General features: G+C 45.3%; 2 protein-coding genes and 1 pseudogene across 3 annotated transcripts in view; all 3 read left to right on the forward strand.

Moving 5' to 3' along the window:
- The first annotated feature begins 14,757 nt into the window (after nt 1–14,757).
- Nucleotides 14,758–19,157, forward strand: LOC149343458 (uncharacterized; annotated as a pseudogene). The gene is made up of 3 exons (XR_016282712.1): nt 14,758–14,820; nt 16,566–17,005; nt 18,662–19,157. The product of XR_016282712.1 is annotated as an uncharacterized LOC149343458 (transcript).
- A 9,743-nt stretch (nt 19,158–28,900) lies between these two features.
- Nucleotides 28,901–43,429, forward strand: LOC149343459 (uncharacterized). The gene is made up of 5 exons (XM_089546976.1): nt 28,901–29,162; nt 31,563–31,911; nt 32,829–33,061; nt 35,140–35,515; nt 41,860–43,429. Exons 1-5 carry the CDS (start codon nt 29,096–29,098, stop codon nt 42,152–42,154), a joined length of 1,320 nt encoding a protein of 439 aa, XP_089403102.1. The 5' UTR covers nt 28,901–29,095; the 3' UTR covers nt 42,155–43,429.
- Nucleotides 43,430–71,043: 27,614 nt separating this feature from the next.
- Nucleotides 71,044–72,089, forward strand: part of LOC149343460 (uncharacterized) — a 12,767-nt gene continuing 11,721 nt past the window's right edge. The window contains exon 1 of the mRNA XM_089542398.1: nt 71,044–71,289. Within this exon, the coding sequence (XP_089398524.1) occupies nt 71,223–71,289 (67 nt within the window). The 5' untranslated portion in view covers nt 71,044–71,222. The remainder of the gene's footprint in view (nt 71,290–72,089) is intronic.

Consider the following 72,089-nt stretch of genomic DNA (forward strand, 5'->3'; position numbering starts at 1 on the left):
AGTTAGTTACTCTTATGAACCTTTCCCGTGTGTTGGGTATTGAGAAGCTTCTGTTAGAGGAACCGTAGTAAAAGACGAGACCTGCCCGAAGCAGCAACCCGAGATCGGTAGACAACGAAGGGCTTTGTGCTCTTCTGCGGCCAAATACGTCAGGTCCTCTTCATCTCATCGCGAGGCAGATGTCTTCCGTGTTCCTTTAAGGGCGCTACTTATTTTACCTTTGACGGAAAGATTTTCCTCAAAACCTATGCCTCATCGCAGCAATCACGGCGTCCGTCGACCCATTCTGCATACCGCGAGAAGAATTGACATTGTGACAACGCTGTATTTAATGTGAGAGGATATGCCACCATGTTCTTACCCTGTCGGCCCTTCATCGAGTGCTGTTTCGTGAAAATATTTCCTGGACTGGCTTCCATGACCTAAGTTGCCAGCAGGCTTCCGGCTAGAAAACACAGTCAGAAACCGCTACGCGACAGAAAATAAAAATCTCCGCTCGCGGTCCCATGCAATCACTGACAGTGCCGTCACCGCAAGCCAAATAGTTTTACCCTCAGACTAAGGTGTTAACGTTGTCCGGCGTAGTGGCTAATTTTTTGCTTTTTGAAGTACGCATCAGCGAAACTAATTATTCACGAATTAAAATTTAAGCGCACAATTTGACGGCCACAGAATGACACGCGAAAACAGTACAAATTGCGGCCTTGTCCGGAATGACTCAACGATATAGTGCGCTGTACATTACTGAATTACTTTTGCAATTCATACTCATCATCATTTCCATCAACATGAGTCAGGTATATCCGCTGGAGGACAAAGGCTTCTCCCACAAATCTCCAATAAACTGTATCATGCGCCAGATATCGCACATTTATCCCCGCAATGATTCTCATCTGGCCAGCCGACATGACTCTCTGCCACACTCATACAAGTTTCCCTACTCTCGATGCTCATGGCAATACAGTAAGAAGCAACGGTTTTGTGTTGTAAGTATTGCACGCGCTGGCGATGCCCAACTGCTCTTCATTATTTCTGCAAAGATATAAACAATAATATCTTTATTTTCCCCATAGTTATAGTATTCATCAAGCCCATCTAAGCCATTGGCGGCTTGTGCAGAGATATAAATAATAATATTGTGACGAAGACGAAGCTGGCAGTGCCGCGGGACGGAGCGCTCGCGCTAGGCCAGCGGCCATTAAAATTATCGCTTTTTCATAGTTCACCACGTCTCATTCTTCGGCTGGCCGCCACGTTACAATATCTTTATTTTCCCCATAGTTACAGTATTCATCAAGCCTGTCGAAACCATTAGCGGCTTGTGGGACCTGGCCCGGCTGGTTGGCGCAGCAACACAAAATTTTTATTGCATTTAAGTACAGTTAACATTAAAAAGGTCACCTATTCCTGGCAGCATTACTGGACTTCCTTTCTCGCACAGTGCCCCTTCCACTTCTATTTTTTCGTCTCCATTAATTACTCACATAACCTGAACGGCGTGCTTCAGAAGACATCTGGCATATTGCTAAAGGAAGTGGCTGGTGCCTGCAGAATTGGACACCTGGTTTTCGAGTGTCCTGTATTCTGTGCATCATGTAAAGCGCCTGCGCATGCGCTCCGAAATATGGCGACAAGTGCCGCCCTACTACGACTTTCTAAGCGTCTTCTGTTTCTCCAATTTCCCGAGAAGGACGGCTGAAGGGAACCTGCGTTAATTCGTGAAGATTGCTGGCCAGGCGACGGATACTGGTGGCGATGTATTTTTGCTGCAGCTACTGAAGCTCCTGAAGAATCCTGTGGAGAAGGCAGGACCGAAGACGCTTGAGGGAGCACACATCACGGACGAAGTCGTAAGTTTCATCTAGGGAGGACGCAAATACAGTACAAAACAAAGAACCACCGCGCGGCAGCTCCTGCCGTTGAACTAGAGTTTGGCTACCAGAGCGCAATCCGAACACCAAGAAAGATTCCGTCTCGATGTTGTGCACAGCCTGGCAAGGAGAGCTTCAAAGAACGCGGTGCGGCGCAGGGACTGAATGCGCCATGCTGTCACACATTTCAAGGACAAATTCCCTTCGGATACTGCATAGTGATAAGGGGGTTTTGTGGCGCAAACTTCAAAGCTGTGGAACGAAAAAGCCATCCGAGCCATGAAGAAAACCTATAGAATGAGCCGAATGCGTGGTAAGGTAAACATAGCAGCAGTTTCCTCTTGCACTAAACTTGAGCTGAATAAGCTTGCAAAAAGCATATCTGATTACGAAGAAATTAGCTTGTAAATCTTTTTCACCCTTCAAACCCACAAACGTAAAATTGGCTGTGGTTTAGCTCTGGTTAAACCTTGAGGATTGCGAAAGCAACACCTGCGCATAGCCGTACATTGCTGCGTGAGCTACATTGCCCACAGTCTCGCCGTTTCGCGTGCTCTTGCGCGACCATACTGCGCATGCCCGAGGAGCAAGTGACGTCACTACGCACAACCTGCGTGCTCGCGGCCCCGGCACGCTAGCTGTGCGCCGCTACTGCGCATCGGAGAAGAGAGAGAGAGGCGATGCAGGGTGCCCGGCAGCTGCGGCGGCCCCAGCACGCTAGCTATGCGCTGCTACTGGGCATGCGCAACTGCCAAGAGCGGCGGCGGCACCTCTGAGTCACCCGCACAGCGACGGCGGCGGTGCGCCAGTTGTGCGCCGTCACTGCTCCTCGCGCATGCACAGTATGGCCTTTACTCGGCTCAGACAAATGGCTCAGAGTCAAATGGCTCAGAGTAGTGTTGCTTTCGCAACGAAAGTGTATTTCTTTCTTGGGTTCTTCAATGCATTGGAGAGAATCAGCGGTTCCTTTTCACAACGCAGCTGGTATTGTTGAAAGCCTCCTGTCGCTTCTTAAATTTTGTATCAGCGCCACTGCTATTACATTTTAAAGTAGATCATTTTTAAAAAATTGATTAAGTTCAAAAAATTGGATCTTGTGTAATGCCGGTTTTGTACAAGACCTTCCTCTCTTCCACCCACTAACCGACTTTTAGATGATCTTTTAGATACGGACAGATTAATTAAAGTTCAGGTATGTTGACGATTACTTAGTCATTTAAAAAACATGTGGCCTACCAAGGCTCCGTGATAGAAGTTTTGATTATATCTAGACAGTTTGGAAGGAGTCTAAATCACGTATCGTGTTTCTACACATAACAACTTACACCACCTTGACCTTCAAACACCGGTTCTAGAAAGCCATGTTTGCTGTGGCTGCAAACCTCGTGTTCAAAACAAAATAGTGCCGTATGATTCAGCCCTGTCCAAGATGGTAAAAAGTACTGTTGCAACCATGCGCGTGGAAGAAGCTACCAATAAGTCATCTTGTCAGGCTGCTATCAGCTTTTCCTCTTATCACTATTATGTGCCTTTCCAGAAACTTTGTTGCAAAAACAGTTAAAAATAAGAGTGCACCAAAGGAGGCTGCAGAGAAGGGATGGAAACAAAGGCAAATCAACGAAAGGCCGCATGTAGTACCGTGTTCGCTTATGTGACGCGCAACATGAAAAAGGTTGCCAATAAGTACAAAGTGTCTTTCTTCTTCTCGCCGCCCTGCAAGCTTAAAAGCTTTTACCAAAACGTAAGTGAAATGAAAAGAAAGAACGATGCGGAATGAAGCATGAACACAGACATGGTGCACGCAGTGTAGCGATTGTTCATCAGATACCGCTCCCATGTGGAAAAGTGTACATTGATATTCCGGACGTTTCCTGAATCGGCGCCTTCGTGAGCAAGAAAGATGATTCCGGAAAGGGACCCCAACGAACTAAGTAGTTCACTGGAAGTCTTGCGAATGGCCTCGAAAATGCTCACCATTTCTAAAAAGCCGCACGTAATTGGTAGAGGCAACGACGCCCTATGGCGTGAGTTGATAGAGGTGTTTCACATGGGAAAAGAAAGGGTTGGAGTGAGTCAGAACTCCTTGGGTGATGCTTTACTTCAATGACTATATCTTTTTAGGAATTATTGCAGGTGAGTGCATGGTGTTTGCTTGCTCATATGCACGAATGCCTGCGGTGTTTGGTGATGGAAAAGAACTATAAATTTGTTTTCCTCTATCAATAAAACAATTTGGGAGTAGCGCTTGTCTCGTTCATGTGGTCTTCCTCGTCTTTTCTGACGCGCTACATGCATACCTAATACTAAAACGAAACAACACGCCAAGCCGAAAGTACAGCTTACAATAAAAATTGGAGAAAAGAATTAAGCTCTGTCTTAAGGTATGCCGAGATAGCCTTAATGGGCATCACAATATATCCAGAATTCGCCACTGTCTACTGAATATTCACAGTTCCCTGGAAGTCCTTACACCACTCCTGGCGCAGTGGTGCAGCAGATAAGCGATGCGCCACTGCCCTGCGATGGGGCTTCAGCGACCTAGGTTCATCTTCCTCAGCAGTCTCTCGCGATCAGTCATTAATTGAACTGCCACCTGCCCCGTTGCGCAGTTTGTTCACAATTCGTAGAGTGGGTTGGGATCACGGCACAAGGTTGCTTCACCGGTCCAACTGCCTCCTAAATTCCTTTCCTGGGGATTTTTCATGTATTCTTAGCTCAAGGTCAACGGCATCTACGCTGACCCGACGGTGCGGCCGCATTTTCTGCGATATGAGCTCCAAATTCTTTTACTGCGGCAACAGTGGTATTATTGACTTGCACACAGCAGATGGCGTCATCATTGGTATCGGCGAGAATGTCGTAATAGGAAAGGATCAAGTTCAGCAGGTTGTCAGTGAGGAAGTTTCACAAAGTGTGCCGGCGACTAGGTGTGTGGAGCATAGTAGCCGTGTAGGCTGAAGGCGAGTCCCAAAAAATTGCCTGGTGCAAGGGGCATATAGCACTGGTGGATGTGGCCGATATAATCCTTGGCCTTTTGAATCCCCTGCGCTGAATTGGAAAGGAAGGGACACAGGGAGCGCTTACGGCTGTCGCCTCTGCTTCATCGGACAAAAGGAGGCCGGAAATTGTAGCTCTGTCAAAAACGTTCGTTTTCATACTTATAAGTTCCTTGTGATTTCTACTTTGTGATTCATGCCGAATTTCAAGTAATCTTGCGAAGTAATTCGCGGAACTTCCAGAAACAGGACGTCAAGAGGAACAGGGAGGTGCACCATCCCCTCCTTAAAGTGAGAGTTTTACACTGCAAAACTGCCATAATCCTGGTGTCTTCGACGAAGAAAGGTTAACAAATACGTACTCATCGACCTGCCCTCAAATGAGCAGGCCATGAATCCGCCCTCGGTCCCAGGAACTCCTGAGCAAAATTTTTGGGGCTCACTAACCCACAATTACTGCACTAGAAAAAGAATTATTTCTCAGCCGTGTGTTTCAACATTTCATTGTTGTTAACTAAAAGCATTACACAGGTTAAGACAGCGGAAGAGAGATGATTACTCCAGGCAGTCAGCGAAATGTTCTTTGAGGCACGTTCAAAAGTGGTTAATCGACTACCGTTATATATGATATTCCAAATAAGTGAATATGTAAACCATGCGCTTGCGTCCATCTTCTGGAATGTAGCGTCCTATATTAGTTCATCCGTGACCAGCTCTTCTTGTTTTTGTTTTGTTCAGAGCTTGTTCTGGCTGCAGAGACTTAAAAATACTGCATGCGATCTCTCTCCCATATCCTGATCGCTTCAACCATAGTTCATCCTCTCTTCACCTTTGTTCTCTACGGAAGTCAATCTTACTACTAAAAACTCCCGCAGTCGACTTCTAATATCTCGTGGCATGAATGCAACGTACTAGAAGCTTGCAAGTACACTGTTTAAAGAACGTAAAATTGCGCCGGCTGTCCAGCTTGTATAGTTCCAACTAAGGCGGCACTTCTCCCAGCCGTGCCTGGCCAACATTAATATTGCACAACGATGCCCTTCACTGTCAAGTTGCTCGCAAACATTGAAGATAGTGAATCACGGGGTTTGTAAACTTAACTTTCAAGTTGCCACTGATACCGCCATCGCGATTCTGTAAAAAAGGAGCACTTCCGCTTTGGGTTGCGGAGGGCTTCGTTAAGCTATTGTCTTAAATGCGTGTTTATTAATAAGATGCATCGACGGAGCGAGTACTCCTTGTTTCTTTCACTGTGATGAATTTTGGGACAAATGCCAGCCGCCCGGGATATTTGTCAGCGCTTTGTTGATCTTGGCGCTAGTAATGCATAGACTTTCATAAACCAGGGTAAGCTCTGGAAATTATTGTTTGCTTTAGGTCAACGTGAACTCGAGTGTTGCTCTATTTGAATAAGGAACGAGCATTTGAATAAGGATCCAGTGCCAGCGATGAACTCCCCTATCGGTCAATTCAATGCGCATCGCGAACGGCGCCCAGTAAACCTCTAAAACAGAAAATATACTTCGAATTAAGGACAACGTGAACAGCTAAACATTTATCATTTTTTAGCGTCTTGTTTACAGAGTTTAGAAAAAAATCTTCAATTACGAAATCGCACATCATTTCAGCTTCCGATCACTTTGATAGTGATCGCCAAAAGAGAGACCACCGTTGCCGGTAAATACTTGCGTGAATGCTTTACTGTGAGTAAACGTTTCAAAAGCAGTCACTTGTGTCAAAAATCAGGCTTTTAAAGAACAGTTTTGCGTGTTGTACAGAGAGGGAGCTTTCCCTCGGGTAGGAGCAATATGTTTATCGCAATACGTTGCCTGACACCAGTGTTAAAAATGTGGTGTCGCTGGCCTTGCTTTTCCACTGCATTTTCTATTGTCGGGCATCACTGATCAAGATTCCAACACTACTACCAAACTATCATTTTCAACGACGGCCAGCTCTCAGTGGTTTGAAAGCCTTCACTGCCACCGCCGCAATTTCATGAAGGCCACAGTCTGCAGACTGTCCACTATGCTTCAGCATTTATTGTCCTGCCAGGCAAACTTTTCATCGACGATCTGTTCAGGCTACAGAGGTAACCACTCGGTTAATTTCGAAGTCGCTCGCATAAATATCTCGCTGCGAAATGGTCTTTGCCGTGAGGCGCCTGCTGCTCATTTCTCGCACACTTCTTATATAGCCTTTTTTCAACATGCGGTGTGTACGAAATCATATCGGTGGCCGAAAGCAGCCTAAACGACCTTAAATGACCTTTAAAACTTCAAAAAAATGATGACCGCTACTTTGACAAAGCGTCTTGCTCCACTGCCCGACGTTCGCTTCGAAAGGAACCGGGCCGCGCTCGCAGCCCCAAATTGCTCGAAGTCGGGGTTAGTGACGCTGAATGCTGCGCTCCTGTGGCGCCATCTGGCCATTGCAGATTGCGTGTGGTGGTGGCGGTGGGGGGAAAGGATAGGTGGGGGACTGGAAGGCTGCGTGGCACTGTGTAAGGCAGTGTTCAATGTCTGCATATGTGTGTGGACGGTTTGGGCACTAAGGAGTGGAAGTCTAACGGTATAGGTAAAGTGTGGCTGGTGTACGTAGGAGATTAAAACTGTATTCGGCGAAGAATGCGAGCTTTACGGATCGATAAGGATGGATGCGGTAGTGGTAAATCAGCTAAGTCCAATTTTTGCTGCGCGTAGTATTCGTCGACACTGCGTTTGTAAGCCCTGACCGCCTGCCCCGTCGGTGGGCTCGTCCATGGGATCCCCGGCGCGCGGTGTATAGTTTCGCAGGCAAGCTAGTGAGCCAGCTCATTGCCGGGGATGCCCATGTGACCAGGGATCCACCGAAGGGTAACCGATCGTGGACTTAATGCTAAGAGTGCGGCATCTAAGGCCGATCGGGTAGGGAAAGGGAGGGCTCTTTCATGGAAGGCACGCAGAGCTGCCTGCGAGTCTGTATAGACAACGTATTGGGGGGTGGGGGTAGGGTGGCAAAGTGTGTGATCGCATCGGCGTTCCCGTGTATTTCTAGGGCGAGCGTGGAGGGTGGGGAGGTGTGTGGACCGGTTGTGTGAGTGCTGATTGTAGAGAGGCAAGGGTGGAGGAAGAAGGCTGCTGTGGAGCCCGCGGTTTCCGTGAGACAGGCGTCTGTGTAGGCCACCGCCGCAGCGTCCAAGGGTGGCTTGTGGTTGTATGCGTATGCCTGGCGGCGGCCTGGGTGTGTGTGGGGAACATGTTGCGTAGAATGGGTGCAAGGCGGAGGTTAGGGGGTTAGGTCGGGGACTGCGGTGGGTCTAGGAAAGAGATGCGTGCGTAGGGAGTCTGTGATACTATCCGCCGCCCAGCTGATGAACTGGACAGGCGGATGACTTGTCTCTCCCGGTGCAGGTTAAGGAGGGCTGGAAGGGGATGGAAAAGGCCTGTTCTGTGCAGGGTGTCTGTAGAAGCCTGAGGGGGGAGCTCTAGTGTTGCTTTGTACAGTGTATTGAGGGCCCGGATTAGTTTGTCTTGTTGTGTACTTGTAAGGGGGCAGTAAGGGATATAGTATAAAAATTTGTTCAGGGCCAGCGCTTGAGCAAGGTGGCTGCCATGTGTCTCAGAGAGGCCGGCATGTTTTAAGACTACGCGGCGCAGTAAGTGTGTTACTGAGTGGCATGTGCGTATGGACTGACTGATGGCAGAGGTGAGAGTGTTGGAGTTGAGCGGCATACCCAGGATACGGCAAGATTCGACGCGGGGGATGCGCTGTCCGGCAAGCGTGAGGGAGATGGTGGGGTTCATCGTTCGTTGATGTCTACTGCGTGTTATGAGTAGAAGTTCTGATTTCTTCGGAGCGGGTTGCAGGCCGGCTTGGGAGAGGTGTGAGCAAAAGGTGTTAAGTGCATGTTGGAGTGTGGTTTGGACCTCTCCCGGTGAACCTGTGGTGACCCACAAGGTGAGATCGTCTGCATAGAAGACGAAATGAAGGTCGGGAGCATCGGCTAAGGCCCGGGCGAGTGGGGCCAAGCCTAGGTTAAAGAGAATGGGAGAGAAGACGGCACCTTGTGGAGTGCCACGACTGAGTAGAATGGGGTGAGGCCGTTTGTCGAGGTAGCGAATACGCGCAGAGCGGTGGGAGAGGAAAGCTCTTATGTAATTGTGCATGCTGTGTCCGCACTGCGTGTCAGCTAGTATGGTGAGGATGTGGTCGTGTGACATGTAGTCGAAAGCCTTATATATGAAAAAACCTGAACGCAAACTAATAGGCCGAGCGACCGCGTTCATTACATGATGCAAACATCTGGTATTTTGTAGGTAATCCTTGCGCAGTTTCATTTCATGGCAATGTTCTGATAATGAATGCACTGGAAAAATTCAGCGGCTTCTTTTCCCCGAGATTGTTCAGCTCAAACATGCAGCTGCTTAATCTGTTCGTCCTTCCTATTTGGCAAAGCAGGAAAATAACAAGAAACATTGCATAGAGGAGTGCCGCTCGCGAAACAACATTAGCCGTACATTTCTTTTTTGTGAGCATTATCTGCCGTTTACTCCTGTCTACTTCAATATATCAAAGTCGGCCCTTCCTCGCGCATGGTATCTACGCATGTGGTGGAAGCGTCGAACGACGTTGTCCAGCCGAGGTGAAATTCCGTGTCAGCATAGTTCCGCATAAAGCGGAACTACACAAATGCTAACTGCGCCCAGGCACCATAACGTTGCACAAAGATGCCCCTCACTGACACGTTGCCTGCAAACATTCGAGATAGAGAACGAGTGTGCCCACAGGCTTCAGGTTCAAGTGGCCGGTGATACCACGGACGGCTGTCTATAAAAAGGCAGCAGTCCATTCTGGGTTGCGGAGTCCTACCTCGCCTCCTTTGCTAAACGCGTGCTCCTTACAAGCTGCATCAGCCAAAATAATATGGCCCCTTTCTTAGGCCACGTTGAACGTTGTGGGAAACACAAGCCACTACTGATATTAGTCAGCGGGTTGTGGTGGTTGGTTCTGTCAGCGACCGGCATGGTCACCACGGATGGTAAGCTTTACACATTCTTTTTCATAGGTCAAAATAACTTTCACTCTTGATATCCTTTCATAATTAGCGCATATTGTTTCATTTCGGTACGAATCGTTTATTAAAAGAAGTCTAAAGTTGAGGTCCATTATAGAGAGTACTCAGCTGTCTCGTGGTGCCATGTTCTATTGCAAATTTATTTATGTGCATTTTAAAGCTTGCCTGTGAAACATCCCAAAATTCTTCTTGACTCAACATTTGTGTTCACTGCTCATGCTCGAATCTCCGCGTAGCTTTCGAGATTATCAAAGCAATGACATTGCTAATCCTTCCGCGTATTGAAAGTTATTTATAGGGTAGCAAAAAATCCATTGGGATTTCATGAAAGAGGGGTGATGTTAAAACCTGTGAGGCTAATTTTTCTTTCTGCGATCGAGAAATGGTTTAAGTGAAAGCATGCACATGGATTTATACTTAAAGCCTCTCAAAAATGACGAATAGTGCCTTCGATTACCTCATCCCTGCGGAGCAATGTGTAATACTTGTGAAAAATCATTGCTACAGTGTTCTATTCCTCTGAGTTAAGATTTGCTATGCCCCTAATTAGAGCATCACTTACCTAAAGCACACAAAGCAAGTAATCAAATTTTTATCAAATATAGTTGTCAAACTAAACCTATGGTTTTTAATCACCGTAATCCTAACGTCTTCAAAATCGTTTTTGAAGAATACTCATCGAGAATATTCGTGGAATCATAAGTTAGAGCCGAGGATCACAAAAGGCAAACCTTCCCTATGTACAGGCTTCAATTACTGCACCGCTCCTCAAATCGGAATGAGACCTAAACCCGGTTCCTCATCTTATCGGTATGCCGCATTCTGTAGCCTTGCTGCATCACCTTCATTATCAAAGCCAAGTTAGTGTGGACAACCGAGCATGCAGCACTCACTGATAGAGCGCAAAACAAAAGCATACTCTCTAAACATTTCTCTATGGCGTAATGCTGCAACCGAAGTTAGGAGGAAGCCCAGGGAAAAATCATCGCCAAATTTAAGATGCGGTGCCGCTCAAAATAGAAGTGATAGCCGGTTCCACATGGCCAATGGTGCCAGCTTCGGGAGGCCTCGAATTATGGACAATGTGCACAGCTAAGCATTGTAATTTGTCAACAGCTAAACGCTGTAGCATTGTAAGCGGCAAATATTTACCGCTTTTGTAGCGGATTTAAGAAGACTTTTCTGTAGAAAATTGCCATGCGTTGGGCAGCCTCCAACGATTAACTGGAGACCGACTAAGTGGATTTCATGCCGCCTTTAAATGCTTGTGTGAATGCTGGTATCCAAAACGAGGTTTGAAAACTGCCGTTACCGCAAGCCATGCTTTAAAAACTTTTTGCGAGCTACGCGGCGCCACAGGTTTCACTCAGTAAAAGAGTGACACAATATTTAACCGGCTGTCTTTTCTCACATTTGTCTAAAAGTGGAATAGGCCTTTGCCCTGCAGTGGGCATAGTCAGGCGGCTGGTGCTAATGCTGGTGCTGATGTTGCTGCTGCTGATGATGATGCTGGCTAAAAGTTACGCGCTTTATTTTTTCTAGGTGCTCATTGCGTTCACCACATTACGTTGGCGGACATCGGGATCAAGAAAGTGTTGTCGTCTCCTCTCTTCAATCATTTCCCACTGGCGGACATCTACGAGAAAGTCGGCGGCTTCTATACTGTTCATATCTCTCTCACCGAGGGCGAGATCTCCGGACTGGAGAACCTTCGCAGGGGCTGCCGCAACTTTTTGAATGTCACGGACTGCGGCCTGTCCACCGTGCTTCAGGTAGAAGGAGGGTCATTGATCATCGGCTACCGCGGCAAAATGAGGTCGGCTCTGATGGACGCCCGATTCCGAATACGCATCTTCATCCGCCACTTCAGAATGACGATATACGTGAAAGAATGAGCACGTCAGTTTTTCCACAATAATACATTGGTCGTATTTTATCGATATTAGTGGGTTTCGCAAATCATATTCTAAATTCACCAAAAATTTTCTTTCTTCTTTTTGATGGAGCACCAAAAAAGAAAATTGGCACCAAATAACATTTCTGCATTGATATTTGTACAAGCACATTACGCTCCATGCCACGCTTATATGCATTTTATGCCTGCAATGTTTTTAGTTCCCTTTATCAGCTCACACATTTCCATATCATTTAAAAAAGGCCAAGTCAAAGTCGAACTTAACATCGAGAATTGTGGTCTGAAAAGGTGAAATTTCCTTCCGTGTCGTATAAAGCTTAAAAAAATGCCATTGGCGCGTGTAATATATGTACATAAAGCCGTCACAAAGCGCGCAGATCCCACGCCTCACACCGTGGACCATACCGCCATCGCCACAGCAGTAAGCTCATCGTGTCGCTGCCCCTATTTCTGGCATAAAATGGCGCCAGCCACAAGGAGATAAACTGGTGTGCTTGAAGACAGCGCCATTCGAGTTAGCTGATAGTTGCGACATGAAAGTACAGGAGGTCTTACCGACCGCAGTGGCACAAAGGAAAAGGACAGTTCATCACCGCCATTTTCATCATCGTTGTTTCAGTTTCAGTATGATTTATTTCCGTCAAAGCGGCAAGGGCTCGAACAAGAGAGAAAAATAGTTCACTTTACGAGGTTAAAGCCCCTCTGTACAAGGCACACAGTGGTTGTACATCATATTTACATTTATAGTGCTTAATTTTAAGGACCAACTTTATACAGAAAATAGATGTCAAACGCACTACATGAACTGAACCTAAATTAAAAATATTGCATTTTCATATCGGAAGATTACATAGGCACAATACACATATACAGGATAGAAAAAAAGATACATCATCATTATACAATTCTTAGTGTAGGTATAATCTCTTTTATAACGCAAAAAAAGTCTTCAACATAGACCTCATAATATTTTCTAAATTGATAGTATGACTGTGTGGATAGTTAAGTAACGATACAAGGGAATACTCTAACATTTGACGGCTAAAATTTCTGTGTAAAAAAGGAACCTTATAAATTTCTGGCGACCGAGATGTCAACCTACCTTCTCTTAAACTGAAGCTTGCTAGGGATGGAATAAGGGCCTCATCGCTATGGAGATCTTGTTTATATCTTCTGGACCAGGTGAAATAATAACGGCTATGTATGCAAGTATTTCGAACTTCGGGAAACGACTTCTGCTTTATGTATTCGGTTCAACACCTGCGATGATTCGAATGGCTTTCTTTTTAGAATGTGAATTTGATTTAAATTTGTAAGTATAGTGTTATCCCAAACAAGAAAGCAGTAATTCACACTAGACGTAAATAATGGATTAAATAAATGAATGTTAACAGCAGGACGTAAGAAATATTTGAATTTAGCTAGTATACGCACGGTCGTTGAAATTCGAGAAATAACATTATCTACATGAACATCCCAGAATATATATTGATGAAAATATGCACGAAGAGTTTTAATTGTATCGACTTCTATTGCTGTGTGACCAATAGATGAATTAATACTTTATGTCAATAGAGAACCTTAAAGTCGCTTACACTCGTTTCCACAACTGACACACAAGATAGGGGCCCGTTAACAACGTCACCATCTGTCGTCACACAACTTGTACATTACGCTCGTTCTGCACTTTCGCGAGGTTGACAGAAATTGCCATAGTAGTGCAGCCGTCGACGACTGACGAATTCAAAGCTGATGACTGCGGAAATGGCAACTTTATATTCCCGTACATGAAAGTGATAAGGCAGACAGTCGAGGCGGTATAACGCCTCCCTAAGGTCGAGGAAACTAAGGCGAATGCATTGGCATTTTAGACCAACAGTGGACACTGAGTGCGCTGTGCGCTCCCCAGCACAGCAAAAGCGGCGAGGGGCGCATTCTAGGGCTTGATATTATCAATAGAGCGCAACATCAGTTTCTCCAATGCGTCCCTTTAACGCAGCTCTGTGGCTATGAGCTAACGTCCGATGATTTGTGGCAATTCGACCGTCCCGCTGCAATAAAAACGTAATAATGGAGAACTTCCTTCGAAAGCCACTGCTCTGGTTGCACCGAAAACCAATTCTCCTTATACTTATTAAGAACAAGACAAAACTCCCTAATATTTGATCTACGTTTTGCAACGTTCTGTCTGTGTGACGCAAACGCACTTTCAAGGCAGGAAGCGTAATCTTATGAAACTTTCAAACGCCACATCACAGTTGGTTTCAACGTCAGCTGAGAAATTCACCCTGATGTTATCAAATGTCGCTTTGTGCAATGGATTTCTGGCTGGGAACTTGCAGCCGTATTTTCTAGCTGCCCCTTCAGAGACCTATCAAACAACATTAAAAGCAATGGGCAGGAAAAATGTCTGAATTTGCTCCTGCTGAAAAAGCGTAAACTGAAGTTGAATACATTTGAACAGGACTTTCGCCAGATAAAACTGACACCAGCATTGTGCGCCTAACGAATGAAACACCCGTTTCAGCAAATCGTTTTCTACAAAGGTGTATGATCAATACAACGGTGCTGGGCCCATTTTTGTCTAACCATTTACTGAATACGTGCACCTCAGTTTTCAGATGCTCCACTTAAGATTTAATAACCTGGGTATCACAAAGTTCCGTTCAACTAGATGCATCGCCGCGATGCACACGGTTACGCATGCGTCTCTAAGGCATCGGTGTCTTACAAACTGAAGCAACAATTTCTTCCTTCGCGCAGGCCTGCCCCAAATAACCCTGTGCTTCAAGTATTCGGCTTCGAGAATAATGAACCCGAAGTCGATATCTGGCAGTGGGGAGACACCAACCTTTTCTTCGATATTGCCGCGTGGTTCGCCAAGCGCTCTGTAAAGAACAGGGTCGACAAAGCACTTACACAAGATTGCGTACCAATTCCTCGGCATGCTGGAACTGTACGCTGTTAACGGCACTAAAATTGGATGTGAGTATTTTGTTTTGTTTTGTGTTTGCTCAAGACTGTTTATAATCATCTCCAGAAGGATTCCTTTATTTAAATTCATCAGTTTTACCGTAACCGACTGATAGACAAGTGGACCCGTCATGGTGGCTCAGTTATTATGGCGCTCAGCTACTGACACGGAGATCGAATTTTGATGGAGGCAAATTTCTAGAAGCTCATGTACTGTGTGATGTCAGTGCACGTTAAAGAACCTCACGTGGTCTAAATTTCCACAGGCCTTCACTACGGCGTCAATCATAGTGTGAGTCACTTTGAGACGTTAAAACCCCATAAGCTAAGCTAATATACAAGTGCAGAGGTGAAAAGAAGAATTCAAAACGTAGTACCCGACACCAATAGCACGTGCATGATGACGGCATCCGTACGCAAGCATAAGGAGGTCAGGTGGGTGAAAATCTACGCTGAACGTTTCCAGTGACGGAGACCTTTACTGCAAAACGCCTTTACTGTGTTTGCTTAAAAATTCCACGTTGTCATAGGTTTAAGCCTGTGTCAACCGAAAAACAAAAATTCGTCATACCGACCGCCTCCAAACTTGAATTTAACGAATTACCAGGAAGTCATTCGGGTTCAAGTGCACTAGAAAATAAAATAATGAAAATCAGGGGAAAGATTACGTTTATTTTCATTTACGTGAAGGCAGTAATACTTCGCATTTCCATTGCACCTTGGATAAGGCCAGCAGCTGTAAGAGGATGACATTGTGGTATGTCGAAGAAACGGCCGCCGTGGTGGCTCAGTGGTTATGGTGCTCGGCTGCTAGAGGCCCGTGTGCTGTTCGATGTGAGTCCAGGTTAATGAACCCCAGCTGGTCGAAATTCCCGGAGCCCTTCACTACGGCGCCCCTCATAACCTTAGTCGCTTTGGGACGTTAAATTCCCTAAACCCAACACAACCGACGTCGAAGACAACCGTTTGAGCCAGAAAAAGAAAGCAAAACAGCATTGCTCGCAATGCCTACTGTCAAAACGCGCTTCTGCAAAAAATGACAGTAGGCCGGGTTGAGACTGATAGCGGAATTTTTTGCTGCGTTGTTGGTGATGTTGAGGTCAGTGTTCCTGACGTTCGAGAACCCACTGAAGCGGCTTGAGCGTCCGGCAGCTCAGGTGGCGGTCAGAAGAACAAATCCCGGAAGTGGCAGATACATTTCGATGGAGGCGAAATACCTTTGGGCACTGCGATATCTGTGCACTTCGAAGAGCCCCAAGTGGTCGAAGTCAATCCGGATATCTCCGCTACCACTTCTTGTAGCTCAAGTACAGCTTTAGGGTGTTGAATGCAACATAAAGCACTCGAACTCTAGATATGTTTCCTAAAGGAGCTCTCAGTCTGGCATTAAAATAACAAGTAAAGTCGATAACAAACGCAGCGTTCATAGTGGTAGTCTAGTGTTTTTAAGCACAATTCCTGTCATGAATACAACGCAAAAAAAGTATATAATCTCACTTTTGCCGGAAGTTCAAACCAAAGAATAAAACAATTTATCATAGCATTGCTGAATGAAGCGTTTACATAGCGATTTTTTTATTTACCTTCGTCCGCTGTTTTCTTCTATGTTTTTTTTCGGCATGGCTTCATTGTCTTTAAAAGCTTTGATATCTTTCTCTCTTTTGCTCAATATTGAAGTGATAATTCAGTGCTTCTCTGTTTTATGAACTTTGCTGCCGCGCCCAATAGCAGCACCTTTTCGTCTTCGATACTTTCAGCTGTGAAGAATCTTCGGGCAGATGAACGGTTTGGGCAGTCACTGCTTGTAAACCGCATAGAAGACTACCCACTCGAGGAAGGTTTAGGGCACAGGTATTACCCGCCTACTCCTTGGCCTGACCCGACGTCGTGGGGTTTGTTCGGCTACTGCATCAAACGCATCGTGCTCGCATCGGAACTAGATCCCGTCGTGTTCACAGACATTGAAGACGTCACATGGGGTGATTCCAGGTACCAGATCTACAACGCAACGGTCGACGGGCTCGAGTCCTTGCGAAGGGGCGGAAACAACTTTGCTATCTTCGAGGACTGTGGCCTCGTGGCGCGCGTAGCCCTCACCTTCGAGAACATCACGGTAAGGTTTCGCCAGCAGCGCCTGGGCTGATGTCCGAATCGACATCCGGATTCAAGAAGTAGACGTCGTTCTGGAAGTTCGTGAGTGAGTACCAAATTATACGGTCGTCTACTCCGTGTCTGAGAGAAGCAGGTTGGCACCTATTATAACTTCGACAAGATCTAGCTATGAAAACCGCTTTGATGCCTCAGTAAGCATGTTTAATAGACACATAACAGCGAAATTTCTTTATTCATTGACAAAAATTACCGACAAAAAGTGGTGTGAAGCTTCTTCAGTCGTGGTGTGAAGCTTCTTCGGTTGCTCTCTAGAGAGAAAGGTCTACTTTTCGCCTGCAGTTTTTTGGCTTAGTTCCAACGCGAATATTGCAAATCTAATTTTTTCCTTCCATTACCTTCACTCTCTAATTAACAATGGCCATAAGCACTAAAAAAATGATAAATCGGAAAGTTGAGCTAGTCGTTACGTCACCTTCGTAGAAACAGCGCTGTAAGCCTTTCTCTTTCAAAACAAACAAAAAAACTGACGTTCGGGGCCCCTAGTAGCTCTTTCACTGCGATTGAGCGAGTGTTTGTAGCCCTGTTATGTCCCCTTTGAATGCTGAGCAAGCGTGTTCATATTTAAAACTGCCATTTTAAGGGTTATCATCACGACTCCTGCTTTCTTTTTTATCTTTGGTAACAGGGAGGGTAGCAAGAAAGCGATGACGGTCAGTTACTGCTATCAAAGACAGGGCAAGTAATAGTTTCGACAAAATTACAAGATATGACGGGAGAAATCACATTTTGCATCAGTATAATGCCGGGGTAAAGTGCGGGCACCGCAGCTCTAGATAAGAATGATATTAACAGTGTTTAAAAAAATCATGAAGGAACAGTGTCTGATACGATTCATAAGCTACACAAAGAGCCAGAGCCAAAATTATCACTTCTGCCTGTGTGTTTTATTTTGCAGCCTTGCGAAAATAACTAGTGTATTGTTAGCGTCAATTTATTTATTTATTTAGTTAGTTAATTATTTATTCATTTATTTATTTATTTTTATTTATTTATTTATTTATTTATTTATTTATTTATTTATTTGTTTATTTAATACTGCAGACCACGGTTAGGTACAAGCGAGACGGGCACCATACAGAAAGAATAAGTCAGAAAAATCACATGGCAACTAGCAGTCTACAAAGAGGGAGGAAATAAAAACACATGCATTCAGATACAAAGCGTGGCTCGTGTCAAATAAGTAAGTGTTGGTCCGTAGGGGACAGAGAATTCCAGTTCACTACGGTGCGGGCCGTGCGGATAATAGGAAGAGTGCAATGGGGGCTTGCTGATGCGACGTTCTTCAAACAAAAGCCTGCTTAAAGGACGGTACACGGAAAAGAAGAACACGGCATAAGCGCAGAATAACAACCTTTCTAACGCGCCAACGCGAAAGGCAATGCTCGTGCACTTTGTTTGAGAAGGAAAGGAGGCTTTGGCGCAATTAAGAAGTTGTAGTTTGTGTTCGTCCCGCGTGCTTCTTTCTGTAACCCGTCCTTTGCACAGTTTTTTTGTTAAAAGAGCAAATAATCGGTTATGATTGAAATATGTCGGTTACAGAAAGCACTTAGGCTCTATCCTAGAGTACAGCAGGTCAATGGAAATTTCTTTTTCATGGAATGCCTGGAGGGAAATAGAAGGCTGTAGATGTTTAAGCGTCCACTGGTCCCTGAATACAGTAAATATTTTTTAATTCTTTCAGAAAGAACCAGATGCTCGAGATTCAAGACTATCAGCTCAACTTCACTGTTCCCGTGAAATGGGACGCCTACGTATTGACTCCCTTGATTGGGCCACTAGTTGAGCTGATCGGCGGCTACACTAACAGGACGCTCAGCGAGGAGGAAGCTAACAAACTAGAGGACGCATCAAGGAAGTACGTGGAACAGGCCTTGTTCAAGCTGCAAGTTTTTCTCACCGACCCTGCCTCTATGCTGCCTTGGAGCGAGTCCATCATCGAATCATACCGCCGATCAAAGGAGGCGGCCAGAGGATAGAGTAGACATAAAGCGGCACTTTTGTCCAGCTACAATGTTAGTGTGTATGAGATTGTTTTGCTTCTAACACAAGGGAAGCTTTCCAAGGGTTCACATAGCCCTTCACGGCTAAGAAGTCTATAGCAGTAAAAAGTTAATTCGGTTTAGATTCTCTTTGCGTGGTATGTAAATCACTCTAATTAAACAGCTCCCAACGTGGAACACCAGTCCTTAACTAGAGGGGGGCGCGGGATACAGAAATTCGTTGGATACGCACTTTGTTTCCTATAAATAAAACAGTTGAAACAAAAATGATGCGGTGCATTTTTTTAACGCTTGATGTTTGTAGTCACATTGCCGACTAAAGAAACTTAAAAACAGGGCTCACCTTTAATACTCCCAGCAAGAAATCTCGCAATCGCATCTTACCTCATAAAATCAGGAAGAAAAAGTTGATTACTTTGTTTCAGTTAACTAGTCGTCTAGATATTCAGCTCTATCACGTACGTAGTGTCCCCCTTTCTGTACAATCCACCTGCACAGATCGCACGATGTCTCGCTCACGTGTTCTGAAATTAAAATCTGTAAACGTTAAGCAAAACCACCGTGTAGTGGCCAGTCCGGCGAGTGTGCGCTTTAGACCAGGGCTACCTTCTTTGTTTATCACCACAAAATCACCACAGAAAATACAACCTTCAGCTGAACTTTGCTCCATGTAATAGTTTGTTTTTCAGAAAATAATGCCATTCGATACCTCTACTAACTCTTCCAGCGATCTCAAATTGTACGGAATAATAATTGCGAAGTGCTTACACCACCATTACTAGCACACCGGATAGAAAGACAGCAATTGCCTTACAGCATTCAATTGCGGCCCCATGCCCGAAGCTCTACTGGCGCTTTCCGCATGCCCATGTAAGGTCTGAGTAAGAAGCAAGGGCCCCATGGGAATATGAGGTGTTGAGGCACATAATTCAATACAGACACGTACAATAGGAAGAAGTGCTAGGTGACAACTGTCGTTCTGTGCATTTCATCATTTTCTTTTTCTTCATATTCTCCCTCCAAAATCATAACAAAACGACCTCAGCTGTTTCCCATATCTTCGTGCATGGCGTTCTCGCAGATGCGGCAGTTAGTTACTCTTATGAACCTTTCCCGTGTGTCGGGTATTGAGAAGCTTCTGTTAGAGGAACCGTAGTAAAAGACGAGACCTCCCGAAGCAGCAACCCGAGATCGGTAGACAACGAAGGGCTTTGTGCTCTTCTGCTGCCAAATACGTCTGGTCCTCTTCATCTCATCGCGAGGCAGATGTCTTCCGTGTTCCTTTAAGGGCGCGACTTAGTTTACCTTTCACGGAAAGATTTTCCTCAAAACCTATGCCTCATCGCAGCAATCACGGCGTCCGTCGACCCATTCTGCATACCGCGAGAAGAATTGACATTGTGACAACGCTGTATTTAATGTTAGAGGATGTGCCACCATGTTCTTACCCTGTCGACCTTTCATCGAGTGCTGTTTCGTGAAAATATTCCCTGGACTGGCTTCCATGACTTAAGTTACCAGCAGGCTTCCGGCTAGAAAACACAGTCAGAAACCGCTACGCGACAGAAAATAAAAATCTCCGCTCGCGGTCCCATGCAATCACTGACAGTGCCGTCACCGCAAGCCACATAGTTTTACCCTCAGACTAAGGTGTTAACGTTGTCCGGCGTAGTGGCTAATTTTTTGCTTTTTGAAGTACGCATCAGCGAAACTAATTATTCGCGAATTAAAATTTAAGTGCACAATTTGACGGACAAAGAATGACGCGCGAAGACAGTACAAATTACTGCCTTGTCCGGAATGACTCAACGATATAGTGCGCTGTACATTACTGAATTACGTTTGCAATTCAGACTCATCATCACTGCCATCAACATGAGGCAGGTAGATCCGTTCCAGGACAAAGGCTTCTTCCACAAATCTCCAATAAACTCTGTCATGTGCCAGATTTTGCACATTTATCCCCGCAATGATTCTCATCTGGCCAGCCGACATGACTCTCTGCCACACTCATACAAGTTTCTCTACTCTCGATGCTCATGGCAATACAGTAAGAAGCAACGGCTTTGTGTTGTAAGTATTGCACGCGCTGGCGATGCCCAACTGCTCTTCATTATTTCTGCAAGAAAATAAATACTAATATATTTATTTTCCCCATAGTTATAGTATTCATCAAGCCCATCTAAGCCATTGGCGGCTTGTGCAGAGATATAAATAATAATATTGTGACGAAGACAAAGCTGGCAGTGGCGCGGGACGGAGCGCTCGCGCTAGGCCAGCGGCCATTAAAATTATCTCTTTTTCATAGTTCACCACGTCTCATTCTTCGGCTGGCCGCCACGCTACAATATCTTTATTTTCCCCATAGTTACAGTATTCATCAAGCCCATCGAAGCCATTAGCGGCTTGTGGGACTTGGCCCGGCTGGTTGGCGCAGCAACACAAAATTTTTATTGCATTTAAGTACAGTTAACATTTAAAAGGTCACCTCTTCCTGGCAGCATTACTGGACTCCACTTCTAGCACAGTGCCCCTTCCACTTCTATTTTTTCGTCTCCATTAATTACTCACATAACCTGAACGGCGTGCTTCAGAAGACAACTTCCATATTGCTAATGGAAGTGGCTGGTGGCTGCAGCATTGGCCACCTTGTTTTTGAGTGTCCTGCATTCTGTGCATCATGTAAAGCGCCTGCGCATGCGCTCCGAAATATGGCGACAAGTGCCGCCCTACTACGACTTTCTAAGTGTCTTCTGTTTCTCCAATTTCCCGAGAAGGATGGCTGAAGGGAAGCTGCGTTAATTCGGGAAGATTGCTGGCCAGGCGACGGATACTGGTGGCGATGTATTTTTGCTGCAGCTTCCGAAGTTCCTGAAGAATCCTGTGGAGAAGGCAGGACCGAAGACGCTTGACGGAGCACTCATCACGGACGAATCGTAAGTTTCATCGAGGGAGGATGCAAATACAGTACGAGACAAAGAACCACCGCGCGGCAGCTCCTGCCGTTGAACAGGTGTTTGGCTACCAGAGCACAATCCGCAGACCAAGAAAGATTCCTTCTCGATGGTGTGGGCAGCCTCGCAAGGAGAGCTTCAAAGAACGCGGTGCGACGCAGGGACTGAGTGCGCCATGCTGTCGCCCATTTCAAGGACAAATTCTCTTCGGATACTGCAGACTGATAAGGGGGTTTTGTGGCGCAAACTTCACAGATGTTTACAAGGGTGGACGTGCAGGCTAGTTAGTGAACCATGATTCTTTAAAACAGCGCAAAAGACAGGGACACCGATAGAAAAGTGCTGTGTGTGTCTTTTCTATCTGTGTCCCTGTCTTTTGCGCTGTTTTAAAAATTCAAAGATGTGGAACGAAAAAGCCATCTAAGCCATGAAGAACACCTATAGAACGAGCCGAAAGCGTGGTAAGGTAAACAGAGCAGCAGTTTCCTCTTGCACTAAACTTGAGCTGAATAAGCTTGCAAAAAGCATAGCTGATTACGAAGAAACTAGCTTGCAAATCTTTTTCACCGGTCAAGTCCACAAACGTAAAAATGGCTGTGGTTAAGCTCTGGTTAATTCTGGAGGACTGCGAAAACATGCATCTGCGCGAAAACAACATTGCCCACAGTCTCGCCGTTTCGCGTGCTCTTGCACGACCATACTGCGCATGCGCGAGGAGCAAGTGACGACACTACGCACAGCTGGCGTGCCGGCGGTCCCGGCACGCTAGCTGTGCGCCGCTATTGCGCATCGGAGAAGAGAGAGAGGCGATGGAGAGCGCTCGGCAGCGACGGCGGCCCCGGAACACTAGCTATGCGCCGCTACTGCGCATGCGCAACTGGCAGGAACGGCGGCGGCACCTATGAGTCACCTGCAGAGTGACGGCGGCGGTGCACCAGTTGTGCGCCATCACTGCTCCTCGCGCATGCGCAGTATGGTGTTTCCTCGGCTCCACGAAATGGCTCTGCGACTAGCGTAGTGTTGCTTTAGCAACAAAAATTGGCTGTGGTTTAGCTCTGGCTTAAAATGGAGGTTTTTGAGAACAACATCTGCGTACACCCATATATTGTTGCGTGAGCTACATTTCCCACAGTCTCGCCGTTTTGTGGGCTCTTGCACGATAATACTGCGCATGGGCGAAGAGCAAGTGACGTCAGTAGCAAGAGCTGGCGTGCCAGCGGCCCCAGCACGCTAGCTGTGCGCCGCTACTGCGCATCGGAGAAGAGAGAGAGAGGCGGTGGAGAGTTGTGCTCCGTCACTGCTCTTCGCGCATGCGCAGTATGGCCTTTCCTCGGCTCAGCGAAATGGCTCGGCGATTAGCGTAGTGTTGCTTTCGCAACAAAAGTGTATTTCTTATTTATTATAAGTGAGTGAGACACCTGGCAGAAAATGCTGATCCGGTATCTCTTCACCTTCTTGAATAGCCTGTACCAGAAGCCCTTTTGAAACGCGATTTGGCACTAGATAGCAGGACACGTATAAAATAACAGCCCCATTGGTAATATGTTCTCAACTGACGCTGAAAACCAATTCTATTCCATGCCCAACCAAGACTATATTCCTGGGTTCTTCCATGCATTGGAGAGAATGGGGGGTTCCTTTTCACAACGCAACTGGTATTGTTTAAAGCCTCCTGTCGCTTCTTAAATTTTATATCAGCGCCACTGCTGTTACATTTTAAAGCAGACCTTTTTTTTCAATTCGATCTTGTGTGATAACGGTTTTGTAAAAGAATTTCCTCTCTTCCACCCACTAACCGACTTTTAGATGATCTTTTAGATACGGACAAATAAATTAAAGTGCAGGTATGTTGACGATTACTTAGTCATTTAAAAAACATCTGGCGGCCTACCACGACTCCGTGATAAACGTTTTGATTATTTCTAGACAGTTTGGAAGGAGTCTAAATCACGCATCATGTTTCGACACACAAGTTAGAGCACCTTGACCTTCATATTCAGGTTCTAGAAAGCCATGTTTGCTGTGGCTGCAAACCTCGTGTCCAAAACAAAATAATGCCGTATGATTTGGCCCTCTACAAGACGGTAAAAAGTACCGTTTCAATCATGCGCGTGGAAGAAGCTACCAATAAGTCATCTTGTCAGGCTGCTATCAGCTGTTTCTCTTATGACTATTATGTGCCTTTCCAGAAACTTTGTTGCAAAGATTAAGAATAAGAGTTCACCAAAGGACGCTGCAGAGAAGGGAAGGAAACAAAGGCAAATCAATGAAAAGCCGCATGTAGTACGGTGTTCGCATATGTGACGCGCAACATGAATGTTGCCAATAAGTACAAATTGTCTTTCTTCTTTTTGGCGCCCTGCAATCCTAAGAACTTTTACCGAAAGGTAAGTGAAATGAAAAGAAAGAAGAATGCGGAATGAAGCATGAACACAAATATGCTGCATGAAGTGTAGCGATTGTTCATCAAATACCACTCCCATGTGGAAAAGTGTACATTGGTAGTCCGGACGTTCACTGAATCGCCGCCTTCGTGAACATGAAAGATGCTTACGGAAAGAGACGCCAACGAACTTAGTAGTTCACTGGAAGTCTCGCAAATGGCCTCGAAAATGCTCACCATTTCTAAAAAGCCGCAGGTAATTGGAAGAGGCAATGACGCCCTATGGCGTGAGTTGATAGAGGTGTTTCGCATCCGAAAAAAAAAAAGGGTTGGAGTGCGTCAGAACTCCTCGGGTGAAGCTTTGCTTAAATGAGTATATTTTTTTAGGAATTATCTCAGGTGAGTGCATGGTGTTTGCTTGGTCATATGCTCGAATACCTGCGGTGTTTGGTCATGGAAAAGAACTATAAATTTGTTTTTCCTCTATCAATAAAACCATTTGGGAGTAGCGCTTGTCTCGTCCTTATGATCTTCCTCGTCTTTTCTGCCGCGCTACATGCAAAACTAATAGTAAGACAAAACAACACTCCAAGCCGAAAGTACAGCTTCCAATGAAAATTGGAGAAAAGAATTAGGTTCTGTCTTAAGGTATGCCGAGATAGCCTTAATGGGCATCACAATATATGCATAATTCGTGATTGTCTACTGAATACTCACTGTTCCTTGGAAGTTATTACACCACTCCTGGCGCCGTGATGCAACACATAAGCGATGCGCCGCTGTCCTGCTATGGCAGGAGCTGCCACCGGTGGCACTTATGCCACCCAGGTTCATCTTCCCCAGCAGTCTCTCGAGATCAATCATTAACTGAACTGCCACATGCCTCGTTACGCAGTTTGGTCAAAATTCGGAGAGTGGGTTGAGATCATGGCACATTGTTACGTCACCTAGGTGGCCCAACAGCCTCCTAAATTCCTTTTCTGGGATATTTTCGTGTATTTTTAGCTCACGGTCAGCGACACCTACGCTAATCCGACGATGACGAAGGAGTTTCTGCGACACGAGCTCCAAATCCTTTTACTGCCGTGACGGTTGTATTATTCACTCACACACAGCAGATGGCGTCATCGCTGGTATCGGCGAGAATGTGGTAATAGGAAAGGCTCGGGTTCAGCAGGTTCTCAGTGAGGAAATTTCACAAAGTGTGCCGGCGACTAGGTGTGTGGAGCATAGTAGCCGTGTAGGCTGAAGGCGAGTCCCAAGGAATTGCCTGGTGCAAGGGGCAAATAACACTTCTGAATGTGGCGGATATAATCCTTCGCTTTTTGAATCCCCTGCGCTGAATTGGAAAGGAAGGGACACAGGGAGCGCTTACGGCTGTCGCGTCTCCTTCATCGGGCCAGACGAGGCCGGAATTTGTAGCTCTGTCAAAAACGTTCATTTTCGTAATTATAGGTTTCTCGTGATATCTACTTTGTGATTCATGCCGAATGTGAAGTAATCTTGAGAAGTAATTCGCGTAACTTCCAGAAACAGGACGTCAAGAGGAACATTGAGGTGCACCATCCTTAAAGTGAGAGTTTTACACTGCGCAAACTGCCATAACCCTGGTGTCTTGAACGAAGAAAGGTTAACAAATACGTACTCATCGACCCGCCCTCAAATGAGCAGGCCATGAATCCGCCCTCGCTCCCTCGGTGCCAGGAACTCCTGAGCAAAACTATTGGGGCTCACTAACCCACAATTACTGCACTAGAAAAAGAATTATTTCTCAGCCGTGTGTTTCAACATTTCATTGTTATTAACTCAAAGCATTACACAGGTTAAGACAGCGAAAGAGAGATGATTACTCCAGGCAGTCAGCGAAACCTTCTTTGAGGCACGTTCAAAAGTTGTTAATCGACTACCGTTATATATGATATTCCAAATAAGTGAATATGTAAACCATGCGCTTGCGTCCATTTTCTGGAATGTAGCGTCCTATATTAGATCATCCGTAACCAGCTCTTCTTGTTTTTGTTCTTTTTGTTTTTGTTTTGTTTAGAGCTTGTTCTGGCTGCAGAGACTTAAATATACTGCATGCGATCTCTCTCCCATATCCTGATCGCTTCAAACATAGTTCATCCTCTCTTCACCTTTGTTCTCTACGGAAGTCAATCTTGCTACTTAAAACTCCCGCAGTCGACTTCTAATATCTTGTGGCATCAATGCAACGTACTAGAAGCTTGCAAGTGCATTGTTTAAACAATGTAAAATTGCGCCGGCTGTCCAGCTTGTACAGTTCCAACTAAGGCGGAACTTACTCCCAGCCGTGCCTGGCTAACATAATATTGCACAACGATGCCCTTCGCTGTCAAGTTGCTCGCAAACATTGGAGATAGTGAATCACGTGGTTTGCAAACTTCAGTTTCAAGTTACCACTGATACCGCCATCATGATTCTCTGAAAAGGGAGCACTTTCGCTTTGGGTTGCGGAGGGCTTCCTTAAGCCATTATCTTAAATGCGTGTTCCTTATTAATAAGATGCATCGACGCAGCCAGTACTCCTTGTTTGTTTCACTGTGATGAATTTGCTGACAAATACCAGCCGCCCGGGATATTTGTCAGCGCTTTGTAGTTCTTGGCGCTGGTAATGACGTAGACTTTCATAAAGCAGGGTAAGCTCTGCAAATTATTATTTCCTTTAGGTCAACCTGAACTCGAGTGTTGCTCTATATACATTCACTGCTCATGCTTGAGTGCCACAGTAATTTTCGCGTTCATCAAACATATGACTTCAAAAATGTACTTGCCGTGATAATTTTGTCTCAAATGGTAAAAAAAGAGACCTACTTGTATAAACCATGCAGTCTATTAAGACATGTGGACATATGTATCGGTGCAGCTTCAGTAAAACTGCGTTACCTTATATCTATCTTCCTCAAGCCTCTGAAACACGGCCCCGGTTCTTGATGCTCTCCTCCCTTCAGGGAGGCTATGAATGGGTTCTCTCGTGCTGAAAACGCGATCATAAAAAGCTGTTCCAGTCATCTTGAAAAGATGCACGCGCTAAGTCAAGAAAGGTACGGGGACACAGCCCTATTCGCCTGTAGCCTTCCGCTACGTTCCAATTTACTGTGCACCGAGTCAAAGCACCGCATACTTCCACCATGCTACGAGTGTGTGTCATTACAAAAATTCTTGCGTAAGTACGCCCAATGCCCAATAAACACGCCGCCTTATACCTTAAAATGCACGAAAAATATGCGTGAAGCACTTACTATTTTCGTGTACTTCCCCCTCAATTTCAAGTATCACATACTACGCTAACTTGATCGTCCAAGCAAAACTGTACTCTCCCTCGCGGCGTCAAGTACCTAAAAAAGAGGCGCGAAAGAGAGGTATTATTTCTTACTTACATTTCCTCTAAGAATTACTCGGTCAACCAGCATAACAATAAAGATCCAGTGCCAGCGATGAACTGCCCTATCGGTCAATATCGATGCGCATCGCGAACGGCTCCCGGTAAACCTCTCAAATAGAAAAGATACTTCAAATTAAGGACAACATGAACAGCTAAACATTTAACTTTTTTTTGCGTCTCGTGTACAGTGCTTAGAAAAAATTCTTGATTTATTTCAGTTTGTGATCACTTTCGACAGTGATCACCGAAAGAGGGACCCACGCTTCCTGTACATACTTGCGTGAATGCTTTACTGTAAGTAAACGTTTCAAAAGCAGTAACTTGTGTCAAAAATCAGACTTTTAAAGAACGGTTTTGCGTGTTCTAGGGAGACGAAGGATTCCCTCGGATAGGAGCTATACGTTTATCGCAATACGTTGCCTGACATCGGTATTAAAAATGTGGTGTCGCTGGCCCTGCTTATTCACTGCATTTTCCATTGTCGGGCATCCCTGATCATGATTCCAACACTACTACCAAACTATCATTTTCAACGACGGCCAGCTCGTAGTGGATTGAAAGCCTTCACTGCCGCCGCCGGAATATCATGAAGGCCACAGTTTGCATACTCTCCACTATGCTTCAGCATTTAATGTCCTGCCAGGGAAACTTTTCATGGACGATCTGTTTAGGCTAAAGAGGTAAATACTCGGTTAATTTCAAAGTCGCTCGCATACATATCTCGCTGCGAAATGGTCTTTGCCGTGAGGCGCCTGCTGCTCATTTCTTGCACATTTCTTATATAGCCTTTTTTTTGAACATGCGGTGTGTCCGAAGTCATATCGGTGGCCGAAAGCAGTCTCAACGACCTTCAATGACTTTTAAAACTTGATCGCCGCTACTTTGACAAAGTGTCTTGCTCTACTGCCCGACAGTCGCTTCGAAAGCAACCACGCCGCGCTCGCAGCCCCAAGTTGCTCGAAGTCGGCGTTAGTGACGCTGAACGCTGCGCTACAGTGGCGCCATCTGGCCATTGTAGATTGCGTATTGTGGTAAGCGCGATAACTGTGCTCTTGCACCACGAAATGAAACCCACACTTTCGCCACGCTGAACTTCCGCTTGACGAGGAAGTTTTGCGCTGCCTCAGAAATAAACACCAGATGTAAAGAGACACCAGCGACCTCCCTCCTGTCACCACACACCCGCGTTACTAAAGACGACCCTATCTAGGTGCTTAGCCTTTGCTTTCCTCTCCATTTAAAGGGTCATCGCAGTAGTCAAGCAGGCACTACGCAGCGGCCGCCGTTCGCAGTGCGGCCTTCTTGTGTTCGGTTCGCGAGCCGTGCGAATAGAAGCGTAGGTAAAGTTTTTCAGAAGGATCCGTTTGGACGAACCATGAAAGCGACGTCGTACACGCTGCTCCTGTTCTTACTAATTGTAACCGGTGCACTGGTGACAAGTGGTAAGTAGGATATTAGCCAATTTTAACTCCTGCTTCACAACTTGCTGATTTCTTTAATTGTACATTTCCTGAATGACACGATTGACATGAGACATGAATGACATGAATGACACGGTTGACAGGGTGTCCTCAATGTTTTAGCTTTCTCGTCGATTTGACGAGCACTCATGTTATTTGGCCACATATCCCTATCACAAGGGCGCTTGAGATGACAGCGTCAGCCAAGACAGCAAAAATACTGATAAGGACATTGATGTTTATTTGCTTCCCATCCGTTTTACGCTGGCACTGCATAAGAAACTCTTTGGCAATCCATAGGGGGTTGCTTGAATCCGTTAGAAACTAAAGCATCGTTATACCCGACGTCGACACAATACTGTTCGTTATATCCGTGGTGGCACCTTTAGGCTCATTATATCCGCGACCAACCCACTAAGTTTTTACATCCTAGGTCAAGATATGGTAGTTTGTTATATCCGAGTCATCATAATTAAGTTCTTTATATCCGAGGCAAACACACGAAAGTTCATTATGTCCGAGGTGGCATGATTACGTACTTTATATCCGAGGCGAACACGAAATGTCGTCATATCCTACCACGCATTCTAAGGCTTGCTGTATCCGAGGTTGTACAAAAAGCTCATTTAGGTAGTATAGTAAGTTCATACGTAGCCAGGTGGGCAGGGTGCCGGCTGCACACCTTGGTAGGGCCGCCAGAGAGATGGAGGGGGCGCAGTAAGCCTCCCCTAATCTCCGGAATGATCGGCCGTTGGCCTCCAAGCATATTCCCATCTGCGGTGATTGCCTGCCGAGGACTCCGACACTCAGAGACAGGGAACCACAACTTAAAAAACTATCTGGTATTTTCTCCCCAAGTCAGGCTCCCTCAACACCACCTTTGACAGCTACTAAGGGACCTTGTTATGGCACAGTAGAAAGCGAGCGGTTGGTAAGTGGGCGTTAACTGCATATCGTTAAGCAGCAATCATGTGATCGTGCTGATCTCTAGGGATGGAGGTTTTTCAATAACTGCTACAGTGCTTGAAATCTGAGCAGCTGATATAGAGATTTTGGCAACAAGCGTTGTAACTTGGTATAGATATGCATAAAGCGGAATATAACTCTCTGCTTTTATCACGACTATTTCAAGAACCTCCTGCAGAAGGGAACATAATTTGGCCAAAAACATGTTTTCTTGACTGAAAAAATGGCAGCCTTAACACTCCTTGAATCTTCATGGTATATGAATACTATACTGTGTCTTGGATAAGATTAATAATTGATTACTGATTAGATTTCACATATCAAAGCAAGTTGTACCAAACAACCCAAAAAATACTCTAGGCGTCCAAATAATAGACTTTTGACAAAAAATGGGCTTCATCAAGTGACACTCAGAATGGACTTCATGGCATATGCTTCTCGACCGCTTTGTTTCGCCTCAACACGCCTCGAAAGCCAGAATTCCTCGCTCCCCTTAGGGAAGGAGTGTTACGTGATCGAGCCTTCAAACACTGATATGACTCTCACAAATAGTAGTCGAGAAATCTCTGATTGCGATTAGAGACCTACCTACTATAGATTAGAAGCAAATACATGTCAATTAACCAAGTACTAATTAACACGTCGAGTTCATTTACTGACATAGGGCACTACTGGCCCGACTAAGCCGACGTTTGTATCTCTGTCCCTCAGAAGGTATGTTTTTTAGTGTTGCCGTACTGTGGGGCTTATGCAACATTTCTTGAAGTTCTGACGCTCGAACTGGTGTAGACCAGAGTTCTTTTAGCCTTGGAGAGATAAGGAGCACTGAAGATACATGAAGAGCGACATGGTTTCGCCCCGCCGGGTGGCTCAGTGATTAAGGCACTCGTGTGCTGACCCGAAAGACGCGGGTTCGATCCCGGCCGTGGTGTCGAAACTGCAGAGGTCCTTGTACTGTGCGATGTCAGTGCACGTTAAAGAGCCCCAGGTGATCGAAATTTCCGGAACCTTTCACTACGGCGTCTCTCAAAGCCTGAATCGCTTTGGGACGTTAAACTCTAATAAACCAAACCAAACATGGTTTCGCCCTACAAGTAAACCTCTTTAAGCTCTTAACTTTTGACAAAGGCTGTACGTATATAGCGGCAGCGATTGAAATATACAGAAAAGATTTTTTTCTACTTTTGGATGCTGTCTTAGCATTAATGGCGTTGCACGTTTAAAATCACGTTTTGCACTTTTCTCGTACACCTGTACCTAACCATTTGATCGTTATCCAGTGTGGTAGAACAAATTTCTCTGTAGAGGTTGTAGGCAATGAAAATGAAAAACTAACATCATTGTTGCGTCAATGGAAGACAGATAATTGCGATTTAACTTCTATGGCCGTTACATGTGTACTCTTTCTTTTTTCAGATGATTCATGTGCTTATCGCGACACTTTGTTCGACATCGGACTCTCCAAAGTGCTCGGCTTGCCTGCATTTGAAGAATTTCCTCTTGGTGACATTCGCCAAACATTCACTAAACTCATCGACTTCAGAGTGCGCCTGTCTGAGGGGAAGTTGTACGGCCTCTCAAATCTCATACGCGGTGAACGCAATTATATAAATGCCACTGAGAGCGGAATCGCCGCACATTTTGAAATCAGAGGAGGCCCCCTGATAGTCTCTTACAGGTGCTCTGTGGAATCGTCGCTTTTGGACGCCCTAACCGAGGTGGAAATCTACATTCCCTTTATCGAGATGATGATCAACGTTGAAGAGTAAGCGCATGTCGATGATTTATTAATTGTTGAGCTCAACGTCCTGAAAAGCCACATGGGCTATAGGGTCGCAGTACATGGGGCCTTTTGGTTAATTTAGGCGAGCTGCGCGGTTTAATGCGCTCCGACAACGCAAGCCCATGTGACAGTTTGAACCTTATACCGTAAGAGCCAGATTTGCCGCTCCATTTTCAGCCGTCTTCATGAAATTTATCTCGACGACTCGCGATATTTGCGCGAAGAAGGTATGTAGAACCAGTCGTGAAAAATTATACACCTTGTCAACTGTCATTCTTTGAACACGGCGAACTTCTTCGAGCCTGTTCACTTGGTGTGCTTAAAAAGCAATATTAGGAAGAACGCTCCCGCGGAGTCCTTGGAGCGTGTGGGACAGGTGCACAAAAGTGGAGGAGAACAGAAGTGACAATAGCCGTCACCAGGTATAAAATTTAAACACTGTATATTTATTTTCTATGCCCATAGTAAATTTTTAGCGCAGTCGTGGAGTGGCATTTCACAGCGTTCTTCAATTTTGTCCTGAGTAATCTTTGTAGAGCTGTTGACCATCGGGGTCTGGACTAACCATCACGACTGAGTATTTCCTAAAGGCGATTTTCGCAGCATGCAAGAAACAAAAATTGTGCTCGCGGACACAGATTTAGCACAACAGCCGTGGATAGGCAAGTGACAAAAACGTGCTTATTAGTCTCAACCATGTTTACGGCGTCTCTACCGCGAATGCACCTTAAGGGCGATATAAGCCTCACTAGTGTTGAGAAGGAAATCCGCGTTTCTGTCATTATAACGCTTGCTAGAGTCCGAGCAGCAATTACGTCCAAGCTGAACCGATAATTCTCAACGCACCTCACTATGGATTCACTATGTTCGCATGTTCCCGCCCTTCCCTTGTTTTATAGGCCTGCTCCGAACCATCTGAGGCTCACTGAGCTCTCCTTTTGGAACGCACCTGTGAAATTCCGAGCACGCCAGCTGAATGGAACCAACATCATTTTCCACTTGCTGAACTGGATGGCCGAAGGGTCCATTGAGGAAGCACTCAGTTTGAATATGGCAAACATAGCGCACGAGGTTGTCCGCCAGTTCTTAGGCAAGGTTGAAGAGTTTGCCCGAAACGGAACCAAGATTGGAGGTATGGGCAGCCTGCCACCCTTGTATTATTTGCATGAAGTTGTTTCGGAATTGCTAAATTTCAAATTCTTAATTTGGTCTTACAAAGTTACATGGTGTTCTCCTGCACGCGCCCAAAAGCGTGAATTGGCTCCGAATCGACTACGTAAGAATGCACTGAGGAAACAGCTTTGGACATCTCTGCGGATGTCTGCTATGATGAAAAAAAGGCTTATACTGTTCCTGGTTTTGGACTCAGGTTTATAGTTTTATTAATATTGTTTTGATCCTGCTTGGTTCGGCTCGCCAGGAAAAATGGTTAATGGGGGTTACATGTCCAAAACCGACTCAGGCGATGAGGGACGTCCCACAGCAAAAATGCCAAATGTTTCCCCTAGGTAGAACTTGAGTTAAAATTTCTTTATTTTGGAGCGGCCGCTTTCCTTGCTACTCCTTTTTTATTGTAGAACCACGCTGAATTACCCGGCCCATCTTATTTTCCTCCCTTTTCCTTGTGTGTCAGAGCTGTTAACATTTAAATACAGCAAAGTAGATGAGCGACGTGCGTTAATAGATTCCTTAACCTTTACTCTCTTCTGTTTGCTTAACTTCCACAAAGTTTTTTCTTTATACTTTTCATTCCTGCATTCTTTTACTCTTTCTTCCGAGTTGTTGTTGTACGCTCGGGAAAAGGTTGTTCGTTCGGTCGAGCTCCGGTCTGATAAACCACGAGAGACAGGTTCTGTGTCAACATGGCGGCAGAGTTCTCAGAGCGGAAACTTCCAAACAGAATGACTGAATTTTCTGCTACACAGAATTTGGAAGTTGAATGCACAGAACTAACAAGCATTTATGGCTTAAGACATTTAAGAGTATGCTTCTGCGCTCTCTTTTTTTAAATCACTTCCCGACGCCGATCGCCCCTCTGATTTAAAAAAAAATTGCCATAAATAATAGTTTTCGGCCTAGAAAAAGCGAATTGTTTAGTTTTGAAACTCAGAACACCAAACACTTTTTTTTTTGTACAGCACTGTGCATTTTATATACAAAAGGACGACATCTCTGGTAATCCTAGCATGGATGTCATCAGAATTTATAAAATAATCGAACAAGGAATTGTGCATTCCCAATATATTTTTTTGAAATAGAAATGACGCTAGGAGCGGAAACAAAAATTTCATTATTACGAGTGATAAAATCTGTCTTAATAACGATTCCGAACGACCGGCTGGCAAAGTCAGTGATGAATACTATTTGCTGCAGATTTTTAAGTAGACAGGAGAGTGTAAACAGATGATCGCAGGAAGAAATAATGATGAACGCTATACCCCGAACCAACTTCATTAGGCTTCGGCCGAAATACCATACAGTGCAAGAGTATGCTTCCCGACGCGGAGAGGCACATGCATAACTGATTACTAAGTTAAAAAGTCTTATAAGGTTAAATCATGAGAATATAGTGAAATAGATTGGTCATTAAGATAATCAGTGCGTTTATCTCATTTTTGATGTGCTTCAAGAAGATCGCGTGCAAAAAAAAAACAGAAAATGTCGCGGTCTTCTCGCCAAAATCTTAGCTTGAAGGAAACGTGGCTCATAACTGCCTCCATTAAGCGGCGCTGGGAGTTGTGCATCACAAATCTTTATTAAGTTTGCAGCATGTTGCTTCTGCCGCTCATTAACGCAGCAACCATTTTGTCTCATTCCGCACTTAACCGTGTGAAGGCAGGATTTTATATATCTCTTCCTCGGCACGCGGTGTTACAGCGTTAGCGTGCTTACAGAGATACCTCGCTTCTTGCTTGCATTTTAATAGCGAGTGCACAAATGGTGTAAATTGGTAGGCGCTGAGGATACAGCTAGAACGCCAGATTTGCGTTCGACTGCGTTCGACAGTTAAGAAAACGAAACAAGATAGCTCTGATATGAATGCCGCTAATTTTATCTGAAGGAAAAATTAGACTTACAAAAATCAGTAGCCAAGCTACTTTGTGAAAATTAATATACAGCGTCTAAAATGGACGCCTTTCACCCTCTACGGTCCAGACGTGAAGAAACCGCCGCCAGACCCGGTTAAAATCCCTTGTATATTACTTCCAGAACAAGGCGGCAGCACGCCTTTCGCGGACATCCCGGTTGGGCCCACGCAGGACCCCAGCCAGTGGGGCGTCTTCGACTACAGCGTCAAGAGAATAGCTCTCGCCTCTCATCTGGATCCGATCACCTTCACCGACGTCGACAACGTCACCTTAGGACGCCACACGTTCGAGATCGCCAACGTGACCGTGGAAGGTCTGGCCTTCCTGCGCCGAGGCGGCGACAACTACGCCAGGGTGAAGAAGTGCGGCATCGCTGCGCGGGTGGCCCTGGCTTTCGAAAGCATCCGTGTCCAGCTGTACGCCAGGACAACTCTCGGCCTCCGTCTGAGGATGGAAGTACGAATCGTGGCACTAGACGCGGTCATCGAAGTCACAGAGTAAGTGCTTTAGCGTATCTATAGAACCCCGGTAAAATCAGTTCAGCAAGCCGGCTTTCTTAAACACAGTAAAAATGTAGAGCTTATGACTCGTCACTAGGAGCTCTTGTTTTGCATACTAATTCCGCATTCTTGTGGCGTTATTTTCAGTTCTGGTTTTACTTTATGAAAATTTATGAAAAGCACGGAGTCACTTTTGTAATGGCTTGTGCTTGAAATGGTCTTACGTGCTGTTTCAGAGTGCTTTCAACCTAAAAACATCCAGAAGACTCTGTGGTCAAATATTCAGCCACATACTGCTGGTGCTAAGGCACGTATGGACATGCACTCCCGCACAATTCTCTCGAGAATAGGAGACTTAAAGAAGTCGCTACCAGTCAAGGTTCGTCGCGCTTCTCTCAACCACGGCCTTCCCACTGCCGTATATATAGCATGCCAACCCCTACCACCCGCAAAAAAAAAAAAGAATTTTGGTGGGGAGCTAGAACCATCATCATAAGGAAATGTGGGGACTTATCTGTGCCCAGCCTGGTGTACACCTAAAACTGCAGCATGAGTGCGGCGGAGAAGAATCTCGGTCCTCGCATCACGCCATCCTAGACCATCATTATCCTAATAGAACTGTTAAGCACAGTAACGCGCCAGCAGTGGATTAATAATTAGGCTTAGCTAAGACTCAGTCCATGAAGCACGTGCTCCAAAGTTCGCGATTAAGTGCAAACTGAAAAACAAAAAAGCCAACTTTTTAAAGGGACCCTGAAGACAAATGAAAGTTGGCTTGTATCGATACCGCTACGTGTTGTGATTAAAAAGAGGGCCCCCTCACACAAAACGAAGCATTTACACGGAAGTAAACACTAAAATCGCAATAAATATGTTATAATCACCAGCCGATTTGTTCTCATATGAAAAAATTCTGGACAAGCACATTTTTTGGTTGCAAGTTTTTATGAACGCCATTTTTTCATACATTTTAACATTGTAGTCGAGGGTCTGACGGAATCCCGTCCGGCGAGGAGGGAACCTAATAGCAGAAAAAAGGAGCACTCGGCAAAAAAGAAACAAGGAAAAACAATCGACGTTTCGCTGCTCGTATGAGTCCCTTGTTCACAATGGCAGCGGATGGACGAAGGTGATGACTTATGTTCGGTGCAGGAGTCGTAATGAACGTGCGTAAATCTCAGGAAGATTACCCCGCGTTCGGTTAAAAACATGTGGTGTCGTTTGGATGTGAAGTGATTCTAGAAGTAGGCGGGAAGATAAATAAAGGCGTTGCCCCAATCTATGGTTGTGATGCAGCTTCAGAGTGTTCAGCCAAGGCATTTTCTTTCGTGTGGCCTTTGGCGACGTCATTTTTATGTCGGTTCAAGCGTCTAATGAAATAGCCTGATTCGCCGATGTATGAAGCATTGCAGCCCTCGCAGGGAATTTTGTACACCACCTCGGGAAATCTGCTTCATTCAACCGGGTCTTTCACTCTAACAATTTTTTGCCTCAGTTTATTTGGTGGCACGTGGGCGATATGGACATTGGAGTCCTTGAAGACCACGGCTAAGGCCTCGCTGACTCCTGGAGCGTAGGGGATGCTTGCCCGCTTGCTTTTTTCGGCGCCCGTTGTTTCGACGTTTTGACGTCAAGAGCGACTTTCGGCAGCTCTTATCATACTTTGAGGGTACCCGTTGTTGTAAAGATCCTTGGTCACGATTTTTAGTTCGGAACTGAGTTTCTTCGGGCTTCAACAAGGGCGGAAAGCGCGGCCAAAACGCGCGGATGCAACGGAGCGTTTATGCGCGAGAGGGTGTGCCGAGTGAATCATGAATGCCCATTGCTGAGACCGTTATGCTGAGATGGTTTCGCACTTTCTTGCTATCATTTTTCGTGCTTCTCTTTTGTCTCCAAGTCTACCACCCGATTGGAGGGTGGCCCGTGTCGTTCCTATACACAAAGCAGGTGATGCCGGATCGTTTAATAATTACCGTCACATATCGTTGACCTCTTCATGCTGCAAACTTCTTGAACATATCGTAGCCAATTACATTAAAACATTCCTTGATGACAACAACAAATTATCGGCTTTCCAGCATGGTTTTGGCAAAGTCTTTTCTACGGTCACCCAACTTACATCCGTAATTCACAATTTCGCTCAAGTTCTGGACAATTCCGGCCAAATAGATGTCATATTTCTAGATTTTAAGAAAGCTTTTGATTTAGTTCCGCACAATAAACTTATCCATAAACTTGAAACTATAGGTCTTCCTTCTTTTATTGTTAATTGGGTTGCGGCTTATTTATCTAACCGATTTCAATATGTTAGTATAGATGGTCATTGTTCTAACAAACTTCTAGTCACTTCAGGTGTCCCGCAAGGCAGTGTCCTTGGGCCATTACTGTTTCTTATCTATATTAATGACATTACCGACATCATCTCTCATCCTGTTCAAATTAGGTTGTTTGCCGACGATTGTGTTTTGTTTAATGAAGTTAAAGTTCAAGGCGACCAGATTTTACTTAATCATAACCTACAGAATGTTAGTGAATGGTGCGTTAATTGGGGGATGGAACTAAACGCTGACAAGACAGTATTTATGCGGATCACTAATAAAAGAAACAGTCATTCCTTTTCATATAATCTTCCCACTCGGCACCTTTCAGAAGTCAAAGAATACAAGTACCTAGGAGTAACACTAACGAATAATCTTAGTTGGAATAAACATATTGAAACCGTATACTCTTCTTCGTTTCGCAATCTCTGTTTTCTTAGGCACAAGTTAAAACAAGCTCCCCCTAACGTTAAGCAATTGGCATATTACACCATGATTAGACGAAAACTTGAGTATGCATGCACTGTTTGGGATCCTCACACAAAGACTAACATTAATGCCCTTGAAAGAATTCAGCGCAAAGCAGTTCGGTTTATATTTTCTAAATATCGCACCACTGACTCACCATCTGCTCTGTTGCTTCAACATAATATACAGTCCCTTGAAACTCGGCGTAGAATACTAAGGTTAAGATTTCTCTTTCTATTGAAAAATAACAAACTGTCAATGGCTCCCGATTTGTATCTCCAGCCGATAACGTCCAGGTCAACAAAAAACAGGCACACTGAATCGTTAAAACCTTACTTTGCCAGAACTAACATATTCAAATTTTCATTTTTTCCCCGCACCATTACCGAGTGGAATCAGTTACCATCACCATCTACAGTTGACATTGATGCCATTGAACAGGCCGTTCATTGATGTTTTTGACTTGCCTTGTACTTTGTTTTGTGCTTTTTGTATTGTGTTTATTGTGCCCCTCCTGCCAGGGCCCTTCACTGGGCCTGCAGTATGCCCTAAATAAAATAAATAAATAAAACTCAGGTACCGACCAGTGTGAGTGGGCTTGCGGTACACGCACGTTGCGAACCCATTGCTTGTTCTTTGCACGAGTACGTCCAGGAAGGGAATGGCGTCATTCTGTTCTTTGGTGAATTGTATTGTCGGCTGAAAGTAGTTCAGGTGTTCAAAGAAACGGCTTGCATCTTGTGGGCGAATCACACAGAAACAGTCATCGACGTACCGGAGAAACAGTTTACGGGGTGGATGAAATTAAACAAGTGCTTCTGCTTCAATGCGTCCTAGAGCAATATTTGCGCATACGACAGAGACGGAGGCACCCATGGCTGTACAAAATAGTTGTTTGTAATGTTGCTTCCTGAAGACGGAATACGTGTTACGCAAGCAGAATTCGAGCAGACGACAAATGTCAACAACCTCAAAAGACGTACGTGATGGGAGCGTAGTGTCATTTTCTATAAGGCGTTTGCAGATTGAAACTGCGAAAGTAATCGGAAACTAATCTCAGAAAGTAATCGAAAAGTTATCGGATTCGGAAAGTAATCTCTTATGTTCTGTATCTACCTTCTTTGTGGGATCACAGTTCACTTTATCGTACGTCGCCTTGTCCTGGGGAAGCGTCGTAATTTTTAGGATGTAGTCCTATTGGTTGAGAAGTACGGTTGAATTCCCCTTTTCAGCAGGGAGAATGACAATGTTTTCGTTCTCTAGGAGTCTTTTCAAGGCATGCAATTCAGGGGAAGTCAATGTTTCTATTTCACCCGCAATGCTTCGAAAGGACCCCGATGGCACGGCAACGAGCTTCTTCTCGGTTACTAGGGTCAACCTTGTGGACTGCCTGCTCCACAGCGCAGGCGAATCTTCGCCGTTTGGCTGTGCGCCGGTATTGAAATTAAGACCTCGGCTTAGGAGGCTACATTCTGCCGGGTCCAGGGGGTTGGAAGATAGGTTGTGCAACGCTACAAACAGCTGTTTGGTACAGCCATGGGTGCTTCCGTCTCCGTCGTATGCGCAAACATTGCTCTAGGACGCATTGAAGCAGAAGCACTTGTTTCATTTCATCCACCCCCTAAGCTGTTTCTCCGGTACGTCGCTGACTGTTTCTGTGTGATTCGCCGACAGGATGTAAGCCGTTTCTTTGAACACCTGAACTCCTCTCAGCCGACAATACAATTCACCAAAGAACAGAATGGCGCCATTCTCTTCCTGGACGCACTTGTGCAAAGAAAAAGCAACGGGTTCTCAACGTGCGTGTACCGCAAGCCCACTCACACTGGTCGGTACATGAGTTTTCACTCGGCACACCCTCTCGCGCATAAACGCTCCGTTGCATTCGCGCTTTTTGGCCGCGCTTTCCGTGCTTGTTCAAGCCCGAAGAAACTCAGTTACGAACTAAAAATCGTGACCAAGGATCTTTCCAACAACGGGTGCCCTCAAAGAATGATAAGAACTGCCGAAAGCCGCTATTCACGTCAAAACGTCGAAACAACGGGCGCCGAAAAAAAGCAAGCGTGAAAGCATCCCCTACGCTCCAGGAGTCAGCGAGGCCTTAGCCGGGGTCTTCGAGGACTCCAATGTCCATATCGCCCACGTGCCACCAAGTAAACTGAAGCAAAAACTTGTTAGAGTGAAAGACCCGGTTGAATGAAGCAGATTTTCCCGAGGTGTTGCACAAAATTCTCTGCAAGGACTGCAATGCTTCATACATCGGCGAATCAGGCAATTTCATTAGGTGCTTGAAGCAACATAAAAATGACGTCGCCAAAGGCCAAACGAAAGAAAATACCTTGGCTGAACACTGTCAAGTATCACATACCATAGATTGGGACACCTCAGTCATGGCGACAGAGAAGTATTTATCTTCCCGCCTACTTCTAGAATCACTTCCCATACAAACAACACCACATGTTTTTAACCGAACGCGGGGTAATCTTCCTGAGATTTACGCACGCTCATTACGCCTTCTACACCGAACATAAGTCACCACCTTCGTCCATCTGCTGCTATTAAGAACAAGGAACCCGTACGGACCTCGGAACGTCAATTGTTTTACTTTTTCCATTTTTGACGAGTGCTCCTCTTTTCTGCTATTACATTTTGCCATTCCACTTTAGCAATCAGCATATCTCCAAATCTCGCTGCGGCAGAATTGCATTTTTTCGCTATTAACGTCTCTACTACCATCTCAGGCTCACAGCCTGAACAGAAGAGCAATTCAATTTAATTAGTGTGCGTATTCTAGCTCTTCACTTTTTTTTTCATTATTATTGGCTCATGAAATTAAACGCACCTCTTTGCCTGTTCGTTATTGGCTATAGCACACCCATATGGGGGCCATGGTGATGATATAGCAAATCGCACAGAACCAAAAAAAGAAAGAAAGAAAACATGCACACATTTCTTGTTAAATCATTATACATGCGGCCCTCTCGACTATACTAACTTCGTAGAGATCATTCCTGTGTAGTGTCCGGGAGTACTATTCATTCACCACGTACTGCGTAGCTTGTTACTTTCGCATAGCTACTCAGAGCTGGCAATATCATTCATCACATGGCCTCTCTGCCAGACCCAGTCTATCTTCAGAATAAAGTGCCAACAACACTTTAAAAGCGACGATGAGCAAACATCATAAGGCTGCCCCTGTACCTTTTTTATTCATGTCTCATGCAACTCAGTCATTAAATCATCATCTGTGGTCCAATAACTGTCAAGAGTACCATTACAATGTGGCAGCAATGTTCCGAATTTTCTATCAGTAAAAATTAGACCTTGAGCAAGCGGAGATGCCTTAGACCATACATGCACAGGCCCGGTCAGGCTTTTTCAGCGCATGCGCCGTACTGGTATGTGTACGAAAGCACACCTACCACTGGGCACGCGCCGCAGGAACCCGGCTTGTTCGCTTATAGCGCACACCAATACGTCTCGGTTTTGCTAAAACCCTCGGTGCGCTCTCATCATAAATTTTTCATGCTGGTTTCACTGTTTGTTTCTACGCAGGACCAACAAGACAATCAGTATTGTAGACTACCAGCTTAACTTCCCCGTTCCACTGGAATACGACGTCTACGTGCTAACGCCCGTCGTTGGGACTGTGATCGATTTCTTCAACGGTTTCAAGCGCCGGCGCCTAACTGAAGACGAGGCGAACAAGCTGGAGGACTCATCCAAGAAATACATTGAGCAGGCCATTTATAAAATCACAGAATTCATCAAAGATCCCGCTCCCTGGATGCCCTGGGACAACTCCATCATCGAAGCATACCGCAAATACAGCATAGAGCAGAGAACTTGAGATCGGCGCTGTTTTTCAGTGGGCTGTGCGAAATTTACACAGACAGTACATAGAGAACGAAATATATTCAAAAATATATATGTTATTATGCCTAAGGAAATGAAGCGTATTTCATGCAAAACTTAAAGGTTCTAAACGCTTAGAACAACGCATTCTTATGGCTACTTGAGAGAGGCCTTTCCACTTATCATACGTAATCGCGGCACTTCAGCAAACACCTGCTTCAAGCCATTTAACAGCTAAAAGCTGCTCATTGAAAAAAAGAGTTTCCTGATGCTTGCAAATATCAAACCTTCAATAAACACACCATTTTGAGTGCTGTAAAAAATACTTTCCTTTTTATGACACATGTGCCAGGTTATTGGTTCGATACTTCCCGGTCCCACTGTTATGCATTCCACTTTAATCAAGACACATGTGCAATGCCGTTACACAGAATGGTGAAAGAGCAACGTAGCTGTCAATACGGCATGCTAAGTTGGGAAAGAGCAACAATCGCGATCATTGTGAGCTTTGAGAAGCCTTCATCATCCAGAAAAAAAGAACAAACTTGTACGAACACTAAGCAGAATATAGAGTTGGGATAGCTGGTAAAGCTCGATACTGAATAAACAGCTCAACAAGCAGGCGGACGAGCACCGGACGAGCACCATGTCGTAAAACTGTTATTCATTTCATATTAATTAAGCAAGCTGTATTGGTTTCTGTTTTGAAGATGGGAGGGGCACTAGCATGAACGGTAGTGAAATGGAGAAAAGTACCTGAAACAATCATGTGGTTGAGGTTTTTGCGAGCCGCTGGTATCTGTCGCCTATTGGACGAAAATTGAAAATGCCCAGCGTAAGTTCATACGCATCTATTATGATAGATATATTGGTCGCCGTCGTTTCTACGACTATGATTCTCTCTTGGCAAACCTCAATATGTGTACCATTGGCGACAGGGGACGCATACGTGACATGCAGTTTCTGCAAAAACTCCTGCGCCGTTTCATTAACTGTGTTACTTTACTGATGTCGCTGAATTTTCGTGTGCCGCATGCAAAAGTCGCAAAATGTTTCGACACATTTTATCCCGATTTGCACGCCATCTGTCCAATGACTCGTTCACAAATCTTGTATAAAAAAAACGTTTATTGACATGGACATATTTGCCTAATTGTTGTTTTCATGCCTGCTTTTAAATGTTTTCAAGTGGTCATTCTGATGTATCTGACCTAGTGTGCGCTCGTTTAGGCCACTTGGCTGTTGAGGCACACTCAAATAAACGTATCTATCTATCTACGAGCATCGTTCATTTACACTTAATAACTTAAATTGAGACCGCCTGAAAACCCGCTGCTGTTTTAAGTTTTAAAGGGGCTGTTTTACCGACGAATAAGAGGAGAAAGAAGTATCTAGCTGTGATCGAAAACATTTGCGCTGCACTTCAATGTCACCAACCTCCACTGAAATGCCGCCGGTTCGAGGTGTTCAATCCTGCTATATAGGACGGAACAGCCTAACCCCATAGCCACTGGGCCACGATTTCGAGAAGGTGCGAATTAAGAGGTTAGTCAGAAGTCCCTGTCGGCTAATGGCTTCAGGCTCAGTGGTTATGGCGCTCGGCTGCTGACCCTAAAGACGCCAGCTCGATCCCGGCCGTAGATGGAGACGAAATTCTAGAGGCCCGCCTACTTTGCGATGTTAGTGACAGTTACAGAACCCAGGTGGTGGAAATTTGTGGAGCCCTTCAGTATGGCGTCCCTCATAACCTGAGTAGCTTTGAAACGTTAAACCTCTATAACTGAACCGAACCAAACTTCGTCCCTTGTTTCAAGGCAAGGCAAAAAGTGCAGCTGTCCTTTCCTATTTCCTATAAGTGCGGCTTCTCCCAAGAGCACATGGATGGCATTAGTACTACTGGTGCACTCTCACTAGAGCTCACTCTACTGCCCGTATGTCTTTTTCGGCTTAAAAGTAATATTCTCTGTCGCCAAAAGAACGGTAACGTGTTTTCGGCAAAATAAGTCCTTCTTAACGCTGCTGCTGAAGGGTGACAGAATTCTACTTCACGAGACAAAAGTTAGAGCCTCGGTTAGATCACACACCATCCGAGCCCACTACAGATGATTGAGAAGCTTATATGATTGGGAAAGTCGGTCAGACATATCTGAACAGTTCAACCCTGAAAATGCAGAACAAGTTGCGCTACGCAATGCTTGAGGGCTCGGTACACTGTTTCTTGAGTAGTGCATAAATAGGATTGCCTAATGCCGTTTTTGTTGCCCTCAGGACAAGAAACCGCGCTCTATCACAGGTTGGCAGATTGCAGTTAAAGCCCTGTGGACTATGTAAAAAGCGATTTTAAATTTACTCATTTTTTCTCTCGTCCATTGCTCTCCGACATTTTGCAAACCCATTTTGCAGTTATTGACCAGAAACAAAGCCTGTAATGAGAGACATAATGTGCACCAATTCGTTGCCACTCTAAAATATATCTGGAATGTAAAATTTTTCAAGCTTTCTCAAGAAGACTGCCAAGTGAGAATAGATGCATTCCTCATGAACTTTGACAGTTTTTGCGCATTGTTCCCATCAAGCAGCACACCAATCACAAACCACAGCAGGCCGCAAGGCTCTGATTCAACTGAGGAGCAGCTGTCATCACAAGATTCTCCTAATATAGTATATGAAAATGTTTACCATGTCGCTGGCACTTTCGTGCAGAGCTTTCTTGACATGAGAACTACGGAGTGCACATGTCACAAAACGCTACTTGCGGCAGACGGTGGCTCCCTCCATGGGCAACACCAATTTTTCGCACCTTTTCAAGTCAGCTGGCGGGACCTCTGAAGGACGTCCACCTGGTGTTTCAGCGAACAGTTTCGAACATTTTCATAGATAGGCTTTTTTGGGGCAAAACTAAGGTTTTTGCGGCCCAATATTAGCAGTGTTGGCGGGCACCACAAAACTGGTGAACCGTCTTAAGTAGTAAGCTGGTTAACCAATCTTTAATAACTAATTTCTTAACAAGCTCACTTAGGCACCTAGTTGCAATTAGAGGTTTGTAGGCGGTCTTTAGCAATAGCCATATCACATTTTATCATATCACGATTATCATTGCCGCTGTCGCTCGACAAAATTTCGCTTTTCCAACTAGTCACATGAACTGGAGGGGTTGCTTTGCCTGAATGCCTTCGAAAGCCCACGTATTTTCGCACGATGCTGCCAGATTTAGGGAGTCACAGCGGTGAGCGTACCCGCGTTTTCAAAATTCTAAAAACTGATATGGCTATTACTAACGACCGCGGCTACAAATCTGTAATTGCAACTAAGCACCTAACTTCACTAGTTAAGTTAATTATTAAAAATTAGTTAACCATCCCACTACTGAAGACAATAAACCGCTCTTCTGGTGTCCGCCAACACAGGCAACACTGTGCCGCAAAAGCATATTTATACCCAAAAAAAAACCATTTACAAAATTTTTGAAGTGTTCGCTGGAACACATAGTTTGTTATAAAAAATTAGATTCCACCATCACACAACAAATCATGTAGTATGCCAATTAATCGCATGTGTGTAAGAATCTGGTTAAAAGGGGGCTAAACCGGCAAACTATTTTCTTTTCACTAGGCTGCAGACTGAAATTTCTTAAATTACCTGCCACACAAGGCTACACAGCTACATCCCTACACAGCTACTTCGTCAACAGAAGAGCAGATACAAAGTCGAAACAGAGTGCTCCTGCTAGGAAGAAGCGTAAATTATCTGTTTATATTCATGATCCATTGTTTTAGGATATGATTATCATATTTGGTTTTTTATTGCTGCCTACTGCTTATATGAACTCCCCTAAACTATTGCTGCACAATTTATTTTTATTTTTGTGAGTGTTCATGCATTTCTTTATTCATGATTCTGCTCTGGTTGCACATATACTGCACTGGTAGGTGGTGCAAGGTAGATGTACTATGGTAGCGTAGGCTGCATAGAAGCCCATACGTTCAAAACATGGCGGTTTATGGTGCGCAGCCAGCGCCATCTTCGAAGTGCGTGGACAACTAAAAAGTGACGTCATAATTAAAACTAAAACGCGACGTCGAAGTCGCGTGTTTTAGTGACGTCATATTCGTGACGTCAGCGTCACGTGTTGCTTGGCGGGAAAAAAAAACTGCTGAACGCCGCGACGCTTCAGCGCGACACCCCACACGAGAACGAAGAAAGAAGACACGACGAGTGCCGACCACCAACGCTATTTTTAGGTAGTCAGTTCTCGTTGTGCCTTTTTCCTTCGTCCTCGCCTCAGGTGTCGAGCTGAATGTCAGGGTTGTAATGTGGCAACATGCGCAGTTATTTATGTTACTGCCACATTAGTCATCGCTCGCACATCGTGCAACCGCACACCTTTTTTTTGCGTACGGGGGCCCCATGGCCACAGACGATGCCCTTTTCGGGCAAAAGGGAAAAGCGGAAACTGTACACGAACGATGCACACCAAGAACTCGAGCAACAAGCAACGAGGAAAAAGTAGGGCTAGCAGAATCGAGTTTCATACAAAAGAAAGCAGAATGATCAAAAGATATGACAAGGGTATGACATCAGAGCACCGTCAACCTTGGTATCGTCCCGCTGCCATTGCCGCTGCTCTGAGCGAACGCTGTCATAAAAATTTTTACAAAGCAAGCGCTATAATTTCTAACAAAATGCACACAACTAAAACATTTTAAAAAGGAATTACTGCAATTGTTTTTGAATGCTTTTGAAGCACAAAATATGTCCTAATTATTTTCCTTTTCTAGTCGTGTCTGTCCACTCATTTCATTTTGGCGCTTTAGTTCCACTAATTTGCTGTCGCTAGCACTTGGTTCTGGACCGCATTCGAGCTCCGGCTTCGCGACCTATTTCAATTGACCTTGGGTGATGTCTAAACTACGACTGATATTGCGTCGCACCGGAGCTTCGTCACGCGAATTTAGACTTCCGGATCGTTTGTGTGGTTTCGTTTGTGTAGGCATTGCTTGCAGACGTGCAGTTTCGAACTTTCTTTACTTAGTACTAACGTTCACATCGCTGGAAATTGCGTTGTGCGCTTCCTCAAACTGCAGCAACTTCACTGCGACGGGGTGCAACATGTTCCGATCGCCGTAAAGTAGTGAGCGGGCAAAACAATCCGCCGTTGCGATCTGCTGACAGACTGAATGCCACGTGCTTCACCGACCACTTCTGGTGTTTTCTTCGAGCATTTTGTTAGCGGTAAATGTTTGAGATTTTTGTAAAAGTTAGTGCATACGATAAAGGATGTTGTTTTCTTTCCATGAGTACCACCAAAATTTGCTCGGAGAACTTCGGCTCTGTGCCACCGCTGTTCTCGCATGACGATGGCTGCAGCCCGAAATCGTATATTTGCAAATATGCGTAGCTCGAATAGAGAGCCAACGCAAAAGTCGGCTGCTGAAACAGCGATAACGGCCACGGTAGGGTGTCGTAGACTGACGTACGTTGTCGCAGTGGCACGTATATCTACGAGGACTTGTGGGATTTATAAATGGTTATATAAGAACTTTTTTGCTAAATGCATGCTCAAATTGAAACACGTTTTTACCAGCAGGCCAACGGGCATGAGCACGCAGCAACTGTGGAGAAACTACAAGTAAGGTTTCACGTTAAAGTTCTCTGTTTCTGTGGATCTGCAATGTGCAGTTATGTTTGTTCGTGTCCTGTGTGCGGAGAAGGGTGATCGCATCGGAAGGTCACAAGAATTGTTTACCCCAAATCTTTTCATACTGAGTCAATCAGTTATGAAAAAATTCAACTCAGCATAACATATAACCTAAAAAAAATAGCAGCCAACATAAAGTCTGTTTTTCACCTTTCATTATAACACGTAGGAGCGCTTACATCTGAGACAAACCTTTTAAAAATGAATTGTTGCTTGCAGCAAAGCATCATTTGCAAACTGCTAGGTGCTGGACAAGCGTGTGAAGTCAATAAATGTCTACAATTGTAGCTTACTTCTGATACATCGCACGCTTGCATAAAGATATATTCCACAGAACGTTTTCAATGTTTTTCTCATTTCGAAGATCTCCTGGATATGCTTCAGGAAGGCAACCAGGTGCTGGCTGAATGGGATTCTTTTTGTGCAGAGTTTTTGAGATTTTGAGACGTGTGAGCGCCATGCTCTCTTGGCCATGCTTCTGTGACACTCCTCCATATTTGACTTTTCACAGCCCGGTGGCCCACCTTCCATCCCCTCGTCTCGGATTCTTCACAGGATTGACACTGGCGCCTCACATCCGGTCCGGCAAAAGCCCTACCGAGTGTCCCCGTCTGAACGTAAGTTGATCAATGAGCAAGTCAAGGAGATGTTAACTAAAGGTGTTATACAAAAGTCGTCGAGTCCCTGGGCTGCTCCAGTAATTCTTGTTCGGAAGAAGGATGCGTCATGGCGTTTTTGCGTGGATTACCTTTGTCTGAATACCGTCACGAGAAAAGTCGTATACCCCCTACCTCGAATCGACGATGCCATCGACTGCCTTTTTTTAGCCTCTTACTTCTCTTCTATTGATCTTCGGTCGGGGTATTGGCTAATCCCTATGCATCCCGCGGACAAAGAAAAAACAGCGTTTATCACGCCTGATGGCCTTTATGAATCTAATGTGATGCCATTTGGCCTTTGGAATGCGCCCGCCACCTTCAAAAGATTTATGGACACTATACTGCGCGGTCTGAAATGGGAAATATACATGTGCTACCTCGACGACGTTGTAATTTTCGGAAAGACGTTCAGTTAGCACAACGACCATTTAGCTCTCGTCCTGGACTGTTTGCGCCAAGCTGGCCTTGTGCTTAACTCTAAAAAGTGCCACTTTCACCATCGTCATCGACCATCATGCCCTCTGCTGGCTCGTTAACCTTCGTGACCCGCGCTGGCCCCTTGCACGGTGGGCTATACGGCTACAAGAGTTCGATTACACAGTCGTCTACAAGAGTGGTTGCCGTCACGCTGACGCGGACTGTCTTTAGAGGCTGCCCCTTCCTGAGTCGGAGTCTACCACCCCTACTTTGGGCCACTGCGTCGCGTCAATGTCACCTGCTTTTCCTGATGTCGCAACGTTCACAGTGGAACAGCAGAAAGATTTAACCCTATGGTCTCTCCTTGCGGAAGCTGAAGATCCTTCCAATGTCAGGCACTTTTGTGTGCGGGATGGTCTTCTGTGGAAGAAAAACGATTCTTCTACGGGCCACCGCTTCCAGCTGGTAGTCCCGAAGAGCCTGTACAACTCTGTCTTGCAGGCCATGCACGATGACCCTACATCTGGACATCTTGGCTCTGCACGGACGCTGCACCGTACCCAGGCACGCTTCTATTGGCCGAAAATGCGGGCCACGACTGAGCGGTACGTCGCCAGCTGCACCTAGTGCCAACGATACAAGCGACCTACTAGCCTTGCATCCGGTCAGCTTCACCCTGTGACACCGTCTGCAGCACCGTTTGAGCAAGTAGGCATAGATCTCCTTGGCCTGTTTCCGAAATCCTATCATAGTAACCGCTGGATAGTGGTTTGTGTCGATAACTTTACTCGTTATTGTGCTACGATTCACAGTTCTGCGTCATGGACCTCCAAACGTTATCATAGCAGGGACCGTGGTCGGCAGTTCACCGCTGACGTCGTGGAGCAACTTCTCCGTTCCTGCGCATCGCATTATCGCCATTCCTCGCCTTACCATCCCCAGACAAATGGACTCACTGAGCGCACGAACCGCACGATCACCAACATGCTGTCAATGTATGTTGATTCGAGGCACAAGAAATGGGACAGCGTCCTGCCGTTCATCACGTACGCGTTCAATACCGCGCGCCATGAGACTACTTTCTACAGCCCCTTCTTTTTACTCTATGCTCGGCCCCCACGCTACACCCTGGACACCATACTACCATTTTCTGATGAGCTTCCTGAAGATCAATCCATCGCTGAGACACTCTGTCTCGCCGAAGAAGCGCGACGCCTTGCTCGTCTTCGTGTTCTCGCCTCCCAAGATCGGTCCAAAGCGCGCTACGATGACCGCCGCCGTCACGTCACTTACAGGCCTGGTGATTTGGTCTTATTGTGGCGGCCTATCAGAAAGCGAGGATTGTCTCACAAGCTGCTGTGCCATTACGATCGACCCTATGTCATTATTGAGTAATTTAGCGAGCTCAATTACCGCGTAGCTCATCTCACGGCAAGCGGACGTCGTTCAGCGCGAACTGAAGTCACTCACGTTGCGGGGCTGAAGCCCTACCGTTCGCGCGGCGCTTCTTAACTCGCCCAGCGGGCTTCGGCTGCGTAGGGGGAAGTGTGACGCCCATGAAAAGGCCTATTCTACATATTCCTATTCTACATGGTCGGCGTTGCTGACTAAGCCGAAGATGAGGAGAACGAGGTTGGTCGCGTCTCGTGCTCGGCAAGCGGACCCAGCTGCTTTCAGTCCTCCGTCCGGTCTTAATAAACCCTGGGCGTAACAATATCATTGCCCCCTTCACACTTGAAAGGCAGTAGCTTTTAGAAATGGAGGTAACATACTCCAAGAACTTGTTCCAATCTAGAATCATCATTGAGATGGTCCTTCGCGGTTACAAGTAGTGCAAGGTGATAAACGGAATGCAAGGGTTGGTCTAATGACCACTGGGTTCATAAGTATCAAGAGTAAACATTGTACTGTACAACTTCTTGCTTCAAAAGCCTAAGGCGCACAATGTGTTCACAGACATTCATGACTTTTTGTTATCACCAATGTATTAGCAATGCCTTACCAAAGCCGCGGTGCTAAGTACACTAAAACGGATGGGAATATATTTCGCTAGCATTCTGCAAGAATAATTCAAAGGAACTTTTAATATCTGCTGAAATCAAATCGGGCCAAGCTTCTGTGTGCTATAAAAGCTGATGTGAAATTTTCTATGCTAAATCATGCTATGTATTAAAACTTACGGTTTCTCACTCACACCTCCTGCATTAAACTAATTTGTTTAATGCAATAAAAAATTTGTTGCAAAAGGTTTTGCCAGAAAAGGGTTCTATGGTGTTTATTTTAGGCTCCTACTAGATACCCTCACAGCAAGATAAGTTTCAAATTAGCAGCTGAAAAAGTTGCTCCTGTTGCAGTTCCGCAATAAAGCAGCCTATGTCAAGAGCTAATTCTGCTTTTGGCTGCGGTCTTTCTGTCTTATCCTTGCGCCTGTCTTTGTGTTGTGGTGTCTGTAACAAAGCTTGGCAGGGTTTGATGGCTTGCTTTTACTTAAGGTTTTCATTAGGAAAAACAGAAGGTAAGCTTATCTTTTGCTTAGCTGCTCGTGTTATCACACTCGACTACTTTACCCTTAAATCTTTGCGTACAATTTATTTCCACATTTTCTAGATATGAAGTTTTATCTGAGGTGCCAGCCATTGAGGACATCTATCTCTACACAGGTTGGCGGTTCTCCTTCGACTAGGCTCCCAGCACGAAGTAGACAAGAGCAAAATAGCTGCAGAGTCTCTCCGCTATCATGAGAAGAACATTCATTTTACATTCTTAAGCTACTGAAGGTTTCAGGAGGCGCCAAAAAACAAAGAATTCATATTAGTACATTTTATGTCGACATAATGCAGCATCCAGCATTGGGAAATCAAACACGGGAATTCTTAACATTAAGACCAGTCACGTGGGGTTTCAGGAAAAAAATTTCAGTGAATTTGAAAAATAGGTTTTGGTGACGTAGAGTATTACCACTGTTGGCGAACACCAGCAAACAGGTGAATCGTCTGAAGTAGTAAGCCGGTTAAATAATTTTTAATAATTACTTTATAACTAGTAAAGTTAGGCACCTAGTTGTAACTCGAGATTTGTAGCCAGTCGTTAGTAAGAGCCATGTCAGTTTTTAGACTCTTGGAAACGCAAATACCTTTGGCGCTGCGGCTTGAGAAAATTTGCGTTTTTTCACTGGTTACATGCACTGGAAAGGTTCCTTTTCCTGCATGCTTTTGGAAAGCGTGTATTTTCGCAAGATATAGCCAAATTTTGTCGAGAAACAACGCCGAGGATAATCGCGTTTTCGAAATTCAAGGTACCGGTGCGGCCATTACTAAGACCGGCTAGAAATCCCTAATTACAAATAGACGCCTAACTGGGCTAGTTAGAAAGTTATTTATTAAAAATTATTTAACAATGCAGTGTTTTTCTGGTGTCCGCCAAGAACGGTTATACTATGCGAAAAAAGCCATATTTTCACCTAAAAAACCTATTTTTGAGGATTACTGAAAGTCCTCCCTCAATCACATAGTATCTAGTAATATGGGTTTGCATGTTGGAGCTTCCATAAAAGCTTTTGAATTGAACGGTAAATAACAGAGGTAGCCTAAAAGCAGTGAAGAGGAAACTAGGCATAAGTATAAACCAGATGCATGCGTTACTGGACAAAGAGGGTAATGCTATCAGCAATATGGATAAGATAGTAAAAGTAGCCGAAGAATTCTACCCAAATCTATACAGCAGCCGGTGTAATCGGGATGCTAATGACAGAGGCAGAAGTGCACAGAAACGGGACACCCCGCCAGGAACGAAGGAGGAAGTAAAGAAGCCTTAGGATCAATGCAAAGGGTAAACCAGCTGATGAGGATCAGGTAAAAGCAGATCTGTTGAAGGATGGAGGGGAGATTGTGCTGGAAAAACTAGCCACCCTGTATACGCAATGCCTTGTGACCTCGAGAGTACTAGAAGCTTGGAAGAACACTAACATTATCTTAATTCATAAGAAAGGAGATGTCAAGGATTTCAAAAATTACATAATGCTCAGCTTACTGTGCTTGGCCTACAAGGTTTTTACTAAGGTAATCGCTAATAAAATCAGGACAACCTTGGACTTCAATCAACCAACTGGTCAGGCAGACTTTCGTAAAAGGTCCTCGACAACTGAACATATTCGCGCTAGCAATCAGGTGATAGAGAAATGCGCAGAATATAACCAACCTCTATATATAGCCTTCATAGATGACGAGAAAGCATGTTACTCAGTTTAAAACATCAGCAGGCATGCACACATTGCGGAATCTTAAGTGAAAATACTGTAAGATATCTATTACGATTGCAAAGCTACCATAGTACGTCATAAAATCAGCAATAAAATTCCAATACGGAATGATGTTAGCCAGGGAGGCACAATCTCGCTAATGCTATTCACCGCCTGTTTACAGGAGGAATTCCAAGGCCCGGATTGGGGCCAGTTGGGAATAAGAGTTAATGGAATATACCTAAGTAATCTGCAGTTCCCTAATGACATTGCCTTGCTGAGTTACTCTGGAGATCCACTGCAAAGCACGATCAATGAGTCAGCCAGGCAGAGCAGAACAGTAGGTCTAAGAATTTATGGGAAGAAAACCAAAGTATTGTTCAACAGTCTGGCAAGGGAACAGCAGTTCACAATTTTTAACTAGTCGTTGGAAGTGGTAATCGAATACGTTTACTTAGGGCAGGTTGTGTCCGCTCATCCGGATCATGAGAGGGAAATAACTAGAGGAACAAGAATTGGGTTGAACGCATAAATGGCAGATTCTTTGAGATCGTGAATTAGAATTTATCTATATCCCTCAAGTGAAAGGTATAACAAGAGCTCTACCTAACCCGTACTCACCTATGGGGCAGAAGTTTACACGCTAACAAAAAGGCTTCAGATAAAGAAAAGGACAACGCAGCGAGCTATAGAAAAGATAGGTGTAACGTTAAGAGACCAGAAATCGGCAGAGTAGGTGAGGGAACAAACGCGAGTTAAGGACGTCCTAGTCGATATCAAGGCGAAGAAATCGGCTTGGGCAGGGCATGTTATGCGAAGCCAGGGTAACTGCTGGTCCTTGATGGTAACAGAGTTTGTTCCAAAAGAAGGCAAGCGTGGCAGGGGCCGGCAGAAAGTTACGTGCGAGAAGATATTCAGAAGTTTGCAGGGGTACTGTGGCAGCAGCTGTCAAAGGGCAGGGTTAATAGGAGAGACATGACAGAGGCCTTTGCCCTGCAGTAGGCGTAGTCATGCTGATGGTAATGATGATGATGGTCTTTCTTCGCCAGCTGGTTCTTGAACTTCTTTTCCTGGCTCAGCACTCGTTAAGAATCAGGCCGGGAAGAGCCTCTGCAAGAGCCTCTGCGGTGGCTCCTTGGCTCCTTGCTGGTGTTTGGCTGCAAGATCAACTGTAGTGTCTTGGTGGTGCCTGCGTGCTCATCACTGGTGCGGTCTTTCTACGTGGGGGGATTTGGCCAGGTATAAGGTTAGGTCTGTAGGCGTGGTAAATGCGCATTTGAGGGCGCATTTGGCTCAGGAATGTCGCTAACCTGCCCGGGCTGAGGGTCGGCAGCCTGGTTTTCCAGCTTGCGCACCCAAAGCTTGCCGCTGAAATCTTTTCAGAAAAATGGAATTGACGTCATCCCTGTGGCTCTCGTACCGATCGGGGAAGGCATGGTCAAGATGAAAAGCTTTAAAATTCTTCAGCAGGAGCTCAAGTCTCTAACCTACCACTATTTACAGATCTCTGAGGTGCGACCGTTCGGCCGCAGAGGCATTGTCTGCAAGTCCTCTGACATTCCTTGCGCCACAGACCTGCTCCAGTGCAAAATTTTTGACTCACTGCCGGTGAAAACCTTCATCCCAGAACAGCTCGCTCGCGCCAAAGGTATTGTTCGCGGTGTTGACCCAGCATCTTCCCTGCAGGAAATACTGCAAAAGTTTCAAGATGCTGGTGTGGGGGTTCTTTCTGTCTACCGGTGCAGTACAGAGGTAAACGGTTTGCGCGTACCGACAGAATCAGTCATAAAAATTTTTCTGGCTCCTTCTGTCCTTCTGAGCTCAAGGTCTGGCTGATACTGTACCATGCGGACCCTCTCCAGCCGCGTCCTCTCCAATGCTCCAACTGCTGGCGGTTCGGTCAGAGTGGTAAAGCGTGCAAATCAGCGACGCGCTGCCGTGTTTGTGGTCAAGGTCATTCCGCTGACAACTGCGCCTCTGATGAGCCCCAGTGTTGCCTCTGCAACTCCAACCACTCAGCTGATAATGCCAACTGTTCGAAACGCGCCAACGAACATAACCTGTTAGACATAATCCAGGTGAAGCGATGCTCGAGAGCAGATGCTATGCACTTCTGGACCGGAAGAATAAGTCATACGCTAGCCGTGCATTATCTTCTGTTGGAGAACTCGAGTCAAGTGCGACTGCTTCTTTAGTGTCCACAGTAGAACAGGCTCTTTCTGTGGTCGTGGAGCGAATGTTGAGCGCATTAGCTGAGGCTTTATCTCAGCTTGTTGCAGGCGAATCTGCGCTTCCTCAATCATCTTTTCAGGCGGCGACGTCGGCATCTCTCCCAACTTGTGCTGCTAGTACTAGTCGCTCCATGTCGCCTCCTGACGCATCCCAAGACCTGCCTCCCACCAGCGCCCCAGGCAGTGTCTCTAGCGTAGATATTTGCACCACAGATGTTAAAATGCTATGGCCTACCCAGAAGCGTCGAGTTCCTTCCTCACCCTCGAAGACAGTTGCTCCGCAATCGAAAACAAAGAAAGGACCCTGAAAAGTAATCCCCCAGTTTGATGTGCTGAAAGAGGCTGTTGCTGCCTCTTTCATAAGTGAGTAATCATGCCGGGTCTAATAGTTCTTCAGTGGAATTCCCGCTCTCTACTTTCTTCCCTTCCAGATCTTGAACTACTCCTTTGTAAACATAATCCAGATATAGTGTTTCTGCAAGAAACATGGCTCTCTCCAGTTATATCATTTTCAATGAAAAACTTTCCTGTTTTCAGAGTTGATCGCGTTACCGGCAGGGGCGGCGGGTTAGTAACTATGGTCTCTATAAAAATGTGTCACCGGGCCTCTATTTCGCAAAAAAATTATGCTCCCTGACTGTCAACTGTTGTCGGTCGACATATCACTTCCACAGTGCGCCAAAGTTTCTATTGCAAACGTCTACTTCCCTGTAGGCGTTCACAGGAAAGCCATTTTGAATAGTTTACTGAGCAACGCAAACAATATAGTCATCGCAGGGGATTTCAATTCGCACCACATTACCTGCGGCAGTAGTTCAGACACCTGCTGCCAGCTTCTTTGGTCATGGATGGCCACGCATGCAGTGCGCTGCTGCAATTCCGGAGCAGTAAGCTTTATGCGAGGAGCTTATCGTTCAGTCAAACTTAGCATTAGTTACTCGTGGGGTTGGGGTATCTGCATAGTCAACAGAGGACTACTTTCCAATAACTTTTAGTATTCTATCATCTCCCCCCAGGAAAAGTAGGGCGACAATGATATTTGTAAATCACATTTCGTACAAAAAAATTAGTCTGCCTCACTTCCCTCTATAGTTAGCTCGAGCCGAGCAGAAAGAGCTCAGCAGTCCTTTTCCTTTCTACAAGATGCTGCTGAGCATTCTGTATTCTCCGTGTGCACTTCAGCCCCTGACAGACAGCCGTCTCTATGGTGGATGTAGGAGTGTTATAAAGCTTATCGTCGTCTCAAAACTGCCTGGAAAAGCCTTTTCTATAATCAGAACCCAGCTAATTGGATAAATTATAAGTTCTTCTCTGCATCCTTCAAACGAACTGTCAAAAAAGCCAAAGAGGAATATAATCTAAATTGAAATACGTATCTCTCAAGTCCCCAGAATAGGAGGGCTCTATATAGATTCATGGCGCACAATGAGAACTCACTGGCCGCCAACCGCACTAAGTCAATAGTGTTGTCTCCTCAGGAGGCTAAGCAAAACATTGAAAGTATCGCTCAGGGGCTGGGTTTGCGTTTCCAGATGCAAAAAACAGAACCTTTACACACACTCGCCCCAAGCTCGGACTATACCGAGATTTTATTATTTATTTATTTGGTCATACTGTTAACCCTCAAATGAGGGTCGTTACAGGGAGGGAACAAAAACAAATACATAAATGATCAATCATGAGTCAGAGTTCAAAATTTGTACACAATTTCTCAAAAATGTATCAACACCTAGCTCAAATTGTTGCACGTTCATACTCTCCACAACATCACTTGGCAATTTATTCCACATTTCAATTACGTCAGGGAAGAAAGAATACCGGTACACATCCGTACGTGTGTTAATAGGCTGTAGTACCCTGCTGTGGTTTTTCCGGGAACCACGTTTTAGAGGCGCTTTCACATAATGTTCTTTATTTATTTTTAATGTCCCTTGCATTATCTGGAAAAAAAGTTTGAGTCTATGTTTTATTCTTCTAATTTCCAGCGTTTCCAATTCACACTGCTGCATCATCTTTGTAACCGAGTCAGTACGGCGATACTTTGAACATATAAAACGTGCTGAAATCCGCTGTACTCTTTCTACCTTATTTTTTAAGCATTTTTGGTGAGGGCTCCACACAGCATTCGCATATTCCAGAACTGGTCGTATAAACGTTTTGTAGGCGACTAACTTAATTTCTCTAGTTGCGTTTGGAAGTTTTCTCCTAAGAAAGCAAAGCTTCTGGTACGCTTTTGAATAGATATTCTCAATATGAATACGCCAGTCTAGATTATGCGTCACTGTCACCCCTAAGTACCGAAAACTCTGCACCTCGACCAAGGTATTTTCTCCAATATTATATTCAAATCTGATAACGTTCTGTTTTTTAGTTACGTGAGTGTATGTAGATTTATTGTAGTTAATTACCATGCCCCATCTTTGGCACCACGAGTTTAATGATTGTAGGCATTTATTTAGTTTGATCTGATCTTCCGTGCAGGCTACACGCGTGTAAATTAAACAATCATCGGCGAATAGTTTAATTTTTACAGGTGGGTTAATATTAGACGGAATATCATTAATATACAATAAAACCAAAAGTGGGCCTAAAACAGACCCCTGCGGCACTCCAGACACAACTTCACACTTCCCCGACTCACTTTTCCCGATTCTGACCCTTTGATAACGGTTTTGATAACGGATCGATGTGTCGGAGCTCCTGCCAATTGTTTACTCAATGCATTCTGGCACCCCGGGATTGGATGGGGTTACTGTAGGCATGTTGAAGATTTTAGCGCAAGACTTCACCACTCACCTTCTTGATATCCCAAACGCGTCATTGGCAAAAGCGTGGATTTCTCAGAGTTAGAGACGGCGAAAATAATTTTGCTTTTGAAGAATGCAGAGAATGAATTTCAATTATACAATAAAAGGCCAATTGCTTTAATCTCAAATTTAGTCAAGTTGATCGAAAGAGTCGCCTCGAAAAGCACACAGTCGCCTCGCAAAGCATGTTAATGCAGTTAACGGCCTCAGCTCTGCGCAGATATGCTTTCGTCGCGGTTGTTCCATGTGGTCCGCGCACGTGAATCTAGAAAGCCGAATCAGACTTTCAATGCGCAAGAGGGAAGTTTCGGCCTTGGTGACACTTGATGTTGCTAAGGCTTATGACAGCGTGGAACACGCGGTCCTTCTTAACAAACTTGCACAGCTACAGCCACGGCACTACATTTATGCCTGGATTTGTGAATATTTAAAAGACAGATTGTTCTTCTCTTCAGACGGATCTTTCGGTTCTGATACCTATGTCGAATCCAGAGGTGCGCCGCAAGAATCTGTTGTCTCACCGCTGCTTTTTAACATATTGGTTCGGGACATCCCCATTCATTCCAACATTACAGTTTTTGTATACGCAGACGATATAGCTTTTTTCACCTCAGAAAAGAATATTCATGCTCTTTACCAGTCTTTGCAGGCATACCTGACTGCTCTTGAAGATTGGTTGGACCAAATGAATTTATCACTTGATGTCAGCAAGTGTGGCGTGCTCGTATTTCCTCCAGACACCCCTTTGTACATCTCCCTACTCTTTCGCTCCACCCCTATTCCGCAGGTGGACTCGGTTAAATGCCTAGGTAATACTTACGACCCAAGTTTGGACTAGCGCCAGCTTATTAAGAATAATGTTATTAAAGGCGAACGTGCTCAAGGCCGGCTGACACGGGTAGGCCATAAAAATTTTGGCATGCGTCGCGACACCTTACTGTTGCTCTATAAGGCTTATACATGGTCTGTTCTGAAAGTAGTAGGACTCATTTTTTTAAACAAAATTTATTCAAGAGAATAGTACAAACGATTACAATTTTTCAAGGTAGCAGCACCCTTCCGCACCTACTCACTGCTGCTAGTGAGTTTTACAATTTTCGTACGCCTCCAGGAACGCCTGGACCGGAATGCTGTTTAGCTCCCTCGTCACGGCCTGTTGAACCACCTCTACCGATCCGTGATGTTTCCCCTCGAGCGTCGATTTTATTCTCGGGAATAGAAAAAAATCTGGCAGGGCCAAGTCGAGGCTGTAGGGGGGCTGAGACAGCGTTGCCGCCTTGTGCGGGACAAAAAATCGGGGTCCTCATTCAGATGACGAAGAAGATCCTACCGGTGGGCCTTTTCCTCCTCTGACAACACTCCCGGCACCAACTTCGCGCACGCTTTCCTCATGGGTAAGTTTTCTGTCACGATCCCAAAAACTTGGGTTTAAGGAATGCTCAAGTCATCAGCAATCATTCTGATAGATCACTGTTAAGTAAATGTTTCCCTCGCTACACATTTTCGTTGGTCTTGCTGGTCGAAGGGCATCTGAAGCGGTCGTCTTCCTCCACTCTTTCCTTACCTTCTCGGAAAAGCTTGTGCCTATCAAAAACACCTGATCTACCCATGGAAGCGTCACCGTAGGCCTCCTTAATCATGTTGTGAGTCTGTTTGCCCGTTTTACTAAGATTTACTCAAAATTTGATCGCGTATCGCTGATGCAGTAAACGCTCGACGATTCTGTGCGACGAGACGTTTCGACAGGGGTTCACAGTACAAGCGACCTCCTCTTTTTAACGGCCGAGAGCCGACTGCCGATTTTCCCCAGCATTCCCAATATACCCCTTCAACGATCCTGCACGCGCAGACCACCTCTCGTCCGCCCGTTTGTCCAGGAAAAAACCAGTCCTACTACTTTCAGAACAGACGATGTATGAGACCAATTCTGGAATTCGGCTGCGTCTTGTTCTATTTTAGCGCAAATTAGCGCAAATTAGCGCAAATTCTATTTTAGCGCAAATTAGGAAAGGCGTGCCCTACGGCTGCGCCTCGGGCTCCCAAAATCAGCTTCAAATGCTCTACTTTATCTGGAACCCCGTATTCCCGATCTATTTTTCCGCTTCCAACTACTCATGGTGCGTACTTTCCACAGGTCCTTTGACCCGATCCCCGGTGTTAATACTCCCATTTTTCTGTCCCACCCATGAACCTAAACCTAAACACCGGCATCACTTCATAAATCTCAAACGAGAAAAAGCCAAATCAAAGCGTTTTCAAACAATTATTTTTAGCGCTGGATGTTTGTAGTCACATTGCCGAATAATGAAATTTAAAAACAGGGCACACCTTTGATCTTCACGGCGTGATATTTCGCAGTCTGATCTTGCCTCACAAAATAAAAAATAAAAATGTCGCTACTCTGTTTCAGTTAATTAGTTGCCTAGATATTCAGCTCTATCACGTACATTGTGTCTCCCTTCCTGTGCAATGCGCCTGTAATGATCGCACGATGCCTCTCTCATATGTTTTAAAAGTAAAATCTCTAAACGTTATGCAAAATCACCGTGTAGTGCCCAGTCCGGCGAGTGTGCGTTTGGACCAGTGCTACCTTTTTTAGTTATCACCACAAAATCACCACCGAAAATTCAACCTTCAGCTGAAGTTTACCCCCTGTAGTAGTTTGTTTTTCAGAAAGTAATGCCATTCGCTATCTCTCCTAATTCTTCCAGTGATCTGAAATTGTACGGGACTATTAATGCGAAGTGCTCATACACCATTACTATAGGCCCACCGGGTAGAAGAGAGTGATTGTCTTGCAGCAATTAATTGCGGCCCTGTACCGGAGACGCCACTCGCGCGTTCCGCATACCAAGGTAAGCCCGGAGTTCGAAACAGGCTCCCCATGTGAATATGCGGGGTTGAGGCACGTAATTAAATACAGACACATGCAATGAGAACAAGTTCTGGGTGGCAACTGCCGTTCTGTTCATTCCCTTATTTTCTTTTTCTTCATCTTCTCACGTCAAATATTAAAACACAGCGATCTTAGCTGCTTCCCATATCTTCGTGCATGGCGTTCCCGCAGATGCGGCAGTTAGTTACACTTATGAACCTGTCCCGTGTGGTGAGTATTCAGAAGCTTTTACTGGAGGAACCGTAGTAAAAGAGGAGACCTGCTCGAAGCAGCAACCCGATATTGGGGGTCAACGAGGAATTTTGTGCTCTTCATCTTAACTTTCGTGCTCTTCATCTTATCGCGAGGCGGATGAATTCCGTGTTCCTTTTAAGGCACCACTTATTTTACCTTTGACGGAAAGGATCCGTTCGAAACCTCATCCTCACCGCAGCAATCACCGCGTTCGTCGACCTATCCTGCACGCCGCAAGAATTTCCATTGCAACGAAACGACTTTGTGACAGCACTGTGTATAGGACAAGAGGATGTGCCACCATGTTCTTACCCTGTCGACCCATCATCGAGTGCTGTTTCGTCACAATATCCCATCGACTGGCTTCCATGGCCTAAGTTATCGGCCGACTTCGGGCTAGGAAACAGTCTGAAACCGTTACGTTACTAAAAATAGAAATCTCCGCTTGCGGTCTCATGCAGTCAGTGAGAGCACCGTCACGGCTGGCCAGATGGTTTTACTTGTAAGGCTCACGTGTTAAGTTCTCACAGCGAAGTGACTAGTTTTTATGCTTCTTGAAGTACGCATAAACACAACTAGTTACGCGCGAGTTAAAATTTTAGTTGCCAATCTGGCGGCAAAAGAATGGCACGCGAATGTATCACCAATTAAGGTCTTATAACAGCCTTCTCCGGAACGACTGAACTATATAGTGCGCTGTAAACTACCGAATTGCGTTTGCAATTCATACTCATCATCACCGCCATCACCATGAGTCGAGTATATCCGCTGCGTGACGAAGGCTTCTCCCACAAATCTCCTATTACTGTATCATCTACCAGATTGAGCACATTTATCCCGGCAAAACATCTCATCTCGCCAGCCGACATGAGTCTCTGCCCCACACCGAAAAGTTCGCCGACTCTCGAAGGTAATATAGTAAGAAGCAACGGTTTTGTGTTGTATTGCATGTTCTCGGGATGCCCAATTGCTCTTCATAATTTCTGCAATAATATCAATAATAATATCTTCATCAATATTCATTAGGCCCGTCAATGTTATCAGCGGCTTGAGGGACTTCGCCTGCAGGTTGCCGCAGCAACACAAGACTTTTATTTCATTTAAATAGATTTTGGTTTTCGGTTTTTATAGGGTTTAACGTCTCAAAGCGACTAAGGCTATGAGAGACGCCGTAGTGGAGGGCTCCGGAAATTTCGACCACCTGGGGTTCTTTAACGTGCACTGACATCGCACAGTACACGGGCCTCTAGAATTTCTCCTCCAAAGAAATTCAACCTCCACGGCCGGGATCGAACCCGCGTCTTTCGGGTCAGCAGCCGAGCACCACAACCACTGAGCCACCGTGGCGGTGGTCATTTAAATAGAGTTAACATCAAAAAGGTCGCCTTTTTTTCACATGTTCGTGTTTCGCTTTTTTTTCTTTCTATTTTCGTGTCTGATGTTATTTTAACTCCGTTGTCTATAAAGCTCGTGTTCTTTTCATGTATTTGACTTGTACCGCGTTCTTGTACCGATATTATGTTTTTTTTTCCTTCTGGATATTCCTTGTTTTGATTTGCCCCCCACACCCAATGCTCTTCGCCTGTGAGGTAGTAATAAATAAATAAAAATTACTGGAATTCATTTCTCGTACAGTGCCCCCCCCCCTTTCTATTTCAATTTTTTTTGTCTCCATCGCAGGAATTTCTGCTAACTAGCCACATCCCCTGGACGATGTGCTGCAGAAGGCACTTGGCACATTGCACAAGGAAAGGGCTGGTGCCTACAGAATTGGCTGCCCGGTTTGGGAGTGTCCTGCCTCGAGAGTGTCATGTAAAGCGCCGGCGCAGAATCCTGCCCTCCCAAATATGGCGACAAGTGCGGCTCTGCTACGAATTCCTAAGCGTCTCCTGTTTCTACCATTTTCTGGAAAGGATTGCTGAACTCAAGTTGCGTTCATCCGGGAAGATTGCTGGTCAGAGGACGGATACTGGTGGCGATGTATTTTGCTGCAGCTACTGAAGTTCCTCAAGAATCCTGCGGAGAACGTAGGACCGAAGACGCTTGATGGAGTGCACGTGACGGACGAAGGCATTTCATCGAGGAAGGACCCAAATACATTACAGAACCAAGAATTCATATCGTCGAACAGGAATTCGGCTACCAGAACACTATCCACAGACTAAGATCAATTCTCGATGGTGTGGACAGCCTCGCAAGAAGACTTTCAAAGAATGCGGTGCAGCACAGGGACTAGATGCGCCATGATGTCGCCGATTTCAAGGACAATTCTCTTCGGATACTGCAGAGTGATAAGGGGGCTTTGCGGTGATAACCTCAAAGACATGGAACGAAAAAGCCATCCAAGCAGCGAAGAAGAATATAGTGAGAACGAGCCGAAATTATGGTAAGGTAAACAGAGCAAAAGTTTCCTCTTGCGCTAAGCTTGAGCTTAAGCTTGAGCTTAGCATTGCGGCTGCCGCTGAAACATCATCATTTCAAACAGCTCTTTGGTAATACTTAGAAAATGCTAATATAGAATAATGTGCGTTTTTTCTTATCTGTGTGTGGTTCATTTTTTTGTTTTCAATTGATTCAGTGTGTGTGCGTGTTGGCCGTAACGTTACGCGAAATGTTAGATGCAATGTTTTGTAACTTCTGAAGGTGTGAGTTTGGTTGTTTTGTTTTGTGGGATTTGCTACATGTGCATTTTTTCAAGTACCCGCTCTGAGCCATTTTTTTTTCCTTTCTCTCATTAGCTTGTACTTGGCTTCTGAACTTGTTTATTTCTGTTTTCAGCCGTTTGTATTCTGTGTTGTATATTTGTGAAGTTTTCTTTGATGAATCCCCCTCTATGTAATGCTCGCATTGGGCCTTGAGGGTTTTGAAATAAATAAATAAATTAGTTTGCAAAAAGCATAGCTAACTGTGGAGAACCTAGCTTGGAAATCCTTTTCACTGGCCAAACCCAGGAACGAAAAGTGCCTTCCTGAATTATTGTACGTGAGCGAGACACCTGGCAACATATGCTAAGCCGGTATCTCTTCACCTACTTGAATACACTCTGTACCAAATACTCTTTTGAACCCCGGAAACGTCACAACATAGCAGGCTACGCATTAAATATCATCCCCCTTGGTAGTGTGTTCTCAATTGACGTTGAAAACCGCTTCTATTCTATGCTCAACCAAGACTATTTTCCTCGGTTCTTCAGTGCACTGAAGAGAAAGGGGTGGTACCTTTTCACAACGCAGCTGGCATTGTTGAAAGCTTCCTGTCGCTTCTTAAATTTTACCTCAGCGCCATTGTTGTCACATTTGAGAGCTGCTCTTTTGTGAAAAAATTGGATCTTGGGTGATGCCGGTTTTCTGCGACTTCCCTCTGTTCCATTGGCCGACTTTTAGGTCATCGTTTAGATATGGACAAATTAAGGTTTTAGGTATGTTTCCAATTATTTATTTATTTTGAAAAATATGTGGCCTACAACGACACCGTGATAGAAGTTTTGACTATTTCTAGAGAGTTTGGAAGGGGCCTACACTTCACGCATCATGTTCTGACGCATAACAATTTGTTAGCACCTTGACCTTCAAATTTAGGTTCTAGAAAGATATGTTTGTTGTGCCTACAAGCTGTGTCTACGGTTTCCCTTCTCACTTTTGTATGCCGTTCACGAAATTTTGTCGAAAAAAATTAAGAATAACAGTTCGCAACTAGAAAAAGTCAGCCCTGTGTTTCAACATCTCATTGTTCTTAACTAGAAGCATTACACAGATAAAGACAGTGGGAGAGAGATGATTACCTCAGACAGTCAGCGAAACACTTTTTAAGGCACGTTGAAAAGTGGTTAATCTACTACCCTTTTAAATGAAATTGGAATAAAGTTCGTACCTAAGCCATGCATTTGCCTCCAGCTTGTGGAATTCTAACGTCATATATTTGATCATCTGTGATCAGCTCTTTTTGTTTTCCTGTGAGCTTGTTCTGGCTCCGCAGGCTTAAAAACACTGCATGCCATTTCTCTCCCATATCTTGTTCGCATCAACCACAGTTCTTCCTCTCTTCACCTTCGTTCTCTAAGCAAGTCAATCTTACCTACTTAAAACTCCCGAATTCGGCTTCTAATACCCCGTGGTTTCAAGGCAACGTTCTAGAAGCGTGCAACTACGCTACTTAAACAACGTGAAATAGCGGCGGCTGTCCATCTTCTGCAGTTCCATCTAAGCCGGAACTTGCTCCCTGCCTTGCCTGGCCGTCATGATATTCCACAACGATGCCCTTCGCGGTCACGTTGTTGGAAAACATTGGAGATAGTGAATCACGGGGTTTGTAAGCTTTAGTTTCAAGTTATCGGTGAAAGCACCATCGTGATTGTGTAAAAAGGCAGCACTTCCTCTTTGGGTTGCGGAGGGCCTCGTTATGGGACAAATACGAGCCGCTTGGGATATCTGTCAGCGCTTTGTAGTTCCTGGCGCTGGTAATGACTTAGACATTCATAAACTAGGATAAGCACTGCAAACTATTTTTCGTTTTAGGTCATGCTGAATTCGAATGTTGATCTCCTAAAAAGAAAAGAACATCCTAGACGCCTATTGAAACTGGCGTACATGAAGGGCTCATTTACCGTATAAGTTGGCGCTATTGATTGAACTTTTAAGCCGTAACATATACATTCACTGTTCATGCTTGAGTGTCACAGTAACTTCCGCGATTGTCGAATCTATGACGTCAAAAAATATTTATTTGGCGGCAAATTTTGTTGGAAATAGTAAAAAAAAAATGAGGTCTACTTGTATGAACCATGCATTCTATTAAGACGTATAAGGATGCCCGTTTGTGTGCAGGGATAGCGAAGCGGCCTTAACTTATATAAATCTGCTTCAACTCTCAAAAACGACCCCGGATCTTGTTGCTGTCCTCCCAGCAAGGAGTGCTTTGAAATGGTTGTTCCATGCTCAAAATGCGGTGATAAAATGCTGTTCCGGTTACCTTGAAAAGATGCACGCGTTAACACAAGAAAGCGACGGGGACACAGCCCTATTCGTCTGTAGCTCTCCGACGTTCCAATTTACAGTACACCGATTCACAGCACCACATAAGTCAACCATACTACCGAGGGGTGTCTCATTACATCTGTAAAAATTCTTGCGTAAGTACGCCCAATGCGCAAAAACCACGCGGCCTTATGCCTTAAAGGGACAGTGAGGAAAGCACTATTAATATTTTTTATAGCAGAATCCGATAGTTCGACATTTCATGGCTTTGATGCCACTTGGTAGGCAGCGAAAGATGCATTTATTTCTAAGAAATTTGGATTCGAAGTAGAAAAAGATTTTCCCGCCGCTCTGATTCAAACTTGGGATTCTCTTATGACGACACAGGACTAAGTGACGTGAAATATGACATGCACATGACGTAGCGCAGACTCCGTGATTTCTGGCCGCCAGCAGAGCAGCCTAGGAGCAGCCGAAAAGAAAGCTACCGCCGGCCGCACGTTGAAGGCATCTATCGGCTATTGCGTCCGTCGCTACAGTCGCTTCGCTTACGTTTGCACCGGCGTTTTACCAGCGTTACGATGGATCTCGTTCTCGAAGTCGTCAACGAAGTTCTCGCAAATAGACATCTTTAGCATAGGCAACGGGCAGTCGTCAGGAGCCGCCACGATCGCTGAACAACCAGCGCCATCTAGCGGGCAGGCGGGGAACATATCGCAGGATTGCTCCGCCGTAGCTGACGGCATGGCAGCCTTGCGCGAGGCTGGTAGAATGGCGGTGGAAAGCGTGCCGATAGTTATATCGGCGGCATTTCGCGATTTGGACGATTTGAATTCCTTCTTCCGAGGAGCGAACGAGTCGACGGAGCTCCGCGGAGACATTCCAGATTTTGGAATGCCTTCGAAACGCGAACACAGCCCGAAGCGACCAATAGCCGTCGCTGCCGCCGTCGCTTCGCCCCGCCCACAGCCGCGCGACTGCTTTCGGCTCTGTGGCTGTTCATTTAGATACCCGCTACTCGCTTTTTTCTGCTGTTTGTTTAGCAAATAGTTCATGTTCCGTCTAAGTGAGTGCTTGCAGATGATAGTACACCAACGAACATTTACCGCGTGTGCATGAAATTTCCCCAGGAGTGCGCCGATGAGGACGACTGTACTCATGCTGCTGTTTACATCGCTACGTATGAACAGCTTGTACTGGTTTACAAGACATAAAACGAAATATGCGCTTTAGTTCTATTAAATAATCTCTTCTCTTCTGTACCGGTTGTACCCGTGCCTGTTTACGCAGTGCGACAATCTGTGGGAAGCGCCGACACGATCGCTCGCCTGAGAAACACTTGACAGCCGGATTGTTGACATCGCGTAGGACCGGCGCTTCTCGCTAATTTTCCCGGCTTCCTCCGACATGCCCCGTACTTTATTTTAAACTACTTTATCCAGAAGTATGTTTGGTGACCGTTCGCTTTAACTGAAATGGCTTAACTTGATACCCACAAGCTAGCGACGGCGACGAATGCTGCTGGCCGTAAAGCACTGCTCGGCAGCCCGAGTCACACCGCCGCTTCCCGTTCATCGTATGCGCGTCCTGCGATGTAAGCAATAGTTGATTTCATGTCACTCTTGTCAAAACTACACTCGTTGACCATTTGCATTCGCTAAAACTTGTGAATTCTTTCTTCACAATCACCGATCCAACCCTGCGGGCTCGCTAGGCCCAGTCGTCGCTGAAGGGAACGGAGTCGTCGTCGACTGAAATTAATTTGGCAAGTGGTTATCGCTAGTGAGTGTCCATGTGTGCACATGTGAAATTAGGCGCTCGTTTCGCTTATTTCCAATCCGCATAATGTATAAGCGCGCATGTATTCGCACCGTCACCTCATCAGCGCGTTTTCGCTCAGCCGCCGAACTCCCGAGGGCATGAAAGCTGACCGTCCGCTGATCGGACTCGTCGGTGTCGTTTAGCCAAAAAACTTGTGCCACTACAATAATATTATAATAAACTAGATAGTTCACTATAATCATATGCTGCTGTTCACCGTGATAGTGCCGTTGTCGGACTAGCGTGACCGTAGTCGTCGTTGTACACTGAAAACGAGCTGAGAATTTCGAATGCGTTTGGAAAGTGCCGTGTAGCACCGCGGGAGTCCGTCGAGTTCGAATGCCATTCCAAGTCTCGACTGCCATTCGACTCATATGTCATTCGAAAGTACCCGTGTAGCACAGGTAGATAATCAACGCGCCGCCGAAGAGCGTGGAGATCGAGGTAAGCTACGCGTGTTCATCGCTTGTATTTTTCTGGCTCGCATCTCTCATTGTTATTTCAGATTGACTACAGCAGGAGAATCATTCGTATTTGAGCCCGGCATTCTTCGCTTTTGAAAAAGAGTACGCAGCCCAGCCGCAGCGATCAGATTGCATGCGGAGCTGACTGTGTGCGACGGCGAGCGTATCCTGTCTCCGGTGCGCTGCTCGCCGCGAGAGGCGCCTCCGTCGGCGGCGGAGTTACGTTCGCCCGTTGCCTATACCGTGTACCTTGTTACCGTTAGCGGAATACCGGGAGCCCGCCCACGGCCGCTGAGCCGGCGCTGATTGGTCCCGATGCTGCAGGCGCGCGCGTAGCTGCCGGGCACGTGGCGCCATCTGGCGACGTCAAGGAGATCTGCGCATGCATTGGCTGCGCCTCAGTGATCTGTGGTTTCTGAATACAACTTAAGTCTGCAGTGAAGCTCCGCCCATATTCAGCCTTCGCGCACAGAATTCCTCCACGACAAAAAAGTAGTCCGCTGCTTAAACGCTTCTTGTTACGTTAACAAGGAGCTTATGACAAGAAAAAAATTATGAACTCTAGAATTTTTATTCACAAAATGTTTGATATAGTCAAACATTAAAAAGCTGGTTTCGTTTACAGTTGCGATTGGCCAGCGGAGTAATACAAGACGCCGCGGACCGCGGCCCAGTGTTAGCAACTGCTGTTTTTTTAAGTTGTATCCTACTATAGTGTTCATCAACACTGTTTTGTCCTATGACCTCATCACGCTTGTACTTGCGAGTTTGGCCAGTGGCGGCGATACCTGTATTTTGGTTCTTGCTCTTTTCTACGTTACAAGAGCTTTGTTGTCAGTATGAGTGGCGTTTTTGTAATCAGGAGCTGGTATTCTGTCGATACAAGCCAACTTCAATTTCTCCTCAGTGTCCCTTTAAAGTTCATGTATAATATGCGTGAAGTACTTACTCGGTTCATATACCTCCACCTCAGTTCTTCACTTCCAGAAAGGCTCCTTCGCTTGCCACCGATGTGGCTGAATGCTTCATTTAAGTGGCATACACTACGCTACCTTGATCGTGAAAGCCAAATTGCACTCTCCTGCTCTTTGTCAAGCACCTAAAAATGAGGCGCCAAAGTAAGGTATTACTCTTTCCTTACTGTTCCCCTGAGACTTAATATACCAACCAACACTGGAATAAAGATCCAGTGCCGCGCGATGAACTGCCCTATCGGTCAATATCAATGTGCATTGCGAACGGCGCTTGCCAAAGCTCTCTGAGGCGCATGTGAAGGAAAATATGAACCTCACTTCGAATTAAGGACAACGTGAACGACTGAACATTCAACATTTTTTTCACGGCTTGTGTATACAGTTTAGAAAAAAATTCTTGAATTACAAAATTGCTCATCATTTCACAGTCACCAATCAGTATCGATAGTGATCGCCAAAGAATTGTCCATGCTCCCTCTAAATGCTTGAGGGAATGTTTTACTCTAAGTAAACGTTTTAAACGCTGTCATTTTTCATGAAAATCAGGCCTTTGAAGAACACTTTTACAGAACAGTTAAAGAGCAGTGTTGTAGGACAAGGAAGTTTTCGCTCAGAAGCAGTAATAATGCAACATTTGTTTGAATGTTTGTGCGGGTTTACCCTAGAACCCAAAGGAGCCAAAAGTTTATCGTAATCCGTTGTGTGACTACGGTGTTAAAAATGTGGGGTCGCTGGCCCTGCTCAAACATTTTCCACTGCCGGGTATCATCGATCACGCTTCCAACACTATTACCAAACTATCATTTTCAACGACGGCCAGCTACTAGTGGATCGAAAGCCTTCACTGCCGCCGCCGCAATTTCATGAAGGCAACAGTCTGCATACCGTCCACGACGCTTCAGCATTTAATGTTCTGCCAGGCAAACTTCGCATGGATTATCTGTTCAAGATACAGACGTAAATACTCGGTTAAGTTCCAAGTCTCTCGCATGCATATCTCGCTACGAATGACACTTTCCCGTGGAGCGCCTGCTGCTCATTCTTTGCATATCTTTATATAGCCGTTTTTGAACAAGCGGTGTGCTAGAGGTCATATCGGTAGCCGAAAGCAGTCTAAATAGCCTTCAATGACCTTTAAAACATAAAAAATGAACACCGCTACTTTAACAAAGCGTCTTGCTCCACTGCCCGACGGTCGCTTCGAAAGCAACCAGGCCGCGCTCGCAGCCCGAAGTTGCTCGAAGTCGGCATTAGTGACGCTGAACACTTCACTCCAGTGGCGCCATCTGGCCATTACAGATTGCGTACGGTGGTAAGCCCGATAACTGTGCTCTTGCACCACGAAATGAAACCCACACTTTCGCCACGCTGAACTTCCGCTTGACGAGGAAGTTTTGCGTTGCGTAAGAAACATCAGATGTAAAGAGACACCGCCGACCTCCCTCGTGTCACCACACTCCCGCGTTACCTAATACGACCCTATCTAGGCGCTTAACTTCGGCTTTCTTCTCCATTTAAAGGGTCATCACAGTAGTCAAGCAGGCACGACGCAGCGGCCGCAGTTCGCAGTGCGGCGTTCTTGTGCTCGGTTCGCGAGCCCTGCGGTTAGAAGCGAAGGTAGAGTTTTTCACAAGGATCCGTTTGGACGAACCATGAAAGCGACGTCGTACACGCTGCTCCTGTTCTTGCTAATTGTAACCGGTGCACTGGTGACAAGTGGTAAGTAAGAAATTAGCCAATATTAACTCCGGGTTCTCATTCTTGTTCATTTCTTTAATTCTACGTTTCCTTGATGACACGATTGACATGCATGAAAAAATTTAATATCTGCGAGGTGTATCGTGTGGCTTCCTGGCATCTAAAACGAATAAAACACCGCACCTTAAACCAAAATGAAAAATGCGGAATGTTTCAGCAGCATATCACACCTGAATTGTTGACGTCTGGCATTACAAGTACAATTAGCAGGAGGTGCAAGGGGTCAAGCAAAAACGATTCTGAAAGCATAAATGAATAATTGGGCAGGTTAGTCATCTTTATATTTATTCCAAGTACATTTTCATGTGCAGCACTTTGACAGCTTGACTTGAACTCAGTTTAGCATATGAACTTAGCTTAACAGCTATGGATCTGGATGTTCAACACATCTGCTTGTGGAAATTCTCAACACAAATGAGCCCTTAGCAGAAGGCTGGTAAGTTGGGCGGATCGGTAACGATGATCCATGATATCTAGCGCCAACAGGGCAAAGGACAAAGAACGAGGTACACAACACAGCGCCTGTGTTGTGTACCTCTTTCCTTGTTCTTCGTCGTGTTAGCGCTACATATCATGGTCCTTGGCAGGAACACTGTCCTACTCGCAAGTGGAAATCGGTTCTGCGAATTTATCTCCATGACCTGCTAAGTGACACCGGAATAATCTTTGGTGTCTTCAGCACAGATGCTTTTGAGAAAGCCAGTGACCACTGATTACTCTGCGGCCCCACCTAAATTTAGTATAGTGAAACGAAACCCGTA

The sequence above is a fragment of the Amblyomma mixtum genome, chromosome 5 (genome assembly GCF_055824585.1).
Source record: "Amblyomma mixtum isolate Tamu chromosome 5, ASM5582458v1, whole genome shotgun sequence".
Classification (NCBI taxonomy): Eukaryota; Metazoa; Arthropoda; class Arachnida; order Ixodida; family Ixodidae; genus Amblyomma; species Amblyomma mixtum.

Bases quoted from the DNA above. Each gene is read 5' to 3' on its own strand.
- LOC149343459 (XM_089546976.1), top strand. From the start codon at position 29,096: ATGAAAGCGACGTCGTACACGCTGCTCCTGTTCTTACTAATTGTAACC. The intron at 33,062-35,139 runs GTATGGGCAGCC...TATTACTTCCAG, and splicing joins AAACGGAACCAAGATTGGAG to AACAAGGCGGCAGCACGCCT. The intron at 35,516-41,859 runs GTAAGTGCTTTA...GTTTCTACGCAG, and splicing joins GCGGTCATCGAAGTCACAGA to GACCAACAAGACAATCAGTA.